This window comes from Sinohyriopsis cumingii, chromosome 10, assembly GCF_028554795.1.
Source record: "Sinohyriopsis cumingii isolate HCF-2022 chromosome 10, ASM2855479v2, whole genome shotgun sequence".
In the NCBI taxonomy this organism is placed as follows: Eukaryota; Metazoa; Mollusca; class Bivalvia; order Unionida; family Unionidae; genus Sinohyriopsis; species Sinohyriopsis cumingii.
In genome coordinates this window covers 113,960,034-114,032,122 of record NC_142970.1, presented here as the reverse complement: position 1 = coordinate 114,032,122, position 72,089 = coordinate 113,960,034, and the positions used below count along the sequence as shown (strand labels likewise).

At 38.1% G+C, this 72,089-nt stretch overlaps 2 protein-coding genes across 6 annotated transcripts; one reads left to right on the top strand and one right to left on the bottom strand.

Moving 5' to 3' along the window:
• The first annotated feature begins 19,937 nt into the window (after positions 1-19,937).
• Positions 19,938-54,239, top strand: LOC149791055 (uncharacterized). Of its 3 annotated transcripts, none has more exons than XM_089972968.1 (6): positions 19,940-20,042; positions 28,116-28,170; positions 28,693-28,769; positions 43,890-44,165; positions 50,884-50,991; positions 53,968-54,239. In XM_089972968.1, exons 2-6 carry the CDS (start codon positions 28,123-28,125, stop codon positions 54,110-54,112), a joined length of 654 nt encoding a protein of 217 aa, XP_089829094.1. In that variant the 5' UTR covers positions 19,940-20,042; positions 28,116-28,122; the 3' UTR covers positions 54,113-54,239. The 3 variants fall into 3 exon arrangements, with proteins under 3 accessions (XP_089829096.1, XP_089829094.1, XP_089829095.1); XM_089972969.1 differs by lacking the exon at positions 19,940-20,042 and adding an exon at positions 23,942-24,025; XM_089972970.1 differs by lacking the exon at positions 50,884-50,991 and having other exon boundaries at positions 19,938-20,042.
• Positions 54,240-54,901: 662 nt separating this feature from the next.
• On the bottom strand, positions 54,902-64,848 carry LOC149791054 (uncharacterized). Of its 3 annotated transcripts, none has more exons than XM_089972965.1 (5): positions 63,533-64,848; positions 62,191-62,361; positions 61,087-61,268; positions 60,333-60,455; positions 54,902-59,901 (listed from the first exon to the last, which is right to left on the bottom strand). In XM_089972965.1, the coding sequence occupies exons 2-5, from the start codon at positions 62,355-62,357 to the stop codon at positions 59,141-59,143; spliced, it is 1,233 nt and encodes a 410-aa protein (XP_089829091.1). In that variant the 5' UTR covers positions 62,358-62,361; positions 63,533-64,848; the 3' UTR covers positions 54,902-59,140. The 3 variants fall into 3 exon arrangements, with proteins under 3 accessions (XP_089829091.1, XP_089829092.1, XP_089829093.1); XM_089972966.1 differs by lacking the exon at positions 63,533-64,848 and adding an exon at positions 63,143-63,512; XM_089972967.1 differs by lacking the exon at positions 63,533-64,848 and adding an exon at positions 63,359-63,510.
• Positions 64,849-72,089: the final 7,241 nt, after the last annotated feature.

Here is a 72,089-nt window from a genome sequence, read left to right as displayed (position 1 = left end):
CCTGTCTGCGGCATGACGCTTCAGTGCAAGATACCACTACAAACTGCCACACTGCAGACATCGTAGCGACATGACTGAAAAATCGTTAAAGCTACGTTAAAAATCAAAATCACCCCCACCCACCCACACAACACTCTAGGTTACAGCAAAAAACTGATCCGACAAAGACTCTAATCCCCCGTAGACAATATTTATGACTAATGACACGCGCAGGTTTTCCACTGATATATATATAGCTGAATATGTGATGACCCCTTCGGTAGCGATACCAAATTTCCCGATAACTATCGCAATTCTGGCATTTAGATTCATCGCACACTGCGCATGCAATCTGCGTGCGCGGGCGTGATGGTCATGTGATCTCTGAAGTAATTGAGTCAAAATCAAAGGCCCCAATAATCGTAATCCCAAGAAACATTGAAAAATACACGATATTTATATTGGGTTACAACAGTGTATCGACTTGCTACAGTTAATTCCAGCCTGTACATACCCGTGAGAAACTTTGATGATGAATGTTTTCATTTACTTTTCAGTGCGGTGGTGGCAACAATGAAGAGTTTACCTTACTCACCCGCTTGGGAGTGTACCCATACGAATACATGAACTAATGGCTTCAGTTAAAGCATTTTATTCGTCCCTGTCTCTCAACGGTAATTTTACTAATGAATATGCATATGTAAGCATTGCCTGGTCCACATTCAAATGAAAGATATGGGTGATTGTCATGATCTATATTTCAGAACAGACATGGTTTTGCTGTGGATCTTTGTCGCATTTCGTGACAGTCATGCGTGTATACAAGCTTGACCCCAGAAACTACATTACGTGATTGGGAATGACTTTGGACGCATTATTGTATAATAAAAAGGTTTATTTGGAACTGCTTGCTGACGATGATCAACATCTTTTCGTCGAAAGAAAAATCCACAGAGGGATTTTGACGAGATGTTGCCAATCCCCTTGACTAAGAACGAATGTGTTGACGGATTCTTTCTCATATCTCGGCTACAATGTTTTGTGTATCTTTACGCCAACCATCATTATGAGTAGGCAATAATGCAGTTAATGCCTGTGGACTTCAATAGTTCAATCCCGAGAGAGTAAAGATAAATGAATATGAGACAGCAATATTTTATATTTTTTGAATTTGATATTAAATACGCAGAAGAAATTCGGAGCAGCATCAGCGATTATCTACTGGCCCTAGAAGCGCTGTCGATGCCTCAGCACGAGGTTTTTAAATTCTACTAGACGCAAGTATAGATTAGAAATTCTACAAGACACAAGTAGAGATTATAAATTATACTCCACGCAAATATATATATATTCTACTGCACGCAAGTATAGATTATAAATTCTACTAGACGCAAGCATAGATTATAAATTCTACTAGACGCAAGTATAGATTATAAATTTTACTAGACGCAACTATAGATTTTAAATTCTACTAGACGCTAGTATAGATTATAAATTCTTAAATTCTACTAGATGCAAGTATAGATTATAAATTGTACTAGACGCAAGTATAGATTATAAATTCTGCTAGACGCAAGTATAGATTTTAAATTCTACCAGACGCAAGTATAGATTATAAATTTTACTAGACGCAAGTATAGATTATAAATTCCACTAGACGCAAGTATAGATTATACATTCTACTAGACGCAAGTATAGATTTTAAATTCTACTAGACGATAGTTAGATTATAAATTCTACTAGATGCAAGTATAGATTATGAATTGTACTAGACGCAAGTATAGATTATAAATTCTACTAGACGCAAGTATAGATTTTAAATTCTACTAGACGCAAGTATAGATTATAAATTGTACTAGACGCATGTATAGATTATAAATTCTACTAGAGCAGCAGGGGGGGCGAATCCGACATTTTGTCCAAACGTTATTTGGCTTAATTGTTACTTTCTGCACTCAGCGGATCCGGTGTCGTCAGCGCCTGGTAAAAAAAAAACGACGTCGTCGTCGTTGTCATCGTCGAGGGGCCAAATCGACAATTGTCCGGAACGTCATTTGGTTTAATTAATACCTTCTGCGCGCCGATCCCCAGCGTCGTCAGCGTCCGGTAAGCACATCGACGTCGTCGTCGATGTCATCGCCCCCCCCCCCCCGCTGCTATGATCTTACAAACAGAGTGATCACTAACTCCTCCTCTTGTAAATCAATTAGGTTATTTGACTGATCTGTAATTCTAAAATTAATTCTCGTTAAAAACCGATTATGGCATCTCATATAGACCGGATTAATCGGACTCTCAACGATCAAAAATCCCGGAGGGGCTGTTGGTGAAAACGAATAAAGGATATACCCCTGTTGAGCTTGATTTGATTGCTTGGTATCCACCTGGTAACTCCCTTCGATAACATCACACACCAGATTGATTGCTATCACCGATGCAATATTTACGTTGTGTGGAGCAATATGCCTACCACCATCTCCGTTATCGTATCTGAGTATAGTTGATGGGGGGGCGTCCGCAGGTGGATTCTTAGGCCATCCTAGTATGGTTCTTATTGAACTGTTATAAATATCAACCATATACCCCGGTGTGCTTATTTCAATCGTCGACGATAACGTCGGTTCATGAACCGTAATAGCGATTTTTGATTCTTTTCCTGTGATCGATTTTATCCTGCGTTGAAATTCCTTATTGATTTGTTCTATTTGGTATGACCCAGTTGGTATTGTAACCTCATTCCAGTCTGGGGTCCCATCGGGCTTACTTGTCCATGCAAAAACCAGCGAGTTATTAGGTTGTTGTCCGTTAAATGCGTCCGCTCGGATATTAGGCCAACTGTGATATACTCGCAATTTTGCCAGCGCTATTTCCTTCACTGGAACCGGCGACGGGAAGTTCACACTGAATTCTGGCTTCGTTGACGTTATCGATATCATATTTGTTTGTACCGGAGTGGTGTTCTCCGCGATCCGCTGAAGTAATTGAGACCCTTCGGGGTTCAGCGACATTATTATTATTCGTTGTCTTTAGTGTCTAATTTTAACAACCAGGTGGTTCCGGCTTCCAGTTAAAAATCCTCGATTTTTGACATCGCGGAGCTATACAACTGGACCATCGTGGAGAATTCAACATCGGATATGAACAAATTATCAATCGATAACGAGATCAACCCGGATAATTTCGAGTACGCGTCGGATACTATTTGATGTTTTACTGTATACTCGTCGAGTTTTTTCTGAAAACACGATGATATCTTTTTAGTGATTGCGTTGGCGACTCCAGCAATTGTTGTCATCGCGGAGATAGCGATTGGAACAGCGATCGGGGCTATCGTGGTTACCGTGGATAAAATAACACCGGTACCGGCTACTATACCCGACACCGAGTACACGACCGCGTCGATGGTGGTCATTTTTCTGCGGTATTTTTTTATTTTTGCGCGGTATTGTTCGGAAAGCGTTTTCAAATTCGCGGAGAATTCTTTTGCGGTATCGAATCGATATTGATGTGACGTCGGTGATACCTCTGATTCAATTACCCTGGTGGTCATTTTTATTTTAAAAGAGCTAGTGTTTTCAATTACTTACTTAGATCAACTGCAAATTCTGCATACCATGTGATGTTTGTCCTAAATAGACTGCTATCAACGGCCTTAATTATAAACCGTTCAATTGTATCCTTGTCAATGATTGTTGATATTGTATTGTTAAACCCGGATGAACTCGACGATGATATACTGAACTGCATCGCCGAAATCAATGTCAATCGATAAATGCCCTTAACAGTTGCGGTAATATTTACTGTATTCTGTGTAGGAGTCCAATCGAATGATCCATGCCGAATTGTGTATACTGTGTTGATGGTGTTCTCATGAGGGATTTTTATTTTTTCGAATTGCTCTGCTACTCTCGGTAGTCCGTCTTTAATCGTTTCAACATCAGTTTTGATTATTTCTATTTCCCGCCGACTCGCGTCTATATTATTCTTGTTCGCTGCAACCTTAGTAATGAGTGTATTTATTTCCTGTATATGCGCGTCCACATCTTTTTTGTTCGCTGCAACCTTAGTAATGAGTGTATTTATTTCCCCTCTATACGCGTCTATACTTTTTTTGTTCGCTGCAACATCAGTTTTGATCGTTCCTATTTCCCCTGTATGCGCGTCTATATTCCTTTTGTTCGCTGCAACATCAGTTTTGACTGTTTCTATTTCCCCTGTATGCGCGTCTATATTCCTTTTGTTCGCTGCAACATCAGTTTTGATTGTTTCTATTTCCCCTGTATGCGCGTCTATACTTTTTTTGTTCGCTGCAACATCAGTTTTGACTGTTTCTATTCTCCATCCATGCGCGTCTATATTATTCTTGTTCGCTACAATATCAGTTTTGATCGTTCCTATTCTCTGTTCATGCACGTCTATACTTTTTTTGTTCGCTACAATATCAGTTTTGATCGTTCCTATTTCCCCTGTATGCGCGTCTATATTTCTTTGGTTCGCTGCAACATCAGTTTTGATCGTTCCTATTTCCCCTGTATGCGCGTCCATATTTCTTTTGTTCGCTGCAACATTAGTTTTGATTGTTTTTATTTCCCCTTCATACGCGTCTATACTTTTTTTGTTCGCTGCAACATCAGTTTTGATCGTTCCTATTTCCCCTGTATTCGCGTCTGTATTTCTTTTGTTCGCTGCAACATCAGTTTTGATCGTTCCTATTTCCCCTGTATTCGCGTCTGTATTTCTTTTGTTCGTTGCAACATCAGTTTTGATTGTTCTTATTTCCCCTCTATACGCGTCTATATTCCCTTTGTTCGCTGCAACATCAGTTTTGATTGTTCTTATTTCCCCTGTATGCGCGTCTATATTCCTCTTGTTCTCTGCAACATCAGTTTTGATTGTTTTTATTTCCTGTCCATTCGCGTCTACATTTTTTTTGTTCGCTGCAACATCAGTTTTGATTGTTTTTATTTCCTGTCCATACGCAGTGATATCATTTATAGTTGTTGTAATCTCATCCGGTTTGGTATTTTTTTTACCAAAGAATTTATCAAAGTTGTCATCGATCCTGTTAACATTTTTCCGTAACGAGGTAAATTGGCCCGACAGCGTTGTAAAACCGTCTCGGATTAATGTTATCGTCGATATATGTTCACCCGGTTTGAGTCGTCCGTCGCCGGTATACAACGCGATAGCGTCCTCGGCGGCATCACGCTGTCGTATTAAAACGTCATCCAGCGACACATTACTGGATTTCAATTTACCCTGGCGGTCTTGAAATACAACTATTTCGCCTGGGTCAACACTTGTTAAATTCAACATATCAGCGATTTCATCCTCAATTAGTTTTTTTATGTCATCGGTGGCGGGCGTTTCCGTGGGCTTTTTCAGCGCCGAAACCGGGCGTCCCCAAATATCAATCATCGTTATTGTAAAAAAAAACGGCGTTTCTAATTAACCCGCCGGGCCTCTACGACCCCACTAGTGTATTCGTTTACAACCACATGAGGTGGTTTCCGCGATGATGAAATCGCCGCGAGTACGTTCAATACCTCACGGCCGCATATCGGCGGGTCGCTTAACTGCTGTGTTGGCAACGTGGAATAAAAAACCCGGGCTGAACACGTCCGGATATACCGCATGAACTCGTTCGGCGGGGCTAACCCGTATGAATCAAAATAGACGATCGCACGCGGATAAATCGCGTATGCAACCCAATGAGTTCCCGCTCCGGAGGATCCATCGAGGTTAATTATGCCTGTTTCAATATTCCTTGGCGCCGCCGGTAATTGATCCCTCATAAAAACACCTCTGAAGTTTTTTATCGCTAACGCGTCGGCGGCGTCTATTAAATCAAAATTAGACATTGGAGTCATTGACTCCTGAGTCAATAAACGGTTCCCGGTAGTCTTAGACCCTTTCCCGAGTACCATGAATACGGGGTTCCCGGTAGTCTTAGACCCTTTCCGGCTACGGATCGTTTTTTTTTATAGCCTTTCCCGGTTGCCTTCTTCAGTGCCATCCCCGCCGCGGTACCAACGGCCCCCAACGCCGCCGCCTTAGCCACCGCTGGTGCGGCCGCGGCAATTAACGCTGGAATCGCAGCTAACAGCGGAAATATCCCACCGGTCTTTTCCATGTTTTTAATCGCTGCGGCTGAAAAATCTATTTGAACACCCTTTTTATTCTTCATCGCATTATTGAAATGTTTTATTTGACGCGCCGTCAACGATATCTTATGATTACCACCCGCCATCTGCGACGGCTTCAGCGTTATTGTGGTTCCGCATTGTTTAGCCGACTTTGATCGTAATTTCTTGACTTGACCATCAGTCAACTCTACACTGACGACACTATACGAAATTTTATTGTAAACGTGTTTGTGCTTTCAATTACATGTTTTCCACTGGCGCATCAACGATTCTCATTCGTCCGCCAACACCTTCCAGCAGCATTGATTTATCGCTGAGAATGACAGCAACCGCTCTGTAATTAACACCACCCGGGGCTATACGAGCTCGGAAGTGTATATCAACGACGGATTGTCTCGTTAAATCAAGATGCTCCAACGAAAAATAATAAATCGGATACAGGTTTTTAAAATCAAGTTGCGATATTTGCAAACCGGTGTCGACGTTTTGATCACGACCCATATATGACAGCAATCGATGGTACACACGTGCGACATGGTTGTCGCCGTAATTAAGCTGTATATCCTCGGATGGTTCCTGTTGTCCGTTTATTCTCAGCGAAACATCCTTGACTCCTAATTGAACAAATATCATATGGCTGCGTTCTTGACTGCCCAATCGTTCCCTATTCTGTAGCGCTATGAATATATGACGCGGGGCTGAAACACCCTGTTTTGATGCTAGGTGCCATGTAAACGTATCAGCGACGTTATCCTCTTTAGCATCAGTTGTTACCGCTAGCCAACTCAACAACGATTTCCCTCCCTGTTCCATAAATGCTAACAATCTTGCTTCCGTGGTAACTGATGGAGTCAGCACCGGCATCCACAATGCCATTTTAGTTAAAATGACTTTACCGGCAGCGACGCCAGCAGCATGCCATATTGCATTGTTATCATCGCCCCTTCGCGTCAGCGCGATTGTATGCTTAGCCCCATAGATGACTTTTCTAACATTTCTGCAGAATCCAAATATGTGATGGAGTGGAATCGCGCATGAAAACTGTCGGCGTGGTCTTTTTAGCATCAACATTCGTGCTGCGAATCCCATATTGTAATTATCGTTAAGACTTTTTATAATATTGAAATTAGCGCCTGGTCTTGCTCTGCGGTCTGGGTTATTTGCTTCAGCGTGTGGGTCAGTGCGGTACATCTTTCCACCAGCACGTTGATGTACTGAAAATGGTCAGCGTTATCGGTGGAGTCCTTCGCAAACATCATAGATGGGCCCGCCGATCTTGTATAATCATCCGAGTATCTCGCTAACCCAATTATCGTCGTTGCAACATCAACCTCGCGTTCTATTGATTCAATATCTCGCCCGTCAATAAGATATCTGGCACTCTCAAATAACGCCATGATACCGTTGTTAACGAAACCAACTCGAACACGATCGTCATCTGCGTATGGTGCATTATCGGCGGCATTTGTCACGAGTTCTCCCTCAATTTCGATAAACGCTTCACACGGCAGAAAATATTTACTGGTATCTTGGACTTGAAGTTCAATTCGCGATCGTAGGTCAGGTTGCGCTGCATAATAAGAATAATATTGATAATCACGGACAGAATCATCCCTGCGCACTGGGGCGTCCATATCAAACGCGGGATCAGCGGTTCGCGTAAACATTTTATTATTTATCATGTTGATGTTTTCAATTGCGATTTTTTCGTCGTAAATTCTTTGAATTCTGTTTAAGACCACTCCCCCGCTATTGCGTTCATGGGCGCGTTGGTGGACGACTGAGCCGCCAACGACTCTAGTTTTTCTTCCACGGCGTTATATTTTACTTTACTGACATTTGCAGGCATCACCGTCGTTGATGGCATCACCGGTGGTTTTTGTTTTTTTCTCCTCACCAACGACATTAGTTTGTCCTTTGCTGCAGAAAGCGCCTTTCCGGCAACGTCTCCAATAGCACTAATACCCTTATCACGAATAACATCAATAGCCTTCATTCCTAATTGTTTGGCTAACGGCGCTACTTTTGGAGCCATTCTTGTAAATAACCCCGCAATGGTGCTACCGAGACCGTCTCCATAGTACGCGTGGTAAACAGGCAATCGCGAGTTTACCACGTAGACGAGTACTGGTTTATCGTGGTTGTAGTGTATGATCATCTTTATTATAAAAACACCGGTTTTTCAATTAGTGATTGTGATCACCACCCCCTTCCCCACCGCCGTGTGGAAAACCGGAATAAATTTTATCAAAATTTCCTTGGGTTTTTACCCTCGATAAAAATCCGGTTTTTTCTTGATTTCTAGTCATTTTTGGTTGGTTTTTTCGATTTTTCAGCAAAAACATCGATTTCCTGGGGTTTTTTTCCCTCAAAAACCAACCAAAAACGGTCAGAATTAACAAAACGATAATTTTTTTAATCATCCACGAGTTCGTCTATGAGCGTTCGATACGCACTAACGTCCATGATACCGCCCGTAAATAACCGCTTGCAAATATCAGCGGCCTCATTGATTATTTCCGGAGAGTTATTTCCGGCTCGTTTTCCTCCGATTAGTACCTCTAGCCGTGATATATCACTGAGAACACTGTTAGGACAGGTAACACCGTAGGATTCTTTACCAACAGAGTATCCTTTTCCTTTTTTTAGTTTTACCCTTTTTTCAACTTCTTTGTGGAATGCGTCGTAATCGGGATCACCACGATGTGGTAATGCATTCTCGTGTTTACTCGCTAAATACACTATTCTTGTCCAATCCTTTAACGTCTTTATATTTTTCTCGTAACCGCTATTGATATGCTCCTTATCTCGTATGCTCTTAGCAAAATTGGAGGCAGTAAAATCAATTAATTCTTCCCTCCTGCTGCTGAAGCCTCTAATTTGATCTATTGTGCTCTTCTTAAGTACATTACGGGGTATATTCCCCCCTTTCTCTTTTTCTTCCGGTATTTCTTCCGGTATTTCTTCTTCTGGTTCTCTTGCGGTAGCACCTAGTTCTTCTTCGTCGGCCATTGTAACATAAGGCTCCTGTGGTTCGGTTATAGCGAGTGGTGGTGGCCTCCGTGTTGTAGCAGCCGCTATTTTTGCAGGGAGTGTTTCTAAAGACCTTTTTGTTTGTTCGGTCTGAGCCGCTATCTTTTCAAGCGCATCGAGGACGGGTACAGTTGCCGCCGTAACATCTTTGGTCGCTTTAGTTACCGGGGCAAAGAGTTGCTCGCTTCCAACAGTAAAATCGGTTTGTAGTTGCCGCCGCGTTTGAAGTTGCTCTCGGACCCTGTCTCGTAACGGTATGAACTTTTTAAGCGCCGCTAGCCGCTCTCTGGCTAGCCGAGTAGTAAGTGATTCGCCTACCATTATTGCAATTGCTTCGCAATTTCTAATTTCCCGCCGGAGTTTTCGTCTATAATCCTTCTAATGTTTTTGATCTTACTAGAAATCTCCCGGCGTCGTTCATAAACACGTCCGAGTTTTTTACGTATTATTTCAACGGCAGTGAATAGTCCAATGAATGCATTTGCGTCATTGTGGTACAAGTTTTCATTGATCGTATGTTGTAATCGTTTTATAAAAAAGTACTCGCGGGCCAGGGTAAAACGCCCCCGTTTCGATTGCTCGTTAATAATCTCGTAATCGGATAATATTTTTTCGCTGTCGAGACCATCAGATAATTCAATTCCTTGATTTTTTAATTTTGAAATCTCGGCTAATATATTATTGATGTCTTCGATATTCATTATTCTTATAAAACATCTTATTTTTAAATAAAAAAAAATGAAACCCCGCGTATCAATCCCGAGGTGTGTTAACCGTAGGATACCGTTCGCACTGTCATGGCGACTTCGTCAGCGCCATGGGTGCCGGTGGCCTTGTCACGGGGACTTCGTCACTCGCTGATTTCTGTTACATATGAAAATCGAATTCTGTGCCCAGTCTTTTTTGAAATCGCTATATGATATACTCGTTCTGCAACAAATCGTACTGCGGGCATACAAATATCAAAATATTTTCCTGCCGCATTCATGGAGTGAAAAGATTTTTCCTCGTGAGTTATTGTATTAAATGACCTTACGGGTTTTGCTTTCTTTGGGTATTTACCAGTCTGGCCTTTTTTACTGTTTTCACTCTGAGAGATAGCTTGCAAATTACACAGTCTGTTATTTTGAGGGTATCCACCAATGTGATCAATAACGAGACTATCTTTGATTAATCCGTGAAAACATTCATAGATGATTCTGTGACAGAGATATTTTTTTTTCCCAGCAGTAAACATCGGATACCCCTGATTATTTACGGTACCAACCGGCTTCTTCAGTTTGCGGTTTCTAACAATGCCGTCGCGAGATGCCTCGTAATTGACGAGCAGGGGATGCGGCTGAAATTCTTGGTCCATTTGTATAATAATACTACTTGTCTAATTTATTATTTGGTTTAATTATGAATCTTTCAACGTAGTCTTGGGGGGTTTTGATGACGAAGTCAGCGGTAGGGTCAATGACGGCGTTTTTAATTCGCTTGTCATAATAGCGTTTTAACTCTCTGTATCGCTTTCCGCCACAATTGATACACAACTGCGATTTTCCTCTTACACCGACGTGGCAAACCAAGCACGGAAGGGGGCCAAGAGAACCATTACGAACGCTTTGTAAATGATACCCGCAGAATTCACCTCTACATGATTTATTGCACGGGGTTGTCGACCCAATCATCAACCATTTGCAGTGATTCATTATACTATATTCTTTCATTTAAATACTTGTTTTAATTATATGGATGAGTTCGAGAGATTAGCAGCAATTAAGCCCTGGAAAAATATTAAGTTCAATCTCGATAGAGTCCTCAAGGACGCGCCAAAAGCGTTAATAAACGATAGAACCCTGTTGAGTAAAATACGCGATTGTATCGATGAATTCAAGCGTGATGGTGCATCTCATAGTTGGTCAACATTTCGAATTGATGGCGTTGTTGATGCTACCATGAACGACAACCGCGCAGCAACGATAATATCACAACTTGGCTCAAGCAAGTATTTCTTCAGAGTAAAATTCATTGTCCGGGTGGAATCAGGTGATTGGATCATACGTGATAAATTTGAACCAGTTCTCAGCGAAAAGAAAACAGTCATTGTTAGCCGCGACTCCAAGCCGGGGCTGTTAACCGGAGTTGACAGACCATACTATGAACGAGCGTATCCTGAAACAGCAGTTGTTTATGGAATATACCCGTTAAATAAGAAACCTGATATCGGAAAACTAGCGCCGATGAAACAGTCAACTGGGATAAATTGTGTAGCAGAACGAGTAATAGAGCATTTTACAAATGCATGTCGAGGAAACAAATTGACTGATTTACGACGTAGCAAAATCAACCAGTGGGAGGAGACAGTACGCGAGCGAGGAGCAACCATCAGCGACATAGCGAGATTAGAAACGTCGTTGAGATTTCCAATAACCGTTACAACGATAATCGGTGAAGTATTACACGAATCAAAGTATAAATCAAATGGAGCCCCAATCAAAATTATTGATCATAACGAACACGCATGGACGCCCGCGATCACAGTGTTTCCACGGGATAGAACAGTAAAGTATATACCCGAAGAATTTATACAGGATAGTTTTCTCGCGGAGAGGAAACTATTTGATGCTATTGCTTGTTTGTGTAAAAACGACCCTGTATCAGTGTGGTTACTTCGCAGCGCTGATACCTTTGATCAGTTTGTAAGACCAAACGGTGAATTATACCGCACTGAAGCATTTCACAACAGGATGAAAAAAACCGCCATGGAATTTGAAGAGCATGATGAACAACTGCTAACAAATTGTTTTACGATTCCATCGGTTGCGGCTCATGTTGCAGCGAGGAAAAATGCGTGGAGCCCAACGCGCAAGGAATTTCTACCGGATGTACAATCCAGTTGTTTGGAGTATTATCACGGTGGACTATGGAACACTGAATACAACCGCGACGCTATGATTTCCGTTGATATGGTTGCCTGTTATCCAGCGAGTTTTCTCGGGTATGGATCCGCCGCTGAGTATTTCAAACGATTTGGACACCCCAGACATGAAATGACTCGTGTTGCTATTAATGGACCACTGCCTGATTTTGATTTAACCGGATTCGCTCGCATAGTATCATTTGAATTCGCAGCAGGACTTCATCGCTGTTGTTATATTTGGATCGGTAGACACATGAATGAAAAGAAGTGGTTGCCAATAGCGCTGCTACGGTATATGATTGATTGTAAAATGCTAGTTTCGTTGATTGTCAGTGACGCGATTGTATCATATCGAGCGCAGACTGAAGTCTGGTTACCAGAACCGGAGCGTCTAGATAGCATAATTGACGAATCCAGAAAACACATCGATGCCGACGAGGAATATATCGTCGAATGGTCCAGGAGGATATTCAACCAACGAAACCACGAGGCAAAAGATCTCGGTAGAAGAATAATTGGTAAGTTCACACAAGGTGGAAAAAACTGCGACTACAAACGATATTGCTCACGGCTGATTATAGATGACGCAGAATATGATTTCGTAATCAAGGACGCAGTGGCGAAAAATAGATACGTGAACTGCGAAACAGCTTTCTTGTCCAATGGAACAAGGTTGGGTACAGTTGTTACCTACAGCGATGGAGACAGCCCGGCATACCCGCATTTGAGGGCGTCTATGCTGGGTTACGCCGCTATCAATTTATTCTCGATGATAAATAGATTCCCCGACACCGCGGTTAGAGTAGCCGTTGATTCGTTTTATGTTGACGTAGCGTATAAGGAAAACGTAGCCGGGTTTACTAGTCCGGACGAGAGTTGGGGTACATGGAGAATTAAAAATGAAATACGACGCGATTATTCCCCGTCAGCAGATGTCACCGTTGAGAACAATTACTTACGCGGTGATAAATTGTCAGAATGGTCTAATGCACCACCGTGTTCTGATCCAATTTGTAGACACAAGACGGTTTATTTAAGCGGCTGTGGCGGGTCAGGAAAGACGACTCGGGCAATTGAATTATTTCGAACGCGGGCAAGTATAATCGTGCTTACACCGACCCATAGACTAGCGCGAGAGATAAAACAACGAAATGTTGACGCCGTTACTTATCACAGCTTTTTTCGATACAGCGGCGGTGAGTGGACTCCTGATCGAATGGGGGAAAAATTTATTCCTGAGGTTATCATCTGGGATGAAATATGTACTGTTTCGTTAGACGTTTTACAAATGTTTCTTGATTGGTTGCTGCGCGCGAATACAGCGGTGATCATGTGTGGCGACCATGGCCAACCACCACCATTTGTCGGCGAGGGCCCACATGATTGGTTAAAGGGTTTTGTGGACTATTATGAAGAAACCGATGCTGATTACCGGGCACTTGATGAACAACTGCGCGAGGTTAAAAAATTAATCAGATTACAGCCGGATAGAATTCAACGTGAAATAATCCGCGAGGTGATTCCGGAAACGCCGTTAAATGAATTTTGGGAAACATGGAGACCAAACGATTTGATTGTAGCGAGTAGAAAGATAGTCAGGGACACACTTCAGCGGAAGTTGTTTACGTTGCATAAGGAAAAGTTTCCAACGCGTCCAGTGCCGTTATGCTATAGACCCGTGGATACACGGCGGCAGAACATTGAAGTTGAAATTCCAGGCCGGACAGAAAAACAAATTCTCGTGCTGAATGATATTGTGCTCGTTGATATCAGCGTCGTCGAGGACGCGCTACGTGCTGATAAATCCCCGTGGACGCTAGGATACGCAACAACAATACATTCCTCGCAGGGACTAACCATCACGGACACAATTGTTTGGATGGTTGATAACCGCATCGAATGGTTAAATCTAGTCTATCTTGCGGTGTCCCGAGTACGGAGGATAAATCAGCTTCGAAGAATTGTTGTTGACGGAGTCACCGACGGAGTCAGTGACGGAGTCGCTGACAAGGTCAGTGACGACAACGACATCATCGATGCAAGCGTCATTGATAGAAAACTCTCGGGTTACCACCAACAGGATAAAAAAAAACAGCGGCGTTTTGATATTGATGCCGAATTAATAATTGCGTTACGACAACAACAGAATAATCACTGCGCGAGTTGTAATTGTGTAATGCGTTGCCGTTATTCGGATAAAGACGCTCGCCAATTTACCGTGGACAGGATCGATAACAGTCTCGGTCATGTCAAAAACAATGTGAGGTTGACCTGTCTTGAGTGCAATAGACGCAACGGCGCTAGTTAAGACCACGCGGGGGTAATTGAGTATCGTCAGGTATCACTTGTAGTTGCTCGCGTGTAAACCCTCGCTGTGGGGCAGTTGGATCCAGTCTATAGATCGGTGGTCTACCAGTTGATCGTGTTATCGTTGATATGTTATGTGTGGTAACACTCCAGATAGGATCAGTAGCTCTTTTTTTACCGCCTTCAAGCTCTCCTGGTTCATATAGATATCTAACAGTGACATCGCCGAGAATCGGCTTGGAAACGCTATTTATTTTTGATCTTCCGGGTATATACTCGTATTTAATCGCGTCGCTGGGCTTCATGTTAATTGCTCGGGTAATCTCGTTATTTAACGCTGCAATTACGCCTGGCAACCTTTTGACCCATTCACGAGATCGTTTTTCTTGGATGAATTCCTTCGCGTATTGATATCCAAATAACCGTTCAGCAAGAGTCCGATTGAATCGTTCAACAATTGCCTGATCACGATGTAGCGCAGTATGACCTCGTCGTATCGCGACGCTATGATGTTTCAGCGTTGATAAAACAGCGCCGCGAAATTCACTACCAGGATCAACTTGTAATAGATTTGGCCAGCGCAGAGGACCTCTTCGATAAATCCGCTCAAACGCAGCGGCTACTTCAGTTGCTGACTTTGTTTTTAACGGCTCCGCTTGTTTGTATCGACTCGCAACATCAACTACGGTTAGCGCGTATTTGTAACCGTTGTCATGCGGCAAAAATAGTATATCAGCCTGATGAACTTCATTAGGTACGCTGACATCAAAGCGCGAGAAGTTGATTTGTTTAGGCGGTGGTAGATAGATTTGCCATATAGCCTGTTTGGATAACCAATTAGCCGCAACGGCCTTTGTTACCTTTGCAGCGCTTACAAGCTTACCAATTGCGGCCTTCCCCTTCCAGTATCCTCTCGGAGAATAATAGATGAATTCCATGTTGTTATTATAAACGCTAGCGTTTTCAATTACCAGCGCGAGAAGCTCCGCTTCCAATCATTAATTTACCTTTCATAGCCGATTTTACCAACCATGAGGCCAATTTTTCTTTGACGGATTTATCAGGAATAGCATTTAACGCGTGAATTAATTTTACGTCTGCGATATGACGCTGTTGCAGATCGCTACTTTTGTAGTAAGCAATATCATGAGCATGACACGCCTTATCGATAGCGTTTATTGGATACTCACCGGGTTTGGGCTGATTTTGATCATCGAGTCTGATATCTAATCGTGTTCCGGGGCCACAGTAGTTATATCCTGGGAGGTGCTTTTCTCCTGGATACTTTGCCCACGGGGTTCCGGGGAGTTTTGCCAATTTGGCTGCGATGTCACCTCCTCGCTTTTTTTTAAAGCGTCCCCGGGTTTAATAGAAATAAATCTAAATTTCTTTGTACCGCATTGTACACACTTACCAGTAAGCGCCGATCTGTTATTTCTTGTTGTAACGGTTGTCATATCATTTGTGCCAGTACGCACTCTACACTTTACACAATATAGATCCATAATTTATGTATAGAGACATGAATATAATTGACTTTTCAGCGACTAAAACAAGAGAACCAGTTAAGCATGTTGCAGCGCTACCAAACTCGATCCGGATGATTATCATCGGACCATCTGGATCCGGCAAGACGCAATTGTTACTTAATTTAATAATGAGATGGATGAAGTGGGATAAGTTGTATTTGGTTGCTCCTAGCGTAGATGATCAACGATGCTACGAGGTGTTGAAAGATTTCAACGAGAATGCATCAGCGATCGCTAAAAAAAATGTCATCGAGTTTATTACGGATATCAATGATGCACCAGGTATCGATGATATTGATGGCGACGTTAACAATCTAGTCGTGTACGATGATGTTATGTTAGACAATCAAAAGAACCCAGCTAGGATATTTTCCAGAGGCAGGCATAAAAACACTGACGTGATATATGTCACTCAACGGTATACTCAGATTCCAAAAGTAATCAGAGACAACTGTAATATTCTTGCTGTATTCAACGGCGTTGATACACACACGCTACGAAATATTTGGCAGACATGGTGCGGCGGTGACATGGACTTTAATGGTTTTCGAAACTTTTTTAGTCATGCTCAGTCGACCCCACATGGATTTGTAACGATAAATTTACATGATCCTCGGACACGATATCGTATCGGACTTGACCAAATATTCGGTTAGTTGTAGATAACCACTTAGCAGCAGGGGGGCGATGACATCGACGACGACGTCGATGTGCTTACCGGACGCTGACGACGCTGGGGATCGGCGCGCAGAAGGTATTAATTAAACCAAATGACGTTCCGGACAATTGTCGATTTGGCCCCTCGACGATGACAACGACGACGACGTCGTTTTTTTTTACCAGGCGCTGACGACACCGGATCCGCTGAGTGCAGAAAGTAACAATTAAGCCAAATAACGTTTGGACAAAATGTCGGATTCGCCCCCCCCCCCCTGCTGCTACTAGACGCAAGTATAGATTATAAATTCTACTAGACGCAAGTATAGATTATAAATTCCACTAGACGCAAGTATAATGCATGTCCAAAGCCAGTTCCAGGCCTGCGTCGCAATCTGAACTTTGTAGTTCATGTACGAAACATTTAGATGTATCGGTGCTTGGGGATGAATATAGGCAAAGTAGATAGTGTTCCTGTTAATCCAGAGTGTATTCAATTGCATAAAAATCACCTTACTGCGGTAAACGAGTTTCAAACGTTTTTTCAAACTAACGGACAATGCCGTGTTCGGCAAACCTATGTAGAATCCTAGAAAACTTTCAGTGTAGACCTGATCCAGGAAAGCGACCCAGATTAACTTCGAAGGATCATCGCGGTCTGGCATTTTAGTGATGTATGCTTTCTGACTGCAGACCCAGCCTTTCACAGTATAAAAAAGTCGAAACTAAATTTGATAAAGCCGGTATGCGTGGGTGCATCATTATTTGATCTTTACATGGCATTGATGTATTTTTACAACAAGATAAAAGCACATTACGGGAAAATATAAAAATAATATACATAGAGACATCATTGTTATTACATGTAACTACCAGCGATGTCTAAGCAAAGATTGTTGCTGCATCGCTGGTAACCGAGTTTGACACCACAAGCTCATTCACTTGTTAGTAAAATTAAAAGGTTGTTGGTAAGTTGTTAAGTTCAGTGACCCGGAGAACCTGTTGAAAAGTAGGTAGGACTGTACCCAACAGTGTAATATACTGTGGTCGGACGGAAACGCGCTTTCACATGCAAACACCTTTAAAAGCGAAAATAGTTTCACGAGTGATTTTGCATAATGGTTCCTGGCATAATTTATATGTATAATGTCTTTGCTATCGGCATGTATTCGCACCCACAACAAATCGGATCCTGTCCAATAAACATCAGATGTATCATTACACTAACATCAGTTTGTCTCCTCTTGACATCAAACAATTGAGTTTCCCTGATCGGATCACTAATTATGTGTAATGGCACGCGCCGGTCCCCCCCCACACACACACACCTCCAACGAAAAAAACTTTTCGCGGTAGTTTCGTGTCTTAGGGAACGATTTGCAGTTCCTCTCACACAAATGCGCTATTAGGAAGCTTTGCTTCCCGTGATGAAACTACCTAAGAAACATTCTAAATAGTATAAAAACAATGAATATCACAAGTGTTTATTTAAGAAGTTAATGGTAAAATCGCAAGATAGGGCTAATGATAATGGGGGGGGGGGGGCTTTTAGAAAACGTGTATAGAGAATTTCATTATAGGAACCAGGACTAAGCTGATGAATTATGGAAGCAATTTATGGCAAACTATTATACACAAGAAATGATCCAATCTCCTACACCAATACGAAGACGTCGTGACCTCTTTGCCTCCACATTTTCATTTTTTTAAAAAATAAACGTGCATATGAAACCGAATATTTTACCCCATCATCATATGAATCTGAACCTAGTCCACATACAAACCTCTACGTAACCACTCTGCAAACCTAAATCGTCCATACCCCAAGAAAAATAAGCAGAAGTGTTATTCGGAGCAAGAAGCACTAAAACCATCAACGTGTGGTAGAAAAACCTGCATCGCCCGAACACCTGCATCCGAACACGGAAATTTCATTTTACCGCCACAAGCACAAAAACATGCACCTAGAGAGAGAAAACGTGTTGGTTTACCTAAACTTTCGCGTTAATCTAAACCAAGAACTCGAGGAATTATCAAGATAATGGAATAACACGAAGCAAATGAAAAATGACGGCAAAAGGCTTTGGTGGACTGTTGGTCCCCCACGGCTATGCGAATCGGCTAAAAACACTCCTGGGGTATTTTCGCGCTGGCAACAATGCATCATAAGTCCTTTATAAAGCCTGAAAATTTGACAGCGATTTTTCACCTATACTATGATTCACCCGGGGACGTTTCGTGCCTTGATGCAGGAAGTTATTGAAGACATTGCATATGACAAGGATGTGAATTTTGAGGGGATTGAAATACATCATGTCTTACATGAAATCAATGCTGAGATGGAGTGCAAACTGAATGAATGCAAACTCATCAAAGAAACCAGAAGTTGATGTAATTTTCCTACGCCAATCGCCGTGGTGGAATTGTGAACACTAGCTAGATAGCACAATCGTTGTTGCATGTTTATCACAGATGACCTGTTATTCCATCACGACCAATGGAGATGGTGTTTCTTTCCCACGAATAACACGTTTGCATGAGGTTGATATTGCATTGCAATCTTTGAGAACGGTTTGTACAAAGATATTATTGAGCTTTCACCAGGGTTATATATTAGTTGGATTTCTCCCGACTGAGGCCCTCTGTGATAAGATATAGATTACACCCGCGGTGCCCGTGTAGTTTATGTTTCATAATGGTCGATTGGCACATATAATTTGTACCCTTGTGCGCAAGGATTGGCACACGGTAGACCTGCACCAGGAGACCGTGACAAAATAAATTCACATTAAAGATCAAGCTAACATTTAAATACAATGACCAACGAAGTAGAGGAAAATATCTGATAGTATAAAAGACAAATGAAGTGAAGGAAAATACAAAACAAATGACAGAATAAAAACAAATCGCCGGATTGTTTTTACTAATGTGTATTGTTTTGATAAATCTAAACCTCACATTTGAACAAAAGGCAGGTGTTTATCGTATTTATTTTCGCATCGAATTGCTTGAATGGGTGGAGTCAATTAAAAGTTATGAAATATTGACTGCTAGTAACAATGCTGACCAATGTGCCGATTATTTTAGTTTACAATAACAGCATAATCTTTCGTTAAAGATGAAGTTCACTTTTAAAACATTTAACATTTATTCATTTGGGTATTTAACCTTCTTTGGTGTTTGTGTTTAAGCTTAAATTTATTATTATATATAATCGATAGTTTCTGACCGCGGTGATCAAGTTGTGGAATTTGCCGACGGAGTGTTGGACCGGTTGACAGCGGATGCTAATATTGATGCTGATATTGTTCCACTTGTAGACGAATGTATGCGTCCAAATGATAACAGACCCTCCTATATCCTGAAATATAATCTTCTTAACAGCCAAATAGAAAGCGGCAGATAGGACCACTCAAATATATCAATCACAGCTCGAGGCCAGCTTTGTGTTATAGTACGGACACGTGAAAACACCCGTGGTTGATGGTATGTCTATTTAATTTGCATTGTTTGTTTGTTCTGATTTTTAATTCTTTTTATTTCTTTATATCCTATTGTAATGTAACATTGTATGCTGGACTTAACCTTGTCCAAAATCAAGTTTTACTTTCTACTGAATTATTGACCATTTTAATTGTATTACATAAATAGCTAATACGTTGCTGAATATTTTCCATGTGTAACAGTTTAATATCGTATTCATCATTAATATATGTAAATATCTATTTTTTGGGTCTGGGTCTATTTTTATTGCAATTCTATTTTTTGGGTCTGGGTCTATTTTTATTGCAATTCCCTACAATTGACCTGGTGTACCTGACGTTGTCCAAGTTATATATTATGATTTAAGCAAGTCACATTCCAATAATAACTAGCATTTTATTTTGTAAACATTAAGAACTTTCTAGAAGGTTATTTTCCATTCGGTAATGGGTTTTTTAAAATAAAAAATCCTGCTAATTGTGACCTGAGGTCAAGTAAAGGACTATACAATCGTGTCACTTGAAAGATTATTCATTCGTCCTTAGGATCTAGGAGAACCAGTTTGCAATATTGTTCAAGCAGTTTATTTGGGCGGACAGTTATTTCTTCAAATTGTTCAATTCAAGTGAATTTTCTCTGGAGATACAGACTGCTCATTTAAAAAAAATATTCTTGGACAGGTTCATTCACTTTGATTTATTGTCAGTTCTAACCTGGAATTGTATTACTGTGTTTCAACAATAGACGGTTGGTACAACAACACAATACAGGCCGCCAGCGTTGAACTTAATTTGGATTTCTGCTCAAGTCAAATTAGAACCTTAAATTATTTGGATTTGTGTCTGTAATTCTGGGATTATGTTTTAATTTGCAATTCTTGTTTTCATTTTCACTCTTTATTGTAATTACATAATTATTGGTTGAATTTTACAAAGCTTGTTTCTTTTCACTTTTTTCTGTTACTTATTTTAAGAGCATAGACTAGTAAAATTGACTAAACAGCAAGACAAAAATAAGGTTCAAAGATTTTTCTAGAACGATGAGGTAGAGTTAACTGACAATTCCACCCTGTTGGTTTCCGTGATTACGTTGTACCAATATTGACTCAGCCAAGTAAAGCCAAGTAAAGAACCATCTCGGCTAATATTTAACAATTTCTCGGCTAATATTTAACAAGGACGTTGTCCGTGTAACAGTTCTTGGGTGAAGACGAGAACGATCGTCTTAGCAACTATTTGATAACATAATAAAAATTCACAATCGCTTGAAATATAAATAATCCCGAAGTACATGCGATTGTTAGACTGTTTAGAAGTAAAAAGGTAATCGATTAGAAGAGGATGTGCGTGTAGCACATGATGATAACCAGCCTGTCAATCATTAAACCAGCCTGTCAATCATTATACTCATTATCACATTCCTAATAGAAGATCTGTGATGATCACTCAGAGTTACCGACGCGCGAAAATAATCATGGATTCGTTCGACAGTGTGTTTATGGAAATGGAAAACGGGTATTTCTACAATGTAGGAACACCATCTGGGCCAATCGAACTTTAGGTCTGGCACCTTGACAGTCAGGTCTAAATATCCCATGTAATATTACTCCATTTCTTCCAATTGAGAGTACAATAATGATGGACCGCTCCGGTGGCCTAGGGGTTAGAGCGTCCGCCTCGGATGAGAAAGGTCGTGGGATTGATCCCCGGCCGAGTCATACCAAATACTTACAACAATGGTAGTAAGAGCTTCCTTGTTTGGCGCTCAGCATTAAGAGGTTAGTGTTAGGTCTGGTCGGCCTGGTGTCAGGATAATGTGACTAGGTGAGACATCATGCTACATATCTGCGACATGATGATCCAGTGCTAGACATCACTATAAACTGTCACATTGCAGATATCGTAACGATATGAGTGCAAAATTGTTGTTGTTGTTGTTGGGTTTAACGCCATTTTTCAGCACATGATAGGCTATGCATGGCGGCCAGTATTACTGGTGGAGGAAGAACCCCGGAAAACCCCTGAAGAACCACCGACCCACTCGAACCCACGCAGACAGAGGTGAGATGGCAGTGATCCGTAATGGAGAGCGCTTTAGACCAATTGCCACTCGGGGCCACTGCAAAATTGTTAAAGCCACGTTAAAAATCCAAAATCACACACACACACACACACACACACACACACACGCACACACACACACACACACACGATCACACACAAAAGTGATGGAATGCCTGTCAAATCCCGAATAAAAGCATGAAATCGCATATCATTTTAGTTGTTTACATGAGAAATACTATCATTACGATCTGGGTACGATAATTTAATCTTTTCTCGCAATCTGACCTTGGGTAGAAGGGTTACATAGACTCAGTGTTGTTGCTGTTGTGGGCTTAACGCCATTCTTCAACATATAATTGGACATATATGCAGGCTACTATGTTTGATGGAGGAAGAAACAGGGAATACCCCGGTAATAACTACTAATAACTACCAATCCAGGGGAAACTACTCGAAGCTTTCTCACATAGCCACATTGGCTGAACCCAAGACACGATCCCATGTGGACAGAAGTGGGAATGCAATGATCGGTAAAGGCGAGTACTTTATAACACTCGGGTTGCCGGGTCCCAATAGACGTAATGAAGACAAGATATACTATTGTAAATTTATCAAAATGAAATTTTCTGAATTATTCTTAAACATTCTTATTTGACATCATGATAAAAAGATCTCTGAACATTTGTCCAGTTATTTCATATGACTGAGCTTAATTCATCAGTGCCATTCACATTTCCCAAATCTTATCATGTCCACAGTGGTTACGGTGAGACATCATCTAGGTGAGTAATGAAAGTTCTGTCCTCGTACCACCTGCTACTAAACTATGATGTGTTGGTACCCTTGATAACCAAGGGTTTTATTTAGTGGCAGCCACAAATCTGTCATTATCTCAGGATGAACATCACAATCCTCAATACGATGATTACATTAATTTTGTTTTCTCTATTTGTCTCCAAGAGCTACCGTGAATGTGATATAAATAAATACGTCTTCAATTTGACAGAGATAGGGTTTGCGGTGAGCGTGCGTCTGTACTTATTTACGAACAATGCCTCTAGATATTTGGTAACACGAACGTTTTCATCCTAAATATATGAATAACTGCAAATTTCTAAAGATTGTCTGCAACCTCCATGGAAAGAAACGTCGTGTCACATCACATCCGTGCGACACACTATTCGGTTCCAGATTATGCCACTCCCTCATTTATCATTTAACACTTAACATAAACCAATATCTGCTTCCGAACCTTAGTTTGACTTACAAAATCTGGTACAACGTTTTACATTACATGGTCAAATTTCGCTCATCACTAAATCATTTTTCTAAGGAAGATTTTATGATTATTTGAACTCATGATTATATGAATCACGATTAATTTAACATTTAGGCTGGTCTTCACGTGCTATTTAAGATTGTTTATTTAACACTGCTATTTAATACTATTTATTGTTTTTTGGTTATTCACACTTGCTTTGATTATTAACCTCTGTTATATACATCGCTCAGGATGTTTGCAAATATCATATTCCGTCATTTTGAACAGTACAATTTGTCTCAGAAGACACATATAAGCCTGTAATAAACTGTTGAGTATTGATTTGTTTTGTTTTGTGTTAGTATTCCCTGAAAAAGAAACTTTGTAGCGACTGCATTATCTGCTGACACTACAATTCACTGGATAAATCCAATTCCTTATTCTTGACCTCTGACATGTTAGAGTACAACATCTGGAGGAAATGGCTGTTTTAACGTCCTGTTTGAAAAGAAAGAATGTGTACTAGCAAACTTGAATGAAGTGGGTCCGGTAAACAACAAGCCATAGATTGTCTATGTAAGTACGGATTTTCCTGTGTATGTCTGTAAACTAGCAACGGCCGTTGTGTGAAATAATTGCCATTTAGATAATCAGACGAAAAGGTAAGTTAAATATGCGTTTAACTGATTCCGATAATTTCCAGTTGGAATATACCTAAACATGACATTTCATATAAAATTATAACAGAGCACGTAGAAATGAATGACTACGGTAGCAACTCATGGGTTCAAACGTATATTTCACTTGATCAATGAATGAATAAAGTTGTATTTAATTAACTGTTCTAACCAAGGACAGATTTACGAACGATTTTAAATTACGTTTTATCAAATTCTGGCTGCCTCGACTATTTATGTGAGACAAATATGCCTCGATTGTGTGTCGGCGTAGTAATTTGTCATACGTTTTGTTCCCTGGAATTTTCTCCCCGCCCCCTCTGCTATTTCTACGTTTGAACTGATAGTAAGAATGACCAAGAAGTTGCAAATGATAAACATTGTCAAATGCATTCACAGCTTCCCGGTCAATCCATCGTTCATAAGTAGCCGAAGTGGTCCGCACAACTGACCTCGAAGTTTCGGTTGAGATAATCAGAACATCGCCTTTGTCAGGACCTCATTAGGAAGGCTACTCGTATAGACCTAGTACATGTACTAGTTGCTGGATAGGGGGCCCCAGGTAGCCGAGCGGTATAAAACGCTCGCTTTAACTTGTCACTAACATCTCACGTCTGTCCGCGTGGGTTCAAGTCTCGGCCTATCAAGGTATGTTAGATTGGTGGAATTACATCACAATTAATACTTCCAGTTCAGTACCCACGAATGTAGTTCTAGTCTATTTTTAGAACATTTATTCCTCTCTCATTTTGGTGGTGATAGAAGAGTTTTATTTATGCATTTTTGGTAGGGATTTAAAGGTAACTGTTTAATCTTGATAATATGAGCTGAGGGTGTTGTTGTCTGTATGCATTTTGGCGACAGTGCACAGTGAGTAATAAGGACTTGGTGATGATCCGGAAGTGAAATATGTGTTCTGTTTACATGCTGTTATGTTGACAGTCAATCATCTAAAAAAAAGAGCAGGTCAACTTTTGACAAGAACTTCACCGTGAAGTCATCTTTGAAGGCATTTTAGATTAACATATGATTTGCATTGATTGTCACACAGTGGAAAGGTCAGTACTGAGAAATGAATGTAGAGAACATATAGTAAAATTAATTGTGTACTATGTCCTGGTGCCAGTAGCTTCCCGTGAGTCGGTGCTTCTTACCTTGATATACCCCTGGTTCTTTCTCCTCCAGTTTTATTATCCGTCATGCATAGCATATCTAGCGCTAAGAAATGCCGTTACCCCACCTCCCCTCCAAAACTCCCCAAAACAAGCCAACAAGTTGCTAGGTATAACGAAGGCTCGTATTGGTCAGAAGATGACCATATTATCAGGTTGAACTGCCCTTATTTCTGATGTGTGGAGAACTCATTTTATACTGACTTATTTAAATTGTTACGTGTAAACTAACCAATGTAAAACTTTAAGAAAAGGGGACGCACTGTTTGACTACACAAGAAAATACAATTTTTTTTTCCTTTTTCTTCTCTTGAATATAAAATAAATTAAATGTAACATAGTCAAATAATAATATTTTTAAATTAGTCTGAAACGAAATAAACCTTTCTTTGGCTCCATATACAAATCTGGATAAATGTTTCGTGTATGCAAGGTCAAGGTCAGTGGTCGCCGATATTCAACATGCAAGTGTTGTGTCCTAACTGCATGAATTTGAGTCATCTGAATACATTAACCGATCAGTATCCGACATGCCATCTAAAATGGATTCGAGTCTCGGCCAGTGAGGGTATGTTAGCAAGCTGCCAGTAGCTTAACGTGGGTCGGTGGTTCTTAGCTGATTTTCCCTTGGTTCTACACTTACAACGTCTTCCATGTATACAGTATCTTGGGCTGAGAAATGACGTTAAACCCCAAAACAGCAAGAAGAAGAAGTTGATAATTATAACGAAGATTTCTATTGGTCAGAAGATAACCATATGATCAGGTTGAGCTGCCCTAATTTCTGTTTTGCAAGGAACTACTTCTATACCAGCTTCTGTGAATAGTCACGTGCACCTAACCAATGTAAACCCCGTAACAGAAGGCACATACACTGTTTGACTTCACATGGAAATACAAATGCTACTTTTTTCTTTCGAAAATAAAATATATTAATTTTGACATAATCATATAAAAAAAATTGTAATTTTGTCTGAAACCCGTATAAATCTTAGATAAGTAAATCTGGATAAATGTTTCAAGGATGATAGGTCAAGGTCAGTGGTCGCCAGTATTCAATATCTAACTCCTGTTTCCTAACTGACAGAACACGGTGAACATTAATTAAATTTGTCATATCATTTATATTTGCTATATAGAGTCATTGAATAAATTAACCGATCGGTATGTGACGTCTAAAGTTGAAGATATTTCACAAGCTGAGTTATCAAGCATTTAGACGAACCAAGAAAGATTTAGTCCGTTTCCAGTTGAACAGGAGGACTACTGCATTCCAAAATAAGCTGAATCTCTCAATTAAAATGATAGCACCGGTATCACGCAGAAACCTATATCCGAATATCAAAGTAAAAATGTACATTTTCACTGAGGCTTGTTAGAAATGAAATAAAAATTATCGGTAAATTGTTGAAGGGATCAAAGGGAAGGGGAAGAAGTTCAAAAGCCTAACAATATAAATGTCGAATCCCATGCCATGCACTGTACTATGTTGATCCTGATAGTCATGAATTGGGGATTGGGGATGATTGGGAAGTGGAAAAATCCTATCACACCCTGTCATAGCAATAATGGTTGGCAGACTATTGGACCATCATCCCCATAATCATTTGATTTGTAAGGAGTCTTTGTGGTTAGTCTGATCTGTTTACGAAAACTAAAATTGGTCTCCAGAAATATACATGCGTTACTGACATGTATTGACAGTGATCAATCTGCCGTTTCAAATCCATGAAGCCATAAAATCTCAGTCTTTTTGTTTATGTCTATCACAGTAACACCAACTTTGCTTTCATTATGGAGCTTTCACTCAGAGTACGTTTGTTCATTGAGATAAAATATTAACATCATGCTGTGGAATATTCGACACCTAAGACCGGCTTCTACTGGTGAATTACATCAACTTTTAGATGGAAATCCCCTGTTCTATAAATAGCAACGTGCCAGAAACACGAAGCAAATTTATATACATTGAATGAGGATTTTTAAAACTGATACAAAATATTTTTTAAAAGCAAAATGCCATAAGGGATTTAATTGTCAAAAAATTATAGAAGGCGCAGTAAGAAGAGTTTAAAGATATTTTCATTTATCGAAGATAAATATCTGTTATCCAAAACGCAAAACGAAACATTTAACCTTTTATTATACTACCTGTTAATAAAATCAATCTCTATACTCATTGCTATATGTGCATGCTGACGACGATTTTAAGTTGCATAAATGAATTCAGTTTCGAGTAACAGACATGAAATTAGGGGTTCACAGAAGCCATACTACAACAGTAAAGTAGGACGTTGAACTAAATGCATTGTTTGTGAACATCGTATATTGCACTGAAAAATTGGAAACATGGTATGAATCTAACTTTTGCACCTTGGATAATGTATACGTGTATAGAGTTCGTTTGAACTTAAATACTATGTAAAAAACATGATAACCTGTTAAACTGTTAGGTGTGATTAGCTCATTTTTCTCAGGTTGATTCTACCTTGTTATGCAACCATCAAACATGATATTCACAATAAAGCATATTAAATCCGTACTTATTTTTAATAAAATAAATCTAAATGTTGCTATCATATCAGTGCGCGAGCTTTCTAAACTTCACCGACAAGTTCCATGTGGTTGCAAACTCAGTCTGTTTAGAGTTGTTCAAGGTTAGATTTCAATTCGCCGTCTTGAACGAATTACTGAAACAGGAAGACTTCCTGGGCAAATTTAAGATATGTGACAGAGTGAGGAGTCCATGTAATAGACAATACAATTTAAGATATGTTACAGAGTGAGAAGTCCATGTAATAGACTATCAAATTTAAGATATTTGACAGAGTGAGGAGTCCATGTAATAGACTATTAAATTTAATGTTGAAATCTCTTCCTCGATAGATATGTTTTATTTTCAGAATACAGATGGAGAGAGGTGGAAGAACAACAGGAAGTAACGTCAACAGAAAATATGTAAGTACGCGGTATAATAGGATTTACCGCTTTTACGTACATGTTGTATGTTTTCTTTACAAAATATTTATATTTTAGAGATAAATGAAAGGGTTCATAACGCAGCATATCCCGATACATCATTGAATGGATGAATCCACATGAAACACAAATCTCATGTCATAAAACTTCTCTCACCCCCCCCCATACCTGTAAATGTTCGTGCAACTTAATCGATACATAAATTGGTCAGTTAATAAAATGGAGCAAAACTAGCATTATTCATACAACTGAAACAAAGGTAAAAATGAAATTTGTACGAATTGCTCCGATGATATTCGTTATGATTTATTTAACAATATTCCCCAATTTTATATTTTAGTGTGCATGAGAGTGTGATACGGTCAGGACCAGAGAGAAAGAGAGAGAGAGAGAGATTGATCCTTTGTTCAAGGAATGTGAAGTATACTGTTATCGATAATTGTGAATTATACTGATATACATGTAACTAGAGATACGTATTTTTTAATTTATATCCTACAGGTAATGATAGGCTGCCTTTCTACCATACTTATTCTGGGACTAGTTTCTGCCACACTGCTTTATGCAATACAAATTTGGTAAGTTGTCGTCATGTAAAAATCTTTCTACTTTACTTATTCTGGGACTAGTTTATGCCACACTGCTTTATGCAATACAAATTTGGCAAGTTGTCATGTAAAATCTTTCTACCTTACTTATTCTGGGACTGCTTTATGCAATACAAATTTGATAAGTTGTCATGTACAATAATATCTTACCCATGTCCAGGTGGCTAAATATAATTATTACATTTTATTTTAAAACGACACATAAGTAAAGTAAAGGAAATTCGTTTCTATTTTGACTGTCGCAATGTCATATGTGCAATCAGTAAATGTGAAAATGCAAAGTAATATTAGCATTAAAGCGTCTCGTTAAACCGCTGTGTGGCCCAGTGATATCTCAGACATACAGGGCCGGATTAAGGATGTCCCTCTGGGTATCTTACATAAAATCACGTGTTCAAAATCTCTATATATACGTCTAAACAGTCTAATACTAAGCCTAATATACCTATAATAATTATTCACATATCAAAGACAGATTAAGGACTGATTTCAGGGTGTATTTGTATAGCAGCAGCATAAGGAGTGAACAGACCTTTTGCTGGAACGACATTTTTAAAATAATAAGGCTTCCTACGAAAATCAAAATACAAGCTCAATAACACCAAACCAAAGCCTCCAACTTACCGAGAGTTTCTCTCGTTGGGTTAGTTGTTTTTGTTTTTTGTTATTTTGTTGTTGTCGTTAGTGTTTTTTTAAAAAGTATGCGCGCGTGTTTACGCACCGTGACACTTCATTGAAGTTGCACCCATTCTGCTGCTGTAAATGTAGGAGTAATTAAATCATTATTATATCAATAATGGAATCTTACACAGCTATATCGAACCATACAGCTAGATTAGCTCGAGAGCAATTAGAGGCAATACAATAATATCTACATGTTCGTGATGCTATCAAGCAGCAACTACAAGCGCGTCAGGAGTAGCAGGTGGAATCTGCAGAGAGTGCAGAACAATTTCTTAAAACCAGTTACGAAGGCTACCGAATGAGCTACGAAGGCTACCGAAGGAGTTACGAAGGCTACCGAAGGAGTTACGAAGGCTACCGAAGGAGTTACGAAGGCTACCGCAGGAGTTACGAAGGCTACCGAAGGAGTTACAGAGGCTATCAAAGATCTTCTTCCTACGTTGGAGCAAACTGCCTAAGCAACTTGAAAAATAGCAACAAGAACTAAAAAAAACAAAAAAGATTCTACGAGAACTTCTAGGTGAAATAGCTGCTGCTCACCCAATGCAAGAAATACTTGAGGGTATTGACCAAGCTCGTGCTGAAATAGGTAATCTAAAAGATCGTATGCCAGAGTCAGAACCAGAAACAAAATAAGAACAAGCAAGGATCAAAATTGATGTAAATGATAAATTTACCGAAAAAAGGTTTGCTTCCATAAAAGAAATTAAAAACCTGGATAAATTATCTGAATTTGCCGTGCAAAGTTTCGATGGAAGAGAAAGAGTTTTAAAATCCGAGTATATCGATGATGCTGTAAGTCGTGATAGCTGGTACAAATGGATATTTCGCTTACACTACGGAGCTGATCAGGCCTGAAATAATGATACTAGATATGTTGCATTTATCAATGGAATAGATAAATATCTTGCACAGTTACAACAACCACAGCCAGTATCACAACAACTAAGCAAAAAATCCGGAAAAGGTCTTGTCACTGGCAGTGTAAAACCCCGTCGGCTGCCTGATAGACTCTGTCCCAGCAATGTTCTTTCAGATGTAGAACAACTAGAAATTCTGATTGGTGGGAAACGTGCTGGAAATAATTCTCTAGAAATTATTAATGAAGCAGCTGCTATTTGTCAAAGATTATTTACAGGCGGTATCATGGACATCGATGTTTATCGGTCACTCATTGATGAAATCGTTGATCATTATCACAGTGATTAGATAAATAAATAATAAATAAGATGATCGTGTACAATGCTCAACTTGGACCTGTAATGGTCAGGGTGCTAAAATCGCGATTACCTACTTATAAAGCGATTTACGGTGATGGGCTTGGCGATGCTGTTCAGGGTCTATTCAAAAGGATAGCTACAAAAGCAATACCGATTGCAAAACAGCTAGGAATGAAAGCTATTGACGTTGTTCGTGATGAGGGTATTGGTGCTGTTGGTGATGTTGCCAGTAAAGTATTCTCAGCAATCAAGGATAGACTAGCACGATTAATACGACGAAAACCACAGGCACCAGTGGAGCTGGCCGGCACTGAAGTTATGTTTGCAAATGTCACTAAAATAATAAATCAAGCCGCAAATCAAAAACTAGCAGAGCTAATTGGTGTTCCCCTATCAGAAAAAGAAAAAGAAATAAATGCAACTACAAGTCTGCTAGCAGGAAATGGTCTTCGTGTTAGACGATAACAATTATAATAAAATGTTCAAACGTGTATTTGTCCCAGCATTTGACACGGACGCACCAATTCTCAAAGATGAGTCTGTGCGTGATTGTCAGTATTATTCTTATGAAGCTCGTGTACCTAACGCACGTGAAAGAATCGTATTACAAGTTCAGGATAAAAATATATAATTTTTGGCCCTCTAAGGCATTATCGAGGTCGAAGGTAGACTTTTAAAAGCAGATGATACAGCATACGGAATTGGTGATCGTGTTGGTTTTGTTAACAATGGCGTTATGACGTTATTTAACAGCGCTAGATACATGATTGGCGGAAAATATATAAAACCTGTGTCGAAAAAATAGACGTTGCCACGACGATACTTAGCCTTGCGAGATACAGTGACGATTATACGAGATCGGCCGGTCCAACAATGTTATTTTCAAAAGACATAATTGATCATCCAGAAAACAGAAAGGTAACAATGAATGCAGCTGGAACAGAAGTTGCATCAATTAATAAAAATTACAACTTAGGATTTTCCGCACATCGATCAATATTGAACGGTGATGAAGAGTTTTCATGCGCAATTCCACTATCTCATATTTTTTGGATTTTGCAGAAATGTTAGAAAGGTTATACTTGGCGCTAAACACGCCGTGATACTTATTAGAAAAACCACTGACAATGATGTAATATGGCGTTATGTTGCCGTTGGTGTTGGTAAAGTAGCACTAACAAAACTGTCTCTGTGGATGCCAGTAATGATTCCAGCGCTTGCTGAAGGACAAAAATTACTTTCTTTTCTGAACTCAGGTGGTAAATCATTGCTATCATGATTGACAATGACCACAGACAGTATTCAAAGTAATGCTGCTGGGTCATTCACATGGCAGATAGCATCACAGCAGGAAGTGTCGTCACCACGACATATATTCATCGCATTTGAGGAAAATGCCAGATTAGGTTATCAGGAACGAAATCCAATGGTATTTGACTCACTTGGAGTTTCTGAAGTTGCTTTGAGGACAAACGGACATCAAGAACCTTCTGAAGAAGTGTTGCTGAATTTTGAAAACAATAATATAGCACGTGCATATCATCGGTTGATGACATTCATGGGGCGTGATCAAAATGTTGACACTGGTTTGCAGATATCCTAGCGGGATTTTACAACGCTGTATCCGATCTACTATTTTTCGTTGGAACATTTAGATTTATTCAGCCAAACTGTTTGATATACACTTCCAAGCTCGTGAAGGTCGACTACCCGCTCGTGGCTTTAGGGCAATCGCTCTTATACTCAGTGATAAATCAATATTACTTGAAGGTGTTGGTGGAAGAATGTGAGTTATTGACGCTTCAGTGGGAAATATGTAATATTTTCTGAACATGTAATTAAATTGCTCATGATATTATAATCTCGTATCAACTTCTTAGTGTCTGTCTGACTCCTGGTCAGATTAAAAAGTGGAATGAAAATATAAATAAAGCGAGATCAGATCACAGGTGGTGAAAATAAATTATCATTGACAGAACGTCAACTCAAGCATTTCAATAACGCCAAACAATCAAAACCCGGTGTTAAACTCAATCTTTCTGCGGGTGCCATTAAAGACTCAATTAAAACCGGTGGTATATTTCCATTTCTTGCGGCGATACCGGCGTTAATAGCCGCTGCAGCTCCAGCCGTTGCAAAAGCGGCCGCGTTAGGTGCTGTTGGAACGGCCGCTGGAATGGCACTATAAAAGGCAACAGGACAAGGGATAAGAAAAAGGGGCCGCGGGCTGAGATTACCAGGAACTCTTTATCGACAAGGAAAAGGTCTGAGCATCCAAGAACAGTTCGTTAGTCTTTCCGATGTCAAATTTTGATTTATTTGATGCTGCTAAAGAATTAAACATAAAAAATGTTAGAGGACTTTTTATGCGCGATCAGTTACCTTTCAAACCAAACCGCGTTGAAACAGGTCTTTTCAGTATTGATAAAGGTCCCGGCGTTGGCACTTATTGGGTGGCATACGCAATTGATCCACGTGGAATTGTTTATTTTGATTCGTATGGGTTGGCTCCACCAAAGGAATTTATGAATTACGTAAACACAATTAAAACTCTAGACTGGTATTCAACGTTACCAACACAGACAATAACCAATCCGCCAATATGCGGCCGTGAACTAATTGCTGCACTCAAAGATATATCAAAATAAACATTACCACCTCACAAAGTCGTGTCCGATTATCAAGTAGATGATTACAATAGATCTTAAATATAATGGTAGATTTATCAAATTACTCGACTAAAGATGAACTCCTGATATTATGAACCTTTCTGGAGTTGACCGAGATGAAGTTGTTATTTTTCAGGATAAATACGGTGCTTTAGAGACGAGTAATATCAAATGGAATAACATAGTTCGTAGAGTTCTTGGTGCTACCACGGATAATATTCCAGTATTTACCAGGGGCCCCGAGTGGCCAAGTGGTCTAAAGCGCTCTCCGTCACGGATCACTGCCATCTCACCTCTGTCTGCGTGGGTTCGAGTCTCGGGCTCGGCCAATGTGGATATGTGAGAAAGCTTGCTGGTAGCTTCTCGTGGGTCGGTGGTTCTTTCTGGGGTTTTCCCGGGTTCTTCCTTCACCATTAATACTGGCCGCCATGAATAGCCTATCTTGTGCTGAAAATCGCGTTAAACCCTTTAACAACAACAACAAGCAGTATTTACCGACGGCGGTAGAATCAGAGACTCAAATATATCAGTCGCGACTATTAGAAATGAAATCGCAAGAAGTGTTGATAATCGTCTACGATCTACCGGTGATACAATGACAGGTGAACTCAGCATAAATGGAAATAAAATAGTTGTTTTAAGAGATCAAATACCTGATGAAGATGCCGCAACAAAAAAATACGTAGACAATAACTATAATACAGTAGATACTAAATTATCCACACTGCGAGCCGAGTATGACATTCACGTAAACATGTTTTAAATACTCGTAGAAATTTTCAAAGCTCAATAAAATCGCAGATGATTTCTTTCGCACCCCGTTAACTGTTGATGTGAAACTCTCTGATATTAACACAAAACTTGATGGTATTAAGACAGTTATGTCAGATACTGAAACGATTAAAAAAAACATAGAATATGTTATAAGTGGAATTCCTGATATCGTTAAAAAAATTAATCTGATTCAAATTCCCCACAAGCAGATTACCAAATAACGCATACAGTGTCATCAGGATTCTCAACATGGTCGCCGCAAAATAACACTATCAAACATACCGCGGAAGTCAATGGTGTGTATAGACTGTCTCTGTTCAGCGGTGCAAAATTTAGTATATACACTACGTATCCCTGGCGTCATTCAACTGATAAGTTTCCTGGAACCGTGTCTATTGTGTTAAACAGCGGAGACGAAGAAACATTTATACTGGAATCATCTGATAAAAAATTAACCGCAGCGTCTTACAGGTGGCGTCTGGAATTTGTCACTGAAACGCCTCAGTTGATTACTAAATAAAATATAATGAGCCTTCCAGACGTACATAATTTTAGGTATAACCAAGTGCGTGAATGGAATACAAAACTAAACGATATCTTTGACTAGTATATAGTTAAGATAAAACAATACCTTAGACGCGCAGTTGTGGTTTATTCATCGAAAAAAATATATACCTACACGAATGCAAAATTACCTAATTATGCAGTAAAATTACATACAGCGACACCGGCGTATTCTAAATTATCTTTGTTGATATCGTCAAGCCTTAACGACGGCGCAATATCAGATGGTTAAAATCTACAACGAAGTGAATTTAGGTAATCGGGATTTGAATAGCAATGACAGAACTACTTCAGCAGATCGCCACGAATACAGCATCGTTGAAACTCACGATGATATCAGTAAGCTCAACCAGCCCCGAATTCAGCGTTGTTTTTCCAACCGCAATTCCAGTGAAAGAAATAGTTCTTGCACAATCGCGAGTATCTTACAGCTGGCCCAATATTAGATCAAAATCATTTGGCTGATTACCAGCAAATAATTCTCTTGTATTTGCAAATAGAAATATCGACGATGGAACTCCTGACTGGAAGGTTGTAGGAATACCGATAGGTAGTTATCAAATAGAACAGATCAATGATGAATTTCAGCGCAGAATAAAATATATGATAAAAAGAATAAAAAATAGCTATAACGATTCATGAACCGACATTATCAGCCGCGATAGAAATAAATTCGCCGGATTACGCTGTTGATATTTATTCTTCGTCGATTAGAAGTGTTTTAGGATGACCCGAAATAGCACCGGCAGCGCCTACAGCAATACCTGAGCCTTTGCGATCTGATTTTACTTCGGATAAACGATCGTACTGGGGAATTCCTCCAGGATATGAAAACAATTCGTTGTGGAAGGTTATAAAAGCTAACCCGGACATAGGTGAATTTCATCCCCACGATAGTGAAATATGATCATAATGCGCATGTGTGGACTAATGCAGTAACAATATTTCCACGAAATAGAACTGTTAAAGTTTACCACGGAGATATGTTCGATTTTACTAACGAAAACGAAATAAGAACGATCCTGTTTCAGTATGGTTATTTCAGAGTTCAGAAAATGACGATGATTGATTAGACCAGATGGAAATATATGTATCAAGGAAATAATTAAGTTTGATCAGTTTGTAAGACATAGCGGCGAAATATATCGTAAAGAATCTCTCCATGAAAAAAATGAAAAATCTTGCGCGTCAATATTTATCTCTGATAATACCTCATGACCCTGAAGATGTCAGGTCTGAACGATTACTGATTACTTGTTTTACTGTTCCGTCAGTCGCGGCTTATTTTGCTCAGTAGAAAAATTCGTGCAAACCAACTCGGTTCGATTTTCTTGAAGAAATAAACGTAGTTTATAGAATATGGACACGGTTAATTGTGGAATACTAAATACAATTATAGAGCTGTTGTCTCGGTTGATACGGCTGCATGTTATCCGGGAAGTTCTCTTGGGATGGGAGAGTGTTCTGAGTATTTTAAGAGATTTGGACATCCCGCATACGAAATAACCAGAGGATCGATAAATGGACCATTACCGGATTTGACTGGATTCGCCTCTATCATTCGAGTTTGCTAAAGGTCTTAATCCGATTTGTTTTGTCTGGTTTGGTGAACCATTTTCAGAAGAAATGTGGGCACCAATAGGTTTATTACGATATATGCCCGATGTAAACATACTGATATCGTTGATTGCATGTAAAGCAATTATATCATATCGTTCTCAGAAAGAAATTTGGTTTCCGCCACAAAAGGAATATTTTGAAGATCCTGATGAGGCCGATTAGGAGAATAAAACAGCAAAAGATCTTGGTACAAAAATAATCGGTAAATTCACACAAGGAGGATCATATGATTATAAACGACATTGTACAAGAATAATTATGGATGATAAAGAGTTAGATTTTACAACAACTGATACAACGAATACAAATACGTTCATAAACGAGAACAGTTTTCTTGCCATATGGAACTAAATTAGGTACAACTGAGTTATATTGATGGTGATTCACCACAGTTTACTCTTTTAATATCTTCAATGCTTGCTGACGTTTCGATAAATCTATTATCGATGATAAAGTTTCTGAGTTTGCTGTCAGAGTCGCTATGGATTCATTTTATATTAATAAGAATACAAATTGTTAGAACAACTACATATCGGCACTTATGCTTCATGGGGTAAATGGAGAATAAAGCGAGAAGAAATGCTTAATTATCCTGAATGCGCTAACGTTTCGATTAAAGATATTTATTCCCCAAAAAAACAGATATCAAAATCGTCATCTGCACCATCTGTATACCATCCAGTAGCTAGACATAAAACATTTTGTCTCAATGGATCGGGATATCGTGGTACAACAACTCGTGTAATCGAACTATTTTGGAATTTTGGTATAATTGTATTAACATCTACACACTGACTCGGAAGAGAAATGAAAGAAAGAAATATTAAATCGTGCACTTATCATAAATTTTTTCGATGGAAGGGAGATAAATGGACTCCTGAACTAATAGGTGAGAAATATATTCCAAGGATTATTGTTTGGGATTAAATATGTACGGTGTCGCTAGAAACGTTAAAAATATTTCTTGATTGGCTGTTATTGAAGAATGCTGTTGTAATAATATGTGGCGGTCATGGTCAAACATTTTGCAGATTATTATGAAGAAATAACTGATGATCATAGAGCACTTGATCCAGAATTAAGGGAGTTTTAGAAATAAATCAGACTACAACCAAATAAAATTCAATGCGAAATAATGCGTGAAATAATTTTAGAAACTCCTACAAACACACGTTTTGGAATTTATGGAGACCAAATGATTTGATAGTTGCAAGTAGAAAGATAGTTCGTGATACACTTCAAGAACAATTATTTATGTTACATAAAGAAATATTTTCAAATCTACCCTTACCGTTGTGTTACCGGTTGACATACAACGAAAAAACAGAATCATGTATTAAATGATATTGTCTTAGTTCCTGTCAATGTCGTTGACAGCACGTTAACGATGGGAAAAAACTCATGGACGCCAGGATACGGAATGACAATTCATTTATCTCAGGGGTTAACTATTTCTGATACGCGAGTTTGGATCGACGATGATGGTATCGAATGGTCAAACTTAGTTTATCTCGCAATGTCTCGAGTCAGAAAAATATCTCAGCTGCGGAGAATTGTCATAGACTTTACAGAAACTGCTGGCGACAGCAAAAATGTTGTTGTTGGCGATGTTATTGACAATGATATAGTAAGGAAAAAATTAGTTATAAAAAAATGTGATCAAAAAAAAAATTGCTGAATTTATCATGACATTAAAACAATGACAGAACAATCATTGTGCTGACTGCAACACAGTAATGTTGTGGAGCAATGTTTTTAATAATCCAAGATAATTTATCGAAGACAGAATTAATAGTAGTTTTGGTCATACACGAGAAAATACAATGCTGACATGACTCGTCTTGAGTGTAATCGACGTGCTTCCTTACAAAAGCGATTGCTTTGGTAATTGTGTCTTCAGGAATTACTTGTAATTGTTCACGTACAAATCCACATTGAGGAGCATTTGAATCTTGTTTGTAGATTGCAGGTCTCCCCATATGATCAGTCACAAATTTCTTACCACCGTCAAGTTCACCAGGTTCATATAAATATCTTATAGTTATATTACCTAGTACTGGTTATTTTAAAAAATCGCGTCGTTGTATATGTATGTGTTGTGCTGTCATCGCATCAACGGGTTTTAACGCAGTTGTTCGTATAATTTCATTATTTAACTCAGCTATCACACTTGGTAATCTTGCAACCCATTCGCGAGATCTTATATTTCCTTTGCATATTGATAGCCAAATAACCGCTCAGCAAGTGTTCGATTAAATCGTTCAACAAATACCTGATCACGATGCACTGCAGCATGTCCTCGTCTGATTTCGACGTTATGTTGCTTCATCAACGATGATACTGCACTTTGAAATTCCTTGCCAGAATCAATCTGTAGTAAATGTGGCCATCGTACGGGCTCTCTTTGAAAAAAATCGTTCAATCCCAGATGAAACTTCAGTTGCTGTTTTAGTTGATAATGGTTCCGCTTCCTTATATATACTTGCAACGTCAACGAATGTCAACGCGTATTTGTATGTTAATTGACGTCTTTCAATTTTAATAGTATCGTGTGGTAAAAAAATATATCCGCCTGATGAACTTCATTTGGAACGCTGACATCAAAATGTGCATGCTGAAATTGTTTAGGTGGTGGTAAAAATATGTGCCATATTGCCTGTCGTGCTAACCGATTTTCAGCAGTAAAACATGTAACCTTTGCTGCATCAGCAAGTTTACTAATCGCTGCTCTACCCCTCCAATATCCCCTTGCACTATAATAAATTTATTCCATTATTTTAGTAATCGGTTAATTAATTACCGGCTCCGAATAATAATTTACCTTTCATCGCATATCTTACCAGCCAATGAGCTAATGATTCTCTGGGAGATCTTTTTTTATAGAATTAAACGAGTGAATTAATTTCACATGTGCAATATGTCCTTCTTGCAGATCTTTACTTTTATAAGCTACATTATGAGCGTGATATGCTCGATCAATATCATTTATATGATATTCTCCAAGTCTTCGTTGATCTTGTTTATCAAATTGGATATCAGGTCGGGTACCAGGAACACAATAATTATATCCTGGAAGATGTTTTTCTCCTGGGTATTAGGCCCACAGCGTTCCTGATAATTTTCTAATGAAGTAGCTATATCACCACCAGACACTTTGTGTCCGGAGATAAATCTATATTTAAATGTACCACATTTTACGCAATTACCTGTAAGTGCACGCTTTTTATTTTTTGTTATCTTAGTTGTCAATCCACTTGTGCGGGTGGATGTTCTGCATTTTGCACAATATATATCCATATTTCTATTATATTTCTACAACATGTATGTCACTCATTTCTCAGCGACAGGAAAACAAAAACCAGTCAAACATCATCCAGCGTTACCAAATTCTATCAGAGAAATTATCATAGGTCCATCTGGGTCTGGTAAAACAGAATTGCTACTTAATTTGATAAGGAGATGGATCAAATGTGATAAGCTGTATTTAGCATCTCCGTCAGTTGTTGATCAGCGATGCTACAAAGAACTTAAAGTTTTTAATGAAAATGCAGAATTGTTAGACAAGGACGGCGATGATGTTATTGAACCTATTACTGATATTGATGAAACACCATCGGTAGATGACAATGATGGATTTGGTAATAACCTCGTAGTTTATGTTGATGTGATGCTGGATAAACAGTCAAATCCAGCTAGAATTGTTTCCAGAGGCAGGCATAAAAAACTGACGTGATTTATGTTTCTCAACGATATACACAAATACCAAAAGTGATCAGAGACAAATGTAATATTTTAGTTTTATTTAATGGAGTTGATACACGTATTGTGTAAAATATTCACCAGACTTGGAGTAGAGGAGACATGGATATAATTAAATTTAAAAAGTTCCTCTCGCGAGCACAGTCAACCCCGCACGGATTTTTAGCAATACAATAGATGATCCCCTATCACGATATCGTATAGGACTTGATAAAATCTTTGGATGAAACCCCTCCGGTCGCTTTGTGGTTAGAGCGTTTGCCTTGGATGCGGTAGGTCGTGGGTTCGATCTCCGGCCGAGTCGTACTAAAGACTTACAAAAATGGTACTAACAGCTGCCTCGCTTGGCGCTCAGCATTAAGAGGCTAGTGTTAGGACTGGTAGGCCTGATGTCAGGATAATATGAATGGGGGGACATCATGCTACGTCTGCAGCATGATGCCCCAGTGCTAGACATCACTATAATCTGTCACACTAGAGACATCGTAGCGTTATGACTGACAAATTGTTAAAGCTACATTAAATATCCAAATCACTCTCTCTCTCTCTCTGGATGAAATTACAGCAGCAGAAGTGGTGCGACCTCAATGAAGCGTCACGGTGGGTAAACACGCGCGCGTAATTTTTAAAAAACTCTAACGACAACAACACAGTGACAAAAAAAATAACCCAATGAAAGAAACTCTAGGTAAGTTAGAGGCTTTGGCTTGGCGTTAATGACATTCTATTTACATTTTCATAGGAACCCTTATTTTTCCAAAAATAACTTTCCAGCAAAAGGTATGTTCACCCCTTCTGCTGCTATATCTACAATGTTCCCTCCCCAGTGGCGTCACTAGGGGGTGCGGAGGTGCGAACCGCACCGGGTGACACCATCAGAGAGGGTAACACAAAAATGTTTGTCTATACATTTTTTCAATTTTTGTGCAGGAACATGGTCCATGGGGGTGACCCCATGAGTTACCGCACTGGGTGACACTAACCCATGTAACGCCACTGCCCCTCCACATCTTAAGTGCTCAGGGCTCCCCAAGCCTTAATCAGTCCTGTCGTCATAACATTCAATCATACTTTGTAAATTATCCGCCAAATTGAAAACGGAGATCTCAAGTAGCAACGCGATAGTATGGTCGAACGAGATTACACTTCAACTTGGTGGCTTTCCTTGATGATAGGCATTAATCATATCTGGTTCATCTTAGGCATACGTTGCAATCCTGATCCCTTGTGTCTCCCCAAATCGCAGCACTGAAAGTTTAAATGTTTACCTTCATGCAAACATATCTATATAGTGTCATTCATCAAATTTAAGCCACTTTAGTTGCTGATCTTCAGAAAAGTTTAATAATCAGTGATACATTCTAATTTGGTAACATAAATACAAACGCATAAGGAATGTATGTTCCATGAAAATATATTTATGATCCTCGCTAGAGAATTTGTTTTCAGGAGAGAGGAGGCAATACTAGAAATAGATCACCACACTCGAATGTTGTCCGATGTGACAGCTGTGTCATTCAACTTTTTTCGTTCAGAGACAATCATTTCCAAGCTTACATAATTAACAAGTTTCAGAGGTGCAGACTTTATGATATGTGATAAGAATATTATAGTAAAAAAAATTGAACAATAAATTAAATAAAGATTATAATTATACTAATAATACAATTTAAAAAAAAAATTCTTTATTCCTTATCAGTTTTTTATATAAGCAAAGCTATGAATAAATTTTTAGAAATACTGATTTGTTGACCGTTTTATAATATTCTCCCCTCCCACATTCGCTCATCTCACCTTTATGGCTTTTAACACCATCTGTAACACTTTTTGGTTATGATATAATAAGGTAAAATAAAGTTATATCTTTTCGCTAATTATTTATGCATATGGTGGTTGTCCAATCAGAAACGGCCTACGTAGGTAATCCAATCAGAAAAGGCCTACGTAGGTGGTCCAATCAGAAAAGGCCTACTTTGGTAGTCCAACCGGAAAAGGCCTACGTAGGTAGTCCAATCAGAAAAGGCCTGCGTAGGTAATCCAATCAGAAAAAGGTCTACGTAGGTAGTCGAATCAAAAAAAGCCTACGTAGCTAGTCCAATCAGAAAAGGCCTACGTAGCTAGTCCAATCAGAAAAGGCCTACATAGTTAGTCCAATCAGAAAAGGCCTACACAGCTGGTCCAATCAGATCAGTCCTAAGCATAAACTTATTTATTTAAATTCACGTCAGAATGGTTGTAAAGTCTATAATCAAATGTTTTAACATAAAAATGCAAGAATATGTGAACACTTGAAATGCAACTAAATTCCTTTTTTATCAGCATGAATTTAATTTAGTTTAAATGTAATTATAAGCAAAAATTCAGTTTATACATGAGGAATTTAATCTTCATTAGCACACTGTCTTTAGTAAAATAAGTTTTTAATTAGAATCAAAATAAACTTTTACCGCGTCTTTAAGCGAAATACATTGCAATGCACCGCGTTTTTCTTTGCACTATGTCCTGCACTGGAGATGCAAGTTAACATCCAAATAATAAAATGATTTCTAAGATAGACGAAATTTTTAATAGATTTGCAATAAAGCTGGAATTCGGTTAAAAATGAATGGGCAAAGAGGAATGTCTTGAAAGAAAAAATAGGTAGTCTACTAAAAAAAATATTCAGGGTCTTTTTTTAAATATTTGGCAGTGTTACCATTTTTGTCCCATTTTTGCTATGTGTATCGCGATCCGATTTCATTACAAAATAAATAAGAAAACGGTGCTTTTAATCTGCTGCTTCGATATTGAATGGCAACGAAGGAATTTAGAGATGCTATTGTAAAACAGCTACTTCGGTCGCAATAATTGGAAATTGAATTTCAAGTAAAACATGCGTCAAATTATAATGGACTATAAAATATAACTTTATGTAGCACAATTTTTAATTATGGGTTCTAGTAACGAACTCAGTTGAAACATTGAGCATACTTTTCTCAACTCTTAGTGATTTCACAAAACAGACAGTTCAACTTTTCAATCTAGTGAATCAGGTATTTGCTCAAATTAAACACACACACACACACACACACAGTGAAATGTTTCGTTATGTTTGTGGGGCAAACTGGGTTATCTCTGCAAACTATCAGAGTGTGATAAAACAATGATAGCATACACCAAGTGCATAGTTTTAAGTCAAAATATGATAACATGTACTCTGTGCATATGTCAAGCCAAGAGTATGACAACAGACACTATGTGCATATGTTAAATCAAGAGTATGACAGCAGACACTATGTGCATATGTTAAGTCAAGAGTATGACAGCAGACACTATGTGCATATGTTAAGTCAAGAGTATGACAGCAGACACTATGTGCATATGTTAAGTCAAGAGAATGACAGCAGACACTATGTGCATATGTTAAGTCAAGAGTATGACAGCAGACACTATGTGCATATGTTAAATCAAGAGTATGACAGCAGACACTATGTGCGTAGTTTGGGTTTTAAACGTGGATAGAATATATTGCCTGCTTATTTTAGGTCAAAAGTCATAATAATATAGACTACGTGCTTATTTTAGGTCAGATGTATGCTTAAACGCTATATATTACAAATGTGTGCTTTTATGCGAGTAGGTATGTACAGAAACAAAGTGCTTAATATATATATATATATATATATATATATATATATATATATATATATATATATATATATATATATATATATATATGGGGAGGGAATTGGCAAATTAGTATTTATCGATTGATCGTTCTATATATATGTTTGTCTATCAATCCAATCATCCATCTACAGGAATAATACGAGCGATTCTTCACCCACCCCAGCCGACAGCGCCGAAACTTCCATGCTATTCCTCAGGAATCTTCGCTTTTGGACGAGGTTCTCGAGGTATTTCCGCAGCTCCGTAGAGGAAAAGCTGGTCCAAAAATTGCTCCTAAACAGCAGTCTCATCGTGTCCCCTAATGGTTCCGTGGAGAGATTATTAAACACGTGCAATGGAACGTGTCATAAACCCCGAGAGCGGACACAGATCCTTGTCGGTCTTACGTACCACGCCTGCTGTGTCTCGTGAGTATAAGAAGAAATTGATTGATTGATTGATTGATTGATTTATTGCTTGATTGATTGATTGAACGGATTTTATGTAACGTAAGTATCAAGAGAAAAATTAAATTATAACAACAATATATATATATATATATATATAAAATTGTTGTTATATATCGTGAGGAAATATGGGCTCGTGTGTGCAGGCAAGGCAATGGGTGCCGTTTACCCGCGGACCTGGGTTCGAATCTCCGTAGAGTATGATTTAAAAATTGTCTAACCTATATGATAGTATTATATATATATATATATATATATATATATATATATATATGTATATATATATATATAATGTATGCTTATATAATAATAATAATTCGTGAGAGACAGAGGAGAGTCATATATCGTAATTAAAATGGGATCACTGAAGACATTACGTCAAGACAAATCATGAGGGCCGTCCGTGCAGACCTGTGTTAATATTTATAGTGGAATGTTTCCGTTTTAAAAAGTCAGTCTTGGATATTGAATACGTTATTGCTATTTATATTCATTCTCGGCCATGTTGATCCATTTTTGGAACTTTGTTTAAAATTCCCTTTCCATTTTAACCGGACAAAAGGATAGATTCATGCTAGGGAGTATAAAAAAAGAAATAATAAGCAGGAGGAAAAATACAAGTGAACACGATAACAAAGGAAGGATATATAGTGCTTTAGGATCCCTATGTATCCTCTGCGAACATAAATACGTCGTGCATTATGAAAAAATGGAAAATAACGTCCAAAATGTAATATTATCGACGTGTTAAGCTTATATAATGGAGCTCTGGTTTGAATCCCATATTTTCCTGCAGGTAATTCAGGAATAAAACTAATCATATTTTTCAATTGGAAAATCGTTTCTGACATATGACAGTTTTTTAAATTTTAATTTGTTCATTTTGATAAAATCCTGAACATTTCTTCGATGTTCATATTCTGCAGTAACAGTGGTCGTACGCAGTAACATACCATTGGCACTGCAATTGGTGGACATAACATTATATTAAAAGCTACATTCCTTATTTTTTCATATTAGTTTATCGAAGGACTGTATATAAGTTAGTACTCAAACCAGTGCCCAGGGAAATATCTACTCATTGCAATATACTCATTCATTGTCGGAATTAATAATTCTGACAGTACATACAATCGAGATCAGAACCATACTTTCTTGAAGAAAACTCACTAAAGCGTGGTGGGACATTTTTGCGGAAATATTTTTGGGGTGGGGTTCAGCAGGAGGGTGATGGGACTACAAACAAATCGCGTTCATGCTATCCTAACCATACCATATTCGTATATAATCAGAAATTTCAAATCTTATCTAGCATTTGTTATATTACAATGAATCGTCAAAATTGATTTTTTTGTATTTTTATAAACGTATCAATCTATTTTAGTCAAGACAGATGTTGGACACAAAACCTCGAACAACTTAACTCGACAGAACTAGTGCTAGTTGTAATAGCTAAGCTTACATGCCATAATATTCGACTAAATCGTTGTTTATTAGCAATATTAAGTGACCATACAACGAAATACTTAAACTTGTCCGATCAATAAGAAGCGTCATTTAGCTTAGGAATTTAATTGTATGTAGCTTTTATCAGACCCACGTTTTCACACTGTTTAATCTCAATAGTTCACTTAATTTGCAAAATGTTCACTATTAGCAGAACACATATCTAATGACATGGTAAGTCTTGAAGAAAAAAAACAACAACTGTGATTTGAAAGACTGATGTTCTAATAGTTTGTCATGGTACACTGGCCTGTGTTGGTTCTTAAAGGATGGACTGAAACCGTGCGTAAGGAAGCTAGACCATAACGAGATGCTGAGCAAAAATCATTTAATATGGAAACTCCGAGTACTAATCTTCTCATCTTCTCACAAGGCAGGGGCTTTGGGTACGTAAAGCCCGAGTAAACGTCGCCAGGCAAGTAACTCCGAGTACGGAATCCGATTAACGTAGACATAAAATGCATATTTCTGTGGACAGCAGTTCTATGTGCCAACTTAACAGATCCTCTCTTTGCAATTAGTGTATATCGAAAAACTGCCAGTTTCGGTTTGTTAACCTTCATTCAGGTGGCATGCATCGAAGGGAGCCAAAACACTTAGCAAATGCATGCACTACTGCCGCATTAACAAAGACGCAGAGATCTGAGTATCCTTGGTTTCCACTCTTAGAGAAGTCAACACACTTCAACACTGCAAGCCGATACCAAATTTCGATAAAAAATATAACTCGCAGTAAAGCGAAATGTAATCACTGTTGCTTACCGTGGAAGTAAGAAGCATAAATACGACTATAAACAAGCGGTGTTTTATACGTATACAATGGACACTTGTTCAAGTACTATAGTACACACCGCTGGTTGAAGTGTATGAAGTGTTAGTCCGCCAGCTGCACTGCGACAGGATCAATAAATTAAGACGATGTCTTCACAACGTTACATCCACATATTCTTCATCCTGATATAGGCGATGAAAAACCACGAAGGCAATTAGGGGAAAGGTGTAGCAAAAGAACCGCGGAGACAAAATAATCACTCTGCATCCTTTTCGACGAAAAATATCGGAAAGCATGTTCATCCGCCATATTGAAAATATTGGAAGCTCAATGTACAAGCGTTGTCGTGTGCAAAAATCAAAGTGTGTGTTTTCATTGCTTCCAATGTGAGAGCTTTTCTTGGCTTTCAAACGACGTATCAAGAGATCGCGTTCTAAAAAAAACACGTTTTCATCACTATCTGCAAAACTGTACCGTCGATAACATAGCTCAGGGGTGGGCAAACTACGGCCCGCGGGCCGCATGCGGCCCGCTAAGGGCTTTCATGCGGCCCGCCAAGGGTTTTCATGCGGCCTAGGAACAAGTCATCATTCGCACTGACTCTGTTTATGTTACTCTGTTTATCAAATGAATATGCTTCTTTTGAAGTTTAAGTTTAAGTTTTCAAATATTAACAACATATTAACAACTGAAAATTAATTAGATGTTATTTAGAAAAACCTTTTGTTTTTGCTATTTCAAATATTAATTATTTTACTTAATGAACTATGTGGCCCGCGACAAGGTGTAAATTTGTGTATGCGGCACTTGCACTGGAAAGTTTACCCACCTCTGACATAGCTGATGTTAATCGACTTCGTCGGCAGTTGCTGATTCCTCGATACAAGGCAAAACGTAACATCATTAATGACCAATGGATAATAGGGTGCATGACGCGATTCCAAATAAAAGAATACACAAAAATGGAATTCCTGTGCGCCGTTAGCTTAATTCTCTTGGCGATATCGACCTCTACAGTGTCGACGAAACTGAGGTCGATAGTGTCCAAGATGGTGAATAGATGAAGAAAAGACAACGCTACAAGAGTTTGAAATTAGCAACACAAATGAATGTGACGTTTTGTGATTAATGCATGAGAGGCCATCGCGTTGATGTCTTATGTCCACAACTGCTTTTGAAGACAGTATGTGGGCACACCACTGAAACAGAAGCTCAACTGCGTTCCCATCGTGATAATGTTACAGCTATTCTCCTTGGCATTTACAAATATAACAACAAGACGTGTACAAACAACTTAATCAGCTCTTCGTAACCATTAATGGGATACAACGATATATATTTTTACACTTTGACATTGGATCTGTTTTAGACCTATCTTGCTTTTTTGCCTACGCTTCATTCATAATGACATGTGAATATAAAAAATCGATGGACATAATTTGTCTGCAATAAAATGGCATGTGTCTTATAAACATGTGTATTATGGGGTAGCACCTTTAAAGCAGTGGGGAGTGAATGTGTATTTTACGGTATCTACTACCGAGAAATCAGAGTGAGTTTAAGATGACATTAATATTTTGGACATAATAGTTGACAATGTAATTTCGGGTGAAGGAAATGTGTAAGGTGACACATAGCGTGACAGACAGGCAGAGACCGGGTACTTTGCCATCTTGTACTGAAAGTTTTAAAATTCCAAAACAGTAAGAGAGATTCAGGAATTCGTGTCAGGATGCATGGCATGGATGGAGAAAAGCTTTATCCCATGTTTACTTAAACACTTAAATTGGTATCTCTGCATCCCATAATGAAACTGGATGGTTTGTGCCATACACCAGATACTCTTAATAGTTACAACATATCCTTAGACATACAACTAAGGAACATTAACTACGGATATAGCATTTGATCTTCATATGAGTTTGTTAATTGCCACCAAGTCCTGAATTCTGGGTACAAGTACCTTTAACAAAACGTTTTAAGAATCAGAGAACGAAATCGTTTGAACTATGCGCAAGATGATGTCTTTCCAAGCTGCACCTTGCAGATACAAAGAAGAAACATTCCACAATGTAAATCATATACAATCCCCAAATCACTCGAAAACCATTTCAGATTTAAGGTTTCAAAAATATGGCCTGTAGAATGTTTTCTTTATTACTTTATATATTTTTTATATCTTTAAGGAGAAAGTTTAAGTGGAAAACATTAATTTGTTATTATTTCTAAGGAATCAACTTCGTTTAGTAAATCTGAGGATAAAACTGACCAACATTAGGGACATATAGACAGACGTATCACAGAGAGCAAAGGCTTCTTTTGACCAAGACACAACTTTAGAGGAATTTCGTCTTGTTACAATGTTGTTGAGACTTTTTCGCTACTGGGGTACACGCAAGGAACTGTATATTAATTTACACTTTAATTATTGCGAATGGACCATACGTTAGAAAGAGACCGAATCTTCCTTTTTTAGTATTATCTCCTTGAAATGCAGTGCAGCATACATTTATTGTCTCAAAAACATACCAATACAAGTTCGAAAGTACTGTAAATTATTGTGCTTTATGTATATAACTGATTACATTTAATTACTGTTATTCTGAGACATTTGCCCTTAAATTTACTTTGAAGTAGAGTGCGTATTGAATAAGTAGGGTGTATAAAAAGATCCACTTAGGGGTCCAAAACCCTATGTTCTTTAAGAGAAATGAGGATAAATCCACTTGCCTCCGACTATGATTGCGGTTTAAATTCATTCATGTCATATACAAAAGTTTTGAAAAAGCAAAGTTAAAAGTAAATCACCAGATAACCAATGCAGACAGACCGATGACACAACTGCATAGTTATGTAAAATTAATTAAATAATGTGTGATTGAATCTATCCGTAACTGAGGACTGTCGATATAGATATTGTATGAGTAACTTTTGTCACGATTGTGATTAAGGGTTGCCAAGACATTTACCAGAATCTGAGATGTAGGGTTAGTGGAATTTTCAATGGAAATGGATTTTGTAGAACTTTCATGAGGGCATTTCTATAAATGGGATTTCGTAAACAATTATTCATTTCTGTTTTAAAAAGCATTTGCTGATATGTTCAGATATAATTTGAGATGAATTATTTGCTTAAAGTATTCATTGGAATTACGAAAGTGCTGATTGACCTTTTGGATTAAAACAATACTTTGAGATTATTGAAAAATCATTGAAAGACATTCTGGATTGCATCAAAGTCTTCTTACATCATGACATTCAAGGCTATTGTACAATTCATACGGAACATTCTGTACTTTTGGACTAGTGATATTACAATACCTATTATAAAACGCCTAGAATGCCAAATGAATTTTAAGTATAAATTACAAAAATTGAAAAGAATGTGCCTAAAAAGGACATGGTCTTGACATATCGTTATGTCATATCGAGCTCGTTCTTTCAGAAATGTTTCGTTCTTTGGTTTCTTATACCGTCTTGTTTAAGGTCGTTTCACGCAGAATTGAGCATTTTGTGGCAATTAGAAAACTCACGAAGTTCAAATGCTGTAGATGTAGTTACTGTCCCTTAATTATTTGTTAATATTTGTGTTGTAACTATTAAGAGAATGTGGTTCATGGAATAACCCATCCAGTTTCATTAGGGAAACTAGGTAGGCACCAATTTAAGTGTCTAGTTAAACTTTGCATAATGTTTTCTGCGAAAGTGGGACGGGTGGATAATTTCTAACAATGTCTTGAATCTTAACGTGACTATTCGTGTCTTTCTTACTTTTAATTTTTTAAACTTTTAATACAACATTTCAACGGCAAAGTATTTGCTCTCCGTCTGTCTGTGCGTCTCTCTCGTATTTGGTGTTAGTTTACATGACAGCTTCATCTGAGAACTCAATGTCGATCATTCCGTCCATAATATAGTGGTCAACCTCAACTACCTCTTATTTCTCGGTATTATATACTTTGAAATGCCATCTAACTGCTGGTCGTTACGTGCGACTCTCCCCCATTATTCCCAACGGTAAAAGTGATCATTGTCATGAAATTGGGCTGCATTATTTAAACTTACAAATATGTGTTGACATGTTTGAATAATTTAGAATGTATAGCAATAAATCATTCCCAGTATTTTACAAGTGGATTCAATATTCCAAGTTGTACAGAATTGTTCCAGGCTTGGCGTACAATAAGCAAATTCTAGGTTTGGGATACAGAATGAAAAATCTCATTCCGTACTCGTGGTAACCTGCTTTGCGATGTGTACTCGTTATTTCCGTTTACATTAATTCCTTCGGCGCCAAAGATTCCGATTTCTACTTGGGGTTTCCGTACACACGGTTTCAGTCAACCCTTCTTAAATATTTTGGTTGGCTTTTAAGACGGACTCTTCTTTAATTTCCTAAAGGACTGGCTACTTCCAGTACTACAATTGGTTGATTGATATCAGTGGTAAAAACAGAACTCTGGCTACATTTGATGGGAAGATGCAATACTTTTATGCAGAAGATTGCCTGTAAGTATTATTGTTGCTCTGATATTCGACAGTCTTACTTCAATCAGCTACGAAAACAGTTTTGCTTCTCTAGATTTGTTTCGAAAGCCGAACTCTACATAACTACAAACGTGGCTTTATCTTGTTCCGTTTCATTATATATAACGTCTATGCATACCTAAGAAAACAGCTCTCCTTTAGAACGATCATTTGGTTCCACAACCTCCATTTGTATAGCTAAGAAAACTCCTTGTATTCCAATGTTTTAGCTTTACAGCCATAATAAGCCTAGGTACAATTACATTCTATCATAGAATTTCCATTTTACAGTGTACAGTGGCGTAAACACTGAGGTTAGGGCTGGCATTTGGCAAATTTTCTCCGACACAATTTATTGTAGAATCACACGACTTCTAAATGTAACTGATTTATATTGATAGTTTGCAATCAGGTTATGTCCCCAAAGGCAGATTTATCGTTTTGTGATGCTTTGCTTCCATAGTCTACATGCCATAGTTAGCCAACTAACTTACATAATTATACTTCCATACTCTACATGCCATAGTTACGACAACTAACTTACATAATTATACTTCCATACTCTACTTTGCCATAGTTACGCCAACTAACTTACATAATTACCCTTTTATAGCCTACATGCCATAGTTACGCCAACTAACTTGCATAATTATACGTCTATACTCTACATGCCATAGTTACGACAACTAACTTACATAATTATACTTCCATACTCTACATGCCATAGTTACGACAACTAACTCATATAATTATACTTCCATACTCTACTTGCCATAGTTACACCAACTAACTTACATAATTATACTTCTATAGTCTACATGCCATAGTTACGCCATCTAACTTACATAATTATACTTCTATAGTCTACATGCAATAGTTACGCCATCTAACTTACATAATTATACTTCCATACTCTACTTGCCATAGTTACACCAACTAACTTACATAATTATACTTCTATAGTCTACATGCCATAGTTACGCCATCTAACTTACATAATTATACTTCTATAGTCTACATGCAATAGTTACGACAACTAACTTACATAATTATACTTCCATACTCTACTTTGCCATAGTTACGACAACTAACTTACATAATTATACTTCCATACTCTACTTTGCCATAGTTACGACAACTAACTTACATAATTATACTTCCATACTCTACATGCCATAGTTACGACAACTAACTTACATAATTATACTTCCATACTCTACATGCCATAGTTACGACAACTAACTCATATAATTATACTTCCATACTCTACTTGCCATAGTTACACCAACTAACTTACATAATTATACTTCTATAGTCTACATGCCATAGTTACGCCATCTAACTTACATAATTATACTTCTATAGTCTACATGCAATAGTTACGCCATCTAACTTACATAATTATACTTCCATACTCTACTTGCCATAGTTACACCAACTAACTTACATAATTATACTTCTATAGTCTACATGCCATAGTTACGCCATCTAACTTACATAATTATACTTCTATAGTCTACATGCAATAGTTACGCCATCTAACTTACATAATTATACTTCCATACTCTACTTGCCATAGTTACACCAACTAACTTACATAATTATACTTCTATAGTCTACATGCCATAGTTACGCCATCTAACTTACATAATTATACTTCTATAGTCTACATGCAATAGTTACGACAACTAACTTACATAATTATACTTCCATACTCTACTTTGCCATAGTTACGACAACTAACTTACATAATTATACTTCCATACTCTACATGCCATAGTTACGACAACTAACTTACATAATTATACTTCCATACTCTACATGCCATAGTTACGCCATCTAACTTACATAATTATACTTCTATAGTCTACATGCAATAGTTACGACAACTAACTTACATAATTATACTTCCATACTCTACTTTGCCATAGTTACGACAACTAACTTACATAATTATACTTCCATACTCTACTTTGCCATAGTTACGACAACTAACTTACATAATTATACTTCCATACTCTACATGCCATAGTTACGACAACTAACTTACATAATTATACTTCCATACTCTACTTTGCCATAGTTACGACAACTAACTTACATAATTATACTTCCATACTCTACATGCCATAGTTACGACAACTAACTCATATAATTATACTTCCATACTCTACTTGCCATAGTTACACCAACTAACTTACATAATTATACTTCTATAGTCTACATGCCATAGTTACGACAACTAACTTATATAATTATACTTCCATACTCTACATGCCATAGTTACGACAACTAACTTACATAATTATACTTCCATACTCTACTTGCCATAGTTACGCCAACTAACTTACATAGTTATACTTCATAGTTTATTAGGTTTGCATACTGGAGCCTTAGCTTATATACTTACGCTTCCGAAATGTCTGAGCCTTTCGTACAACATCCATATTTAATACATTACGCTTCAACAGCTTCCGAGGTTTGCGTTCTTAATGCATGTCTTAAAAAGAAATGTCAAATACAACTTCTAATGTTATAGCTCAACGCCCTTCTTTACAATATGAAGCAATAACCACTCGTCTGACAGTTTGGTTCCACAGATAAGAACACAAGTTTATATTCTGTTTTGGTTCTACATAATACCTTCAGACTCTACAGATGAAGCTATTCAAACGAATCATAGCTTTGAAAACACACCTGTATTTCCACGTCTTGGTTTTGAAAGACACTTGGCAAACCTATAACGACATGTTTTGTTTCGACGTTTTTGGATGTACAGAATAGTTAGCCGAGGCAATAAAGTACGTGACATGTTTTACTTCTAAATCTTACTTTCAGCTGCAGTGTCGTTAATAAGTTTTCACAGTTTCAACACCTACGAAAACGAATATATTCATTAATGTTTTATGCTTACCAAACTGTATTTTTAACATTTTACTAAACATCTCTCTTTTTCAGACAAGTGAATGGTTGTACAACTTGCAATTGTCGAAAACAAGAGTCTTACGTTACTGCTGTTGTCCAGAAGGACGATACAAGTGGTTATGAAATTGCTTGGTTCAAACTGAAAGGGTCTTGTAAATGTATAAATGTGCTATTTTAGATGGCGCTCTACAGTATCGTATTTTGCATAGGGTTAGAATTTTAAAGAAAAAGAATTTCCCCGGCTTTCCTTACATATTATACTGGCTATTTTAAAAAAAGCCTTGCATATCTTAGGTATAGTTCCCTTTATTTTGGTGTATGATTGATGGGTGCAATATGGGTTATAGAGTATACAGCTTGGCCTTACTCCAGGTGTGCTGCTTTCAAAAAGGTGCTAGCTCTACTTAGTCATTTTCACTTCCTGACTTCAGAGGTAAAATGTATAAAAAAAGAGCGGATAATTTTTATTTTTTATTTTTACATTTTATATATTTGGCTTTTCATTCATTGCAATTTCAGAAGCTGGTATTGTCTAATTTGGCAAAATTCATTTTCCTCATTTTAATAGCTGCTACGGATTGTGTACTTTAGACTAATTCAGGCCTTTGGTTTTTTCGAGCACAAGGGAGCAGTCATTTTAGCTAGCATAGTGTTACGATCGTGTGCACTTTCCAAAATTACAATACCCAAAGAAATGTCAGCCACATTACATTAAAGTAGCATAGGGGTATGCCAACATTCTCTTCACTGTGCATGTTTTAAATGCAAATAACTTCACCTTACATACGTCACTCTCTCAGAAATACACAAGTACTGGTGAGTGCCTCCTTAGCGTAATCTTGGTTGTTTCCCTTTGTATCAAGGAGTTATCTTCTCACGTTTGGTATTTTCATAATTATCCATACTACAAAATACGAACCTTTGATTAGCTGTTAGTTGATAACAGTAATGATAATCGAGAAACATCAACATTGCTCTGTTTTATGTAAATGCAAAATATTACATGAATTCATTAAAAACTATTTATATACAATCAGCTGAAACTCAAAAGTGCTAATTCAGCATAATAGTGTATAATAAAGTATCTAGCATGGAAAGGCAATCCCTTGTAAGAAAGGGAGGTAACTTATACAATATACAAATAGAGAATACTCGGAAAGAAATACTCCATTCAGTACAGATATATTCATGGATGGACATTAATAACATACATATGCAGTATTGTTTCTAATTTTGCTAACTGTCAACATTTGCTGTTCCAATTATGTTCATAAGTGATATTTTATAACGAAACATTCATAATGGATATTGCTCTTTATTACATTTTGAAACTTCAGGTGTCAACTTGTCATCTTAAAATGCCATTTTTATACATAGTATTGTTATATCCTACACATTTCCATATTGTTATCACTATCGCACGATTTCTTGAAGTCAAGAAGTAGTAAGATAAGCGCAGGTTTGGATTAAGTGTTAGCTCTAGTTCAGAGCCTTCTACCCCCTCCCATGACGTTGTCCTTAGTGCACACATGCGAGCCCAAGCGTGAACACCCACGCGCGACTCCGATTACGTTGCCATAAGAAGCCCATGCAAGACCATCGCCACAGGTGTAGATGGCTTTAACCTAATTCAATAACCAAACAAAACCACTACTACCATGTTACTATACAAGTCTTTAAGATTGTCCAAAGATGTGACAAATACAAATACTAAGACAAATACAAGCGCGGGTACGACGCAAGCGTAATGCAGGTACGTCGCGTGTACGGCGTGAGTACACACAATTCTAAGACGTACAAGTTTATTATCCACTGACCAATGTCGTGATTTGCATCAACGTTCGTGTGGAACAATTCTTGGATATGTATGTAACAGGCCATGGAGTAGTAATTCTAATGGTGTAGTTTTCACACTGATATAATTAATATAGGAGGGGTTGGGCGCGGGTACTTTTCATCAGCCTGTTCACTTCAAGTAAAGCTGGCTACCATGGAGCATTTAGTACCGCGGTATACTGCGATATTTCTAAACATACCACAGTATACTGAGATATTTCTAAACATACCGCGGTGTACTGAGATATATCTAAATATATCGCGATAAGTGCAACAGTATACCGCAATTATGTTAGTGACCACAAAATTCATGGTCCGGAATAATGGTATGACATTTGTTTAGGGTTGGGGGAGATTTCCACCTGTCAATAGCTAGAAACAAAATTTCCTCTGAAATATAGCAAAATAAGACCGTAAATTTATATATATTTGAAAACAAAATGAGCTTATGATAAAGAAAAATGAAATATATAACCTAAAAAGAACATCGCATCCCAGTCAGTATCTAGTAGGAGGCGAATTTGTGATGTATATGTTAATTGCTGTATAAGCTATAATTTAGAAACTAACAATGGTGGGTTGATTACTATAGCTAAGACCCTGCAATAGACATTGCGCTGATATTAGACAGTTTAATATAATAGGCAGGGATACTTTGCGTTGGAGGCCAACACCGTGGCAAGATACTTATTGGAGAAGGGCAGCAAAAATAAAAGAAACTCAACAAACGGGAAAATATTTAGTGGACTTAAAATTCCGTAAAGTTCAAAACAAATAAAAAACAACAAAAAAACAAACAAAAGCTCTTCTGAAAATCTAAGGATAATGTGTAGTCTTACAAAGGAATACATGTACTTAACTCGTGAACATATACTGGCAAATAACTAAACAATGACATGTTTTTGTTTTGTTTATATTAATCCAATATTTTTTTTCAGGAAAGTAGGATTTTCCCGAATACTTTTCACAACATTACCTTTGGCAACCACGTCGGCATACGTGACTCGTATCAGATATATCATTAAAGGGTGATAAATATAATTATGATTGTACTATTCAGGCTGAATTTTGTGACAAATATAATTATTCTGAATAAAGAATTTTTTAACATGTTTTTCTTATGAAAAATGAATTTCCGCATAGTCCTTATTGACGGAAAATACCGAAGAACCGGTACAGCAGAAAAGTACCGTGCTTCGTCCCGGCTTTAGAAGACACCGCGGTATACCGGAAATACCGAGGATCGTTAATTTGAAGCATGCATTCTTTCACTTATTTGTTAAGTATTTTGTGAGCTAATCAATTCTCGTCTTATACTTCTGGTCAAGACATTGCAGGCTCGAATACCACATGCGGAGAACGATATTTTTCTTCGCAAATAGTTGCAAAGTCGAAGCTTTGGTTGGTTGTACATGAAAATTAAAAGCAAATCAGAAAATGTAAGGTCGCTGTCAATTACAATTATGATGCAAGTATAATTCTTTGAGACGTAGTTTTGTTTGAAACGACCACTGAACCCTCTAGTTCGTCGGTTTAATTTCTAGTGGCTCATCTGGGCATGAAAACTCAAACCGCCGTAGTTGATACTGACAACACATCTATTCAGACGGGTACTTAACCGTTTTTGGTGTTTATGTTTAAGATTAAATTTATCATTACATATAACTGATGGTTTCTGACCGCGGCTGTGAGGTTGCGGAATTTACTGAGGGGTGTTGAACCAGCGGACAGCGGATGCTAAAACTGATGGTGACTTTTTCCACTTCTCGACGAATGTATTCATGAACTGGCGCTAACAGCCCCACCCCACCCCCCAATTACTTAAGTATAATCTTGTTAAGAGTCAAATGGAAATCGATAGTCGGGACCACACTAATGTACCAATATCAACTCGATGCCAGCTTGATGTTATAGCAATGACACGTGGAAACACCCTGTTGTTGACTACACATAAAGGCATAAACATACTTGTGAATTGTTTCTACAAGGATGTATTGGAGCTAACCAACAAATCCACTCAGGTAGCATTCCATTTTGATTATGTTGAATCAACAGCGATTCGGCCAAGTAAAGAAAAAATCTCGGCTGTTATTTAAAAAGGAGGCACTTATCCCTGTGATATATTCTGGACGAAAATGATGACAATCAATTCAGAAACAATTCAATGGTGTAATAACAATGGTTCTAGTTGAATGTAGTGCCAGGCCCCAAGAATACACATCAGAGGAAATGTAAATATCCCCAAGTAGTACCTTCTATGACTGTATGACAGTAGTGCCAGAAAATATAAGTACATATGCGTGTTGCACATGAACAAAGTCAGCCAGTGGAGCCATTATTCTTCGCGATCACGTTAATAATATAAGACCTCTTATCGACACTCAATGTTACATCGCAAAAAATGAATCGAAGAGGACCAGCACCTTCGACATGAATTTACCAAGCGAAGAGCGACAATCGTTAAATACAAACGCATTTGTGTGCTTGTATATGCTATCGGCAAGACGTCACAATCACTGTTGGTTTTGGTGTGGCGTTTATCAGGACTGTGTCAACTATTATATGCACATCAATCGGTTTTGTTGTTTCAGCAAAATAACTGGCAGAGCTGGTAAAGTAAACTCTTTCGGGCTGCATTCACGAATACATGTATATTCAGAATTTTTCACAGCAGCAGAAAATAGTCTCCATACTATTACCAAGCTGTACTCGACCACTGCTAGGGATAAAATATAGCATGGATGCGTTCGACACTGCGTGGGCAGTAATGGAAAACAACCAGAGACTCCGAGCACAGATACAGAACCAAAGTTTTAATAAGTCTGATTTACTAGCAGTGAAAATAGAGTAAATGTTTGCGTGTTTGCCAGTGCACTTATGATTGACTGACAATAGTAACATGATAATTGACAGCCTCCTACCCCCCCCCCCCCCCCCCACATTACTATCCTCTGGCATGGAAACCTCATGGCAACGTTCAGATTCACGCTGGGTTAGTATGCATGCCCGTGTGACGCGAGTACAAAAGTAATGAGGTAGGTGGTGTAAGGCTTTGACATAGGTAACAAAAATCCAAAACTGCTATTTCGTACTACTCATGATTTAAAAATGGGGTTGATGTACATGTACATACACAGGGTATGAGGATATGTCGGACTGTCGAAACAATCAAGGGCTTACCTTAGAAATCATGTTTCTACTATGAGGTGTACACACCTGTAGTATCACGGAGAGTATGACACAGGTGAGTTATTCTCCATGGATAAGATTCTTGAAAATGAAATTTTCAAATTGTTTCAAATCTTTTTGAACTCATGTAAGTGAGAAGGAAAATTCGTAAGGTATAAAAAGTTTTTGAAAAGACTGCAGTTCATTTAGATGCTACAAATAGGTAACTAATAAATTCAGCAGTTGGCTTTTGAATGCGGATTGTGAAATTTCCTTCTTCAAGGACTCTCTGGCACGCCTCAATTCCCCACAGAAAACCATGACCTTCTGTATGATGAGGCTGTGGAAAATGGGCAGAGCTGTGACAGCAGTTTCCGCGATTTTCATCCATAATGTGGTGTCCGTTATCGCCATGCTGATCAATATGTTGGTTATAGTTTTCTCTGCTGTTTGCATGGTCGCTATTGTGACTATGGCTACGACAGTCACCATGGTGATCACCCTGTGGATGTTCCGCGTTGTGATCATGATGATGATGACCAGCGTGAAATAGCTGCTGAAAGCTCATATGCATGGCGTACAGAAGAGCTGCTGATTTGCTGCCAACATTTGCAGACAAGTGACTGTGCAGGTTGGCCTCAATGACCAGGAGAAGTCCACCCTTTTTGAGTACCCTTAGAAACTCTGCAGTCGCTTTACTGGGATCTTGGATGTGATGCATTACATTAAATACAAAAATACAGTCAAACTGGTTTGTCCAGGACTCTGGGAGTTGCTGTGCATCGCCTTTCATAATTGTGAGATTGTCTGCTGTTCCTCTCTCCTTGACGCTGTCCAAAGCTATTTTGACATCATTATCAGTATGTTCCACACCAAACACGCTTGACTTCGGAAACATTTTAGCAAAGCAAAAGGAGATATTGGCCTTTCCACAGCCCATGTCCAATATCTTCAAGCCAGATTCTGTAAAGACAAAATGTAAGGAGATAGTGGCTTTTCTACAAAATATGTCTATGACTATCTTCATGCCTGATTCTGTAAAGACAGATATTGGTTGCTAACCACGACAGTTACCAACTTCGGCAAACGCTACAATGTACTTAAGTCCATATCCGATATTCAATTGCGTTTGTAACCTAGAAGTATTTTCTTGCTTTTACTACTGTTATACAATTATAACGGCTACACGTTTCATTATTACTGTCCACAAACGAAGTTACCACATTGCAGAATATTGTAGGATATTAGGTTCAGAAACTGAATGGATAGAGGACATTCTATTACTGTTAGAATCTTCTATCCTTCTGCGCTTCCAGTTCTATATAAAAAGGAGCAGAGAATACAAATAACATATCCAAAACAAAAACACAAAAATAACAATTAAGAAAATTTACCTGGGGTTATTTCAAGACCAGCCTCTTTTATACCTGGAATAACATCCGTCTCTATCAGTCGAGAACTTGTTTCTTCCTTGTGCTTGTGAAACCAGTCTAGCAGCTTTGTTGCATTGGAGTCAACTAAAACGAAAATTTGTGGACTTTAAGTGTAACGCATGCTTTAGTGTGTAGAAGCCATTAACACATCAGAAAATGGGTTGTATATGATTGCTCATTTCAACTGAAATTTACGAAACGAGTTTCATAAGCTGAGTCTTTTCGAAATGAAATAAATGAAACGTATATTCGGATGCAGCGGACACTACACCTTCGTCTTACATCAGGAAAACACGTCATTTGTTATGTCATGAGGTGGTATTATGTTTGCAGTTTTGAAGACACATTATATAGTTATGAATGTCTTCAATTCTTGTTTTTGCTAATATTGGTCTTTATATAGTTAGAACTTAACTTTGGCTCGGCATTATATAGCCAGCATTGTAATGATGTGTGCATATATCTAGATAACTCATGAGATGACCTGAACTGTGTACTCGTTGGCTTAACTAGATGTGTTTTTACACTGGTACGATGATGGCTTTTGTACAGTGAAAAACTTTTTTATTTGTTTCAGAAAAACTTACCTTTTGATATATCGGCTAAGCTTTTCATTCATTCAAATTTCTTGCACATAAATAAATAAATAAAAACCAAAATTTTCAAAGTACCACAAATTTATTTTTAAGGATATATTCAATCTAACAGTTTTTACCATTCTCTCTTCCGCTCGTTATCTCTTCCATCGCCTGCATCCATGGCCCAAGCGCGAGGGCAAAACCTGATGAATGCAAAAGAGAATCCTGGTGGTTGGCAGGAACATGGAAAACGTCTCCTTCGGGATCAAATTGTATTAATTTCTCCGCCACCATACAACTCAGCCATAATTTCACCAACCTGAATATGGTGAATCATATGGACTATTTAGCATTCAAGAAAAATTATTACACTATTTTGATAATTATTTCTTGAGAACAAGGACCACAGCCTTGGCTTACTCATGCTGCACATGTTTCGTGGAGGACTTAAGAAGTGGATGGATGGTGAGTGATGGTAAAGTGTTGTTTTTCATGCACAAGTGCTCTTTAAATACAACGTTTCCCGAAACATCTTTTCTTTATCTTTATATGCATCTAGTGATTATCTTACCCTTTAAAATCAAGATATAGCGTTGTTATTATTATTATGATTATTATTATTATTATTATTGTTGTTATTATTGTTATTATTATTATTATTATTATTGAACTAGTTAATTAAAATCCTTAACGGATTTAAAGCAAAACAACGTACCTCCCGAGCAATATCCGTTTTCCACGGAGATTAAGTCATATTGTTAAAAGGTATAATGTCATCTTTGTACAGGGAGAATTGATTAAGACGTAGACAGAAATAAATATTCGTTTCCACCTCATAAAAAAATACAGTTACATAAACAGGCAACCAATTAAAGAATATTACCGTGAATTTCTAATAGACGTACGATTCCTCTAAAGTGAGGTTTCCTTTATGGCAGGTTTGGTGGAGATTTCTTGTAAATGTATCAAATTCACTAACAGCTCAAGCGATATCCTTTTCATTAAGACTTGTAAGCGAATTACATTTTAGAAAGAAATATTTTTAATTTGTCAATGCAATTTTGGACAAAATGTCAGGTTTAGATAAAAAATTTCGAAAGAAATAACAAATTTAGCAATAGGAACAGTAATTCTGATTGTGAACAAAATACGTGCTCTAGAATCGCCCGTTACTACACATGAAAATACCAGAAACCCCGCACAATGACTTAATTTGATACATAGCTCAGAGAATGACTTACTTTTCGTCAAGGCTGACCTCCGTGGCCAGTTCTGTAGATGTTAGTGGTCTGGTTGCTTTGCATAATTTTTCGAACAACCCCTTTTCTTGTCCAATAGCGACTGCATATGTAGTAAATCCAGAGGAAATAATTCTCTTGAGATGACAATCAAATTCTAGGGTATCCATCTATCTGTAAAAATAATACAGTGGATGTATTCGTGGATTAGCAAAGTATCGGGCACACACACACACAAATGAAATCAAATTGGCCAAGTATCAGCAACTCATCGATGAGTGCCAGCAGAATGGATGGAAGGCCTGGAATCTACCGGTAGAAGCTGGAGTCCTTTTTTGTCACCATGGTAACCTAACATAATCTTTTATGAATAAGCCAAAGTTTCTCTTCCAACAACAGTTACTTATTAAGTTATTCATCGATACTGCGCGCATTTTCATGGATTTGTATGATATTACATTACTGTGATGTTGGTCACATGCTTTTGTTTATATGTGCTCTAGAAAAACAAGGAAATTTCCGCACATGCAGCCACGGGTTACAAGGAACGTACTGGATTGTCGTCCATGGCTCGCGACGATGGAGGAAAGCATGTGCGAATCGTAGTCCTACAACGTAGGACACATTGCCCAGTATTTTTGATCTGTTTATTTTGTTTTGTTTAGGTGTAGCACTTAAACAATAACATGTGATATGTCTTACATTGTAGGACTAGGACGAATTGATATTAGCTGGCAAGTGACTACTGATTCATTGCGAAAAATGTAACTCGTGTATTCAAATATGTTAGTTGGGGAAAGTGGGTCAGCGTATCAAAATCATTAGAGTATTATAAATTGTTCCCATGTAACCACTCAATAACAGATTTTTCACCTTTGAAGATTTATTTCCATTTTCATTTTCAAGCGTAGGAAGCATGCAGTTTGTTTACGAATGCAAGTACTGTTAGAGTTACCTCCTTTTGAACACCGTTGCTGTTGAATGTTCTTGACCTTGCGGGTGGGGAAAATGTGTTACTAAGTCTGCAGTGTAAGACATCTACCCTGATATTGGCCTGCCTGCTAAGTGCCGTTCCATACTCTGTAACTAACGACATGTATGACTTGAAGAAAGAAAAAAAAAATGAAGAAAAAAACAGATTATGTGCATGTTCAAGCTATAACCCACTTACACGATACAGTACATTAGCCATGCAAGGCGTCTTTCTTTCGAGGTACACTGGACAGGAATTTGCCCCAACTTATCGTACTGTTCCGTAATTCAGTTATTTGACTATCACATAAAAGTTCGACAACAGCAACGTTATGTTGGTATGTTATTTTGTATAACAGCTATTCAGACTTACCTGTCATAAACACACGACCAACAAATTCGATTAAATCCTCCAATGTTACTCGGCGTACCTTACCATACATATCCTCGTATTCAGAAACACTGTTCTAGAGTGGGGTTGTACTTTGAATATTGATCTTGTTTAAATGAGAAGGAAATTGCACCACACGGTACTGACATTAAAGAAATATTACGATAAACACTGTAAACTAATCTCACAGATCTATTAAACCTTGTATGAAATTGGCATCTGTCGTACGTGATACGTACATATTAATATATACGGTCGTTAAGTGTCTAACAAACGGAAGGACGCATGTGCTCGGTTCATATTGCACGGTTAAATGTACATACAGATCAGGGAGGATCTAAAATTGTATTCAGTGTGTTAACTAGCATTTTGGCTAGATCTCAGACTCCTGTGATTAGATACAACCCAGCATACTTAATTTAAAATAATTACCGAGCAACTTGATCTCCGATGTACAGAGTAGTTACCGAAATTGGAAGGTGTGAGGTGTCGAGTCGTGCAACTGCAATATCTACTGATTTTGTGTTCAAGTCATTAATTAGTGTAACAATAAATTATATCCCCTCCCACCCCCAGTCCTTATTCTGGAGCGCCTTCAAATAAAGAAAGTTGATTGTAATTTTGGTTCTCCAATAAGTCTGCACCCACCTCCCTTCTGCAGCAGTTGGCTTTGGTGGTTGCTACACTATTGCACAATTTGTATAACTTGGCTGTACTATAGAGTGTGAATAATAATTTATTTTTATAGTTTGACTGTACAATAGAGTGTGTGAATAATAATATATTTGTATTGTTTGGCTGTACAATAGAGTGTGTGAATAATACTATATTTGTATTGTTTGACTGTACAATAGTGTGTGAATAATAATTTATTTGTATTGTTTGACTGTACAATAGAGTGTGTGAATAATAATTTGTGCTTATGTAAATATTGCTGAAATTAAGAAATTATATTATTTCGGTAAGTCAAATAAGACATGCGGTATTAATTTTTCTTCACTGACAGAAAAAGTCATAATTTATTAATTGGTATATGCATACATACATTTCAACACTCTCCAAGACTCCCAGACAAAATAAAATATATCGATTTTGTTAATTTCTAGAAGACGAATATCACTTTCTCTTCGAATGCCCATTGTACTTGAAGCTTAGGAAAAATCATATATCTATATATTGGGGAAAAAACACAACACATTTCATATGTGACATGCTAAGCATATTTAATTATCAAGCTTTCAAGTTAGAACTATTGTTACTCCAGTTACCTTAGACAGATATAGTTTACATCAAATAAACAATATACAATACTGATAACTGAAAATTGTTAATAAGTTCTGTAAATATCCATATCTGATATTATTACAGTGATGCATTTTGTACAACTGCCTAATTATACACTGCATGTACAATGCTTACTTTTCAAGAAGGAACAATACTGTTGAATGCAATCTAATGTCTCTCTCTCTCTCTCTCTCTCTCTCTCGCGTTATATATATATATATATATATATATATATATATATATATATATATATATATATATATATATATATATATATATATTATGATTCAAATGTATAATTTACTTCCTTCAGTGAAGATGAGTTCATATGGCATGTATGCACAAGTGCCAGTTTACTTAATGCAATAATACATTTCCATAAGATGGCATTTTGAATTTTCAACAATATTTACATAAGCGAACTGTTGATTTATCATTGTCGACCTATATTATTTTTCTCGAATGTGGATCGAGAGCAGGATAGATATGACAGTGGTTATGCACGATGGGTAGTTAATGGGCTACGGTAAAGGGATAAAAGAGACCCTCTGTAACTTCAACATTAGGCAGCTATTATGAAAACATTTGTGAAACTGATGGGAATTCCGATGTTAAAACGACAATAGGTTTAATATCCCGAGACCGTATGGGGCTTATGTACCTTTAACAATGTGGGTGGAGGCCCCGAGTGGCCGAGACGTCTAAAGAGCTCTCCGTTACGGATCACTGTCATCTCACCTCTGTTTGCGTGGGTTCGAGTCTCGGATTCAGCCCATGTGGGTATGTGAGAAATCTTGCCAGTAGCTTCTCGTGGGTCGATGGTTCTTTCCTAGCTTTAGCGGGTTCTTCCTCCACCATTAATACTGGCCACCATATATAGCCTATAGTGTGCTGAAAAGTGGCGTTAAATCCTACAACAACAACAATGTGGGCCGGTATGGGTATCTAACACATCTAATAAAAATTCAGTTCAAGATGTAGTACTTACCTTACCCAATTACTGACTTTACCTATTTACTTACTTGCTTGATTGCTCACGCACTCCCTCCATCTCTCTCTCTCTCTCTCTCTCTCTCTCTCTCTCTCTCCTTTTTTTCTATCTCATAAAACCATGACTCGTCTCCACCATACCACTTGGTCTTTTGCTTTTGCTGCCGTCTTAGCTACACTTCTAAGCAGGCCCATCTCTTGCAAGTGACCGCTCCGGTGGCCTAGTGGTTAGAGCGTCAGTAGTGAATGGGGTCACCCTACGGACAATGGGAATTAGCATTAAAAACCACCCTGGGTCACTCTACGGACAATGGAAATTTAACATGGCGAAAAATCGTGGGTCACTCTACGGACAAGGGGAATTTAACATGGCGAAAAATCGTGGGTCACTCTACGGACAAGGGGAATTTAACATGGGATTTTTTTTTAAAAATTTTAAAAAAAATTTTTAAAAAAGGGGTAGGCAATGGAAAGGCTATCTCTTTTCGAGAAATATGGCTGGCCCTGAAAAGGGCCTTTGGGTTTTCTTCTTCTTCTAATTTCTTCTTTTTCTCCACCAAGTTCTTATTTTATCTCCTACACTCTTCTTCCCTTTCTTTTTTTCTTCTCCTCCTCTTCTTTCTTCCTCTTCTCATTTTCTTCTTCTTTTTCAATTTTTTCGTTCCATTTTGTGACGATCGTCGATAAATACCTATGTATCTATAATCAGCTGAAATTCCTATGAAATCCCACTATCTATTTATAGCTCCAACTTGTGGGTTTTTCCTTTGGAAAATCCCACTATCTTTTTATAGCCTCAGCTTGAGTGACGTTCCTGTTTATGAATTCTAGTATATATGTATAGCTACAAAATGTGGAAATCCCCAAGTCGATATTTATAGTCTCGAAATTTCCAGCGTCAGTGACGTCACTGTACTGAACACTAGGGATAAATATCAACAGTGTTGCAAGGGGCTGACCTGAATACGCGCTACTGTAGGTAGGTAGGTAGAGTGTATCTGATAGGGATAAAGTGAGTTTTATACGGACAAAAAAGACCAATAGACACACACAACGTACGCGCGCAGACACACACACACACACACACACACACAAACACACAAACACACACACAACGTACGCGCGCCGACATACTCACACACACACACACACACACACACACACATACTCACACACACACACACAGAGAAACACACAACGTACGCGCGCAGACATACTCACACACACACACATAAACACACACACTATAAAATAGATAAAATTAGTAACTACTTACAATATCAACTTCTGTGACGATCGTCGATAAATACCTATTTATCTATAATCAGCTGAAATTCCTATGAAATCCCACTATCTATTTATAGCTCCAACTTGTGGGTTTTTCCTTTGGAAAATCCCACTATCTTTTTATAGCCTCAGCTTGAGTGACGTTCCTGTTTATGAATTCTAGTATATATGTATAGCTACAAAATGTGGAAATCCCCAAGTCGATATTTATAGTCTCGAAATTTCCAGCGTCAGTGACGTCACTGTACTGAACACTAGGGATAAATATCAACAGTGTTGCAAGTGGCTGACCTGAATACGCGCTACTGTAGGTAGGTAGGTAGAGTGTATCTGATAGGGATAAAGTGAGTTTTATACGGACAAACAGAGACCAATAGACACACACAACGTACGCGCGCAGACACACACACACACACACACAAACACACAAACACACACACAACGTACGCGCGCCGACATACTCACACACACCCACACAACGTACGCGCGCAGACATACGCACACACACACACACGCACACACACACATACACACATACACATACAGAGGGAAGAGGAAAAAATAAACCCCAAATATACTATCAACACAGAAGGGAGATGATACAAACCCCAAATAAACTATCCACACAAACGTACGCGAACGCATACAAACCCCAAATATACTATCAACACAGAAGGGAGATGATACAAACCCCAAATAAACTATCCACACAAACGTACGCGAACGCATACAAACTCCAAATATACTATCAACACAGAGTGAAGAAGTAAAAGTTTTTTGAAAGCACCTAAGCCCTCACCTGCAATGACCAACTCTGCCAAACACCTACACCCCACCCACCCCCACTCCCAACACTACAAAACCCATTTAACCCGTTATTTTATGGCATCAGTGTGTGATTTAGGAAACATCAAGACACAAAATAATGGAGGAATAGACTGACTATTGTTTACCGACTTGCATGCCTAAAGAGCGTGCGTGAAGGAAAACATCCTTCCATTTCAATTCTAACTAAAACATGATCCAGAGGGATAGAGATAGGTGAAAGGGCACAATTTCATAAAGTGTGAGTAGAAAACAAAACACGCCATCCTTATTATACAATGTCAAGACCAAGAGACACTTACGTGTTCTTTCTGGTCTATTCTCTTTTAGAAGGTAGTATGAAATTTCACATCAGGGCCAACGCATCGGCTCACATTGTCAATTTTTCCATTTCCATGTCTTTACTGGCACAAGTTCTTCATCATCTTCAATTTCTTCTTCTTCTGAATCCCTCTTCTCTGTTTCGTCTTGTTTTTGTTTATTCTCTTTTCTCGTAGGGCACTCTGAATTCCAGTGTCCTTTCTCCTGACAACGATATTAGGTATCTTGACTTTTGTCTCTCTTTCTTAGACGAAGCAGGTATTCTGGAGACAAATACCCATTTACCTTTGCAGATATAGCAAACTTCATTAGCACTTACACACTTTCGTATGACTCTTATCAAATCAACGACCAAAAGAGTAAGTTTTGTTGCCACTTTCGCATGTGAATTATGTTTTCGTATGACTTTTAGCAAATATTTGACCAGCAGGTCGATCTGTGCTGACTCTTCCATCTTTGATCGTTTGAGAGCGAAATGAATACTCTGACGCTAAGACACTCTCCTTATATACAGAGACCTGCTGCGTATGAAACCTAGTCAAATGTAATTTTGCAATAAGATGAAACGATTTCATTGAGGAAGTAAAAGGCAATGATGTACCGTATCGCCTCACACAAAACCTGAAGTGTTAGTTCAAATCCGTGTCAGCGATTTCGAAGACGACATAACTGGGCTTTAATCAATGCTCTCCATTTCTGCCACAAAACCACGAGTCCTGATTCACGCCAAAAGAAATTTCGTTCGGTCCATAAAAAATAGTATCACATCCGAGAAACGCAAAAACGAACTTCCAGAAAACTGAGAACGACGGTTTACACCTACAACGTGAAATGTATGAGTTCAAGTAGTGCGTAAAACTTAGTCAAATTAAATTTTTATAGTCAAGACGATCTCTTTTCGAAGAAGAAAGCAGACACCAAGCGACAATGGCGATCCGTGTCACACAACACTTTTCAAAATGTATATGATCAGAGGTTTGTTCTAGCGATCTGCACGGTTAAATTAAATGTTGATGTATTTTGCAATAAGACGGACAATGGTCGCCCATGGAACCATTGTTCGTGCATTAGTTTAATTTTTTTAAATATTTTTTTATATAAATCGCCTATAGGATAGACCCAGTAAAGCATGGCCATTCTCGTCACTGTGTGAATAGCTGCTCAAGTCAATTCGAAGTGAACGCGGTAAGAAAATAAGTATAGCCAATGAAATGGCTTACAACGGGTGATGCATTGTTTTGTTCTAGGACTGTGTGGCATAATAATCCCTATGTTCTTGCGTTGTTACCATTACAGTGCAGACAGACTGAAATGTGAACTTACAAGCCCTCTTTGTGTGTGTGTGTGTTGTACCATTTCTTCTTACCACATCAAAAGACTGAGCGTCACAGTATTGGTTCGCGTTTTCAAGCTGACCATTTTTTTTAAATCTCACTTAAACATTTTAACATAAACACTCACACTCACATCGGTAGAGTCAGAACAGACGTGTTACAGTACTGAGGGGCATGTTATCTTTTTTTTTCAAACTAATAAATTTGGGGTTTGTATGAAGTAAAGAACCGAAAGTACAGTGAAACTCAAGGATGATGACCCAATCTGTCTGTCTATTGATGCGTGTATTTACTTAAGAAGAAATATGACCTCTAAAACACAAAGAGATACGGCAAGCATGATTAGAATGAACATAACGATGTTTTCCTTCACGTCCGTGTAATTTAGAGTTTCAATCCTCATTGAAAACAAACTTGGTCTCCTTTTGTAGGGCTTGAAATAATAAAAAACCTGAAAAAATCTTAAGCACTTTGCTATAGATAATTTCATCAACAGACTAAACAACATAAATGCCGTTACAACACTAGAAAGCCTTAAATCTTCTATCAAAAAGAAATGTATCAAAAAATTAAAGATTAACGATAACTAACCAATGAAACCGAATTTAACAAAGGCAGTGACATGTGAAGAAATGTCTCTCACTTTGGAAAGGTAGGCGAATGTACTCTGTCATGCACCATCAACTTGAAAAAAAATTATAAACAGAGAGAAACCTGAATTCAAAATTCAGTTGTTTTTTTTTCTTCAAAATTGTTTCGTTTCTTTTTTCTTTTTTTGGAACAAATCTAAGCACTAATATAGAGTGGAAAAGGGAAAATGCACATACAAGCTTTGATATTTCTGAAAAAATGAGGGGATATTCCTAACGTTCATAACCACCTATGGACTTGGACTTGTCTGTGACTTATCCACAAAACAAGATGTACATATTTCTGGTCAAGCTGCAAGTGTGTGCGTGTTTTTGAAAATGGTAAAAATGGGATATACAATTTTCTCGTGATGCTTATAAAGTGAAGAGTCTGTGCAAGTGTCAAAAGCCAAAGTCATAGAAGTTTTGTATTTTGTACGGCTTGTAAAGATTTCCACTGTAGAAAATGTGAAGTATCACAAGTTATTATCACAAACAGAAGTGGAACATAGGGGCTTGCAAGAAAGAAAATAACCCAGACAGTTGGTGTCATCAAGAGTGCTAGAGACGGTACCCGAACTTGCTTGCTTGCTTACTTGAATTAAAGTGATTTTCGCCCTAATGGAGCATATATCACTGGTTTAATAACGCACCGCGTGATTTTTAATTACTCCTAGGGAAGGAAAGAGAGCCTCATCTCCCAGGCTTTTATGTACTCACAGACTACTTTTAAATTTAGCCACTCAGGTGTAGGACTAACTAGTCCTTAACAACCTGACTGAAAGGCTTTAAACATGAGTGGGAATAGTCTCACCACACACTCATATTTCTGTCCGAGCGTGGTAAAGGAGGAAAAAGGTGCTCAAAAAGACAGCCATGGGTGTTAAGTACTCAACAAAACGCTAGCCCGTACTTATTTCAAATCAAGTCCCGTTTTTGCTAATGGACAGTAAAAAGTACCAATAATGTGTTAACCACTTGTGCAATTAGTTCAAATCTAACGAGTCTGTTAAATTTCCTACTTCCTAACATATCTATCTAATATTAGTACTTAGTGTACATAAAAATAGCCATACTGATCTTATTTAAATTATTATGTCTAAGAGACATATACCAGTTTGGTCACTGTTAGGTTTAAAAAGTTAAATTTGTTGCGGTGTTCCAATGGGTCAAGTTTGTTTCGAGAATAGTTTAGTCAAGGAGGGATACCAAGCCAAATATGGTTCCCTATTTAATAAAAAGCAATCTTTTGGAGCCCTAAAAAAGTTTGTTTTTTCTATTAGAAGGTAACACGTCTCTCTTTTGCTTTCACGTTCTTTCCTGCACTCCTAGTCTCATGATTCTTGATATCAGGAAATGCGTAGCCATGATGGGCGGCAATGTAAGCAGCGGCTTCTACCAGTTGACTGAGGGGGTATCCAGTGTAGGTTTGTCTGTAGAATTGGGGAAGAACTCTGACCCTAATCCCCATTGAGAAGGTCTTGGTTTAAAGGTGTCTAGAGATTTGTAGGCAACGTATTGTATGGCTCTAATAAACTGCCCTGATTTGTTGACGTCATACAATGCTTGATCTAGTCCTATTTCGGTGTACTTCTCAACGAGGGTCAGCGTCCCCCTCTTCCTCCTCAACCGCCTCAATTTCCTCTTCTGGTTCTGATACTAATTCTTTAGTTGAGGTAGATAGTTTTAAATCCGCTGCTATGGCGTCTGTCGCTGTTATTGTTGTTGTGGTTGTTCTTTCAGCTGATATTGCCTGTAGTATCGGAGTGAGAAAAGAACGTTGTTGTTGTTGTAGGGTTTAACGCCATTTTTCAGCACGCGATAGGCTATACATGGCGGCCAGCATTAATGGTGGAGGAAGAACCCGGG

Excerpts from the sequence above, each read along its gene's own strand:
- LOC149791055 (XM_089972968.1), top strand. The coding sequence starts at position 28,123 with ATGGAGAGAGGTGGAAGAACAACAGGAAGTAACGTCAACAGAAAATAT. Across the intron at positions 28,171-28,692 it reads GTAACGTCAACAGAAAATAT|GTAATGATAGGCTGCCTTTC; the intron begins GTAAGTACGCGG and ends TATATCCTACAG. Across the intron at positions 50,992-53,967 it reads TTTTATGCAGAAGATTGCCT|ACAAGTGAATGGTTGTACAA; the intron begins GTAAGTATTATT and ends TCTCTTTTTCAG.
- LOC149791054 (XM_089972965.1), bottom strand. The coding sequence starts at position 62,357 with ATGGATACCCTAGAATTTGATTGTCATCTCAAGAGAATTATTTCCTCT. Across the intron at positions 60,456-61,086 it reads AACGAGCGGAAGAGAGAATG|TTGACTCCAATGCAACAAAG; the intron begins GTAAAAACTGTT and ends TTTTCGTTTTAG. Across the intron at positions 59,902-60,332 it reads TGGTCTTGAAATAACCCCAG|AATCTGGCTTGAAGATATTG; the intron begins GTAAATTTTCTT and ends TTGTCTTTACAG.